The sequence below is a fragment of the Malaclemys terrapin genome, chromosome 1 (assembly GCF_027887155.1).
Source record: "Malaclemys terrapin pileata isolate rMalTer1 chromosome 1, rMalTer1.hap1, whole genome shotgun sequence".
Taxonomy (NCBI): domain Eukaryota; kingdom Metazoa; phylum Chordata; order Testudines; family Emydidae; genus Malaclemys; species Malaclemys terrapin.
Genome location: NC_071505.1, coordinates 168171126 through 168242904, shown reverse-complemented (window position 1 = coordinate 168242904; position 71779 = coordinate 168171126). Strand labels below are relative to the sequence as shown.

Here is a 71779-nt window from a genome sequence, read left to right as displayed (position 1 = left end):
TGTGCTTGGTGTACCCATCAGATAACACTATGCCCAACTGCAAATGTGAGCAGCTGCCCAGTCTGAATTCAAGTGCACGTTGTGTGAGCACAGTGAACACGTACATTTCCTGGGGATGCAAATTAGACTCCACATCTGAAAATTGGGACGACGGGGACAGTTCCTCAGCTGGTGGAAATTGGTGTGGGTCCATTAACTTCAACTGAGCGACCTCAGGTTACACCACCAGAGTGTCAGGCCCATAGTAACGGAAATACCTGACTTTACAGCCACAGGGGTAAGGAAAAGAGTTAAGGGTTTAAAAAACAACAACCTGACATTCTTGAAATAGTTTCCCTGTAACATACATGCCAGGTACAGAACCCTGCGCGGTGTGCTGGGGCACAGGGCTTAGTGACGTGTGCTTGGGAGGAGCTGCCTAACTCACTCTTGGCTTCACCACTCCTGAGAAGTGCACCCACCCCAAGTGCATGTCAGTGAAGTCTTTATATCCCACACCAGGAGGGTGTCTGTGTACAACTTGACATTATAAAATGAGCAGAGACAGCACTTCGCATCAAGATACACACAGAGACTACAGTAGGTATTACAGCATCTATAGTCCAGATTTATAAGGAAGATACACAATCAGTGTTGGCAAATATCTCTAACAGTTACAAGTGGTAAATATTTTCAATAATTAATTGTTCTTTCCCTATTCCCCTCTCTCCCCCACTCCCCCCCACAAACCTATTTCCTGGGACACAGGCCCCTTCAAGTTGTTCCTTTCCCAGAGTCTCTCAAAATACTTCTTTTTCCTCAGTCATCCCATAATAATGCCCTAGTTACAGAGGTCAACAGAATCCCCAGCAAACCCCTCTCATCAGGCTGACATACATTTAAACGAAGGTGTTTCAGTGCATTTTGGAGTTTTCTACAGGGTCTGATGCCGACTATTTCGCACTCTGAATAGGAATCCCTGGGGCTAAGTTTCATTTGTGTGAAATGAGCAAAAGGAAAAAAAAGACAAAGAAAACAGCCTTCAGCAAAACAAACAAAAAAATAAATAAAGGAATTGACATAGAAGCAGAGACTGAGAGTACTGCTACTGTAACCAATTGTAATGGGGTTCATTCTGCACCCGTGGGTATTCGGCCCCTCGGCGTCCCACTTCAGTGAGTCAGGGACACTTCAGTCTGGTGCAACACCCGTGCTCTTTATTCTCAAAAGGTTTCCCACCACCAGTTCCCAACTATATACAGGCTTCACAGCTACTTTGCCTACAACAGGCCTGGCCAGCAACAGACTAGGCAGCTCCCACTTCCTTCTGTGCCTGGCCTTTCTCTTTCCCTCTCCCCCCGCATCTCTGGCTTCCCCCAGCCTTTATAGCTCTGGGCTAAGTGCGGACAGTTATCAGACAGGTACAGGGATATTCAGCCAGCCCCAATCCATCCCCCTAGTTTGGGGCTGGAGGTGCAGGAGCTGATTATGGGCTTCTCAACTAGCACCCTGCCACACCAATCCATGCACTGAAGATCTGTAATGGTCCTGCCTGCCCCGGCGACTCAGACCTTCATGCCAGTGGAATACAATTCAGGAGGGGAGAGGGTGGAGGGGATCTAGTGCAGACAGCGAGAGGGGGGTCACAGACAAAGCAGGACAGCCTGCAGGTGCATTAGCTTTTCTGCAGATTTCCTCCGGGGTATTTGGGGTGAGAAACCAAGGCTCAGCACAGAGTATATCCACTCTTCTGCTTCACACGCTGTGCTGAGTAATCACCCTGTGGTCTGATCCTTGAAGGTTGTGTCTATAATGAGCACTTCCCTAAAATGTCCTAGTTGCTGTTCCCCAGGTGCTAGCTGTACAGTGCAAGACATGGCCAGCCACACAGGCTAAAGGAAGTGGTTTAAACATGCAGGCAGCTGCTAGTGTTACAGCTGCACTCCCACAGTGGGGCTACCACTGGAGGGTGGAGGGGAAGAGTCCTAAAAAAAGAATTCAGGGTAGATGCAGCATTGTGACCTCAGATTTTAGGTTGATCCTGGAATTGTTCAGCCTTCATCCCTCCCTTCTGCCCACCCTACGAGTAATGGAGACTTCTGCAGTCTGCAGACAATAACACTGTATCAATTGATACTTGTTCACATTTGGAGGGTTTCCTTTGCCGTCATAAGGGCCACAAACCTTTTCTATTTCAATGAACACGGAGAGATTATAGAATCTGGCTGTGCCGGATGGGCCACATAAATACATCCCCGTAGGCGTCTAACACCACTGTGCTACTGGCTCCTCTGCAACAAGCAGGACAAGACTGTAAGACAACATTTACAACATGAGCACAGGCGGTACGCTGGGACAGATCTGCCAAGTCTGATAACAGTACTTCACAATGCTACACCATCTTTCCTGAAGGACCTCCAAGCACTTTAACACACGGTTAGACTCAGCTCCTTTGTGGGATGGGTATTTTTAGATCAATTTTGCAGCAGCGTCAATTGAAGCAGAAAGGTTAATGGGTCAACTTTGGACTTAGGGGCCTTCGGAAATTTTACACTAAATGACTTGCCCAAGGTCACACTGAGTCAGTAGAGGAGCCAGGACCAGACACCCCCTGCCCCCAGCTCTGTACTCCCAGCTGCCTGGCCAAACCACTATACCACACAGCCTTCGTTTTTCTCAAAGTCCTTCTTATGGAACATCACCACTAGGTGGCAGCGCAGCAACACATATCTTCTCCTAAAGTCCCACACTCCATCAACGCACAAGTGCTTCAACTTCATTCCTCTCCATGATCATGCTCCCACTACAAATATCCAGAACAGACCATGATCTTTTCAGAACCAAAGGGTCTTCTCAAGGGGGGGTGGGGGGATAGGAGGGGGGAGGGAATTGTTAGTGTCAGATGACAAACTCCCAATTGACTTCTTCTTCGCAAGAGGGGAATGGTCTAAAAACTGCCTCAACATTGATGCAAAGTGAGGAAGCCCTGCCTGCACGCTCCCCTGCTTGAGGACTTTTATTTGTGTGAATTACGGAGTTGCTGTAGTAATTTGGATTCTCTGAGGTTGTTTTAGTTGCTCCGAGTAGAAGCACTCCTGAATATAAATCCTCTGACACTGACCCTGCTGAGGGCTGGTTTGGTTCATATATATGTTTTGTTTTCAACCAGGGTCTGAAATATCCATCTCAAAACGGCTCTGCTTTAGGCAAATTACATGCTCCAGCATTAGAGACTGCTGGTGGGTGAGGTAATATCTTTGATTGGACTAACTTCTGTTGGTGAGACAGACAAGCTTTCATATTCCAGCAATGGTAACACTGCATGCCCTAAAGTGAGTTGTCAACAGCAGTGATCGAACCTGGGATCTGCTTGAAGGGATGCCTTAAAAGCATGAGCCTCTACGGCCTGAGCTAAAAGACTCAGTCCTACTTCAGCCTTACTAACCACTATATGTAGCTCAGCCATCACTAGAGGGAGACAGAGTTGCTACACAACTACCTACTCAACAGGTCTATCCCCTTCCTGGCTGCTGAAAACCAGCGAAAAATAACTATGGCTACTAGTAACAAAAATCCCCGCTGGGAAGCAAACCTTTCAGCCTCCCTGAAAAATGCAGTAGTCCGCTCAATCCTCAAAAAGCCAACACTCGGTGCAGGAAAATGTACAGCTATTGTTCCATAATTTGATTATTCGGCTCACGGAGCTCCTAACTTTCTTGGTCTGGAACTGTTTGGCTTGATACCTCTTGAACCAAACCTTCCGTAACTGGAATTACCCATGTTGTTAATATACACTACAAAGCAGCTACATTCACTGTTTTCCCCTCCAGTGATTATGTAAATGACACTCTTGGATGGATCACTCACAGGGATGGAAACTAGAACACCTTGATCTAAGAGCATGAAATGCTGCTACTTGAGCTAAAAGGACCAGATCCATCAGATTGGAGGCAGTAGCAGAATCATAAGCCTCTTACCTGGTCCAGCCACTAGAGGGGGACAAAGATCTGCACAATGCCAGCATGGATTATCCTCGGAATAATCAACTACTAATAATCTAGTTTGGACAACAGCCCAATCAAGACCAGGTTTTAGATTCAGGGTATAGTGCAGCTAGTGTGCTGCTGGCACAGCCAACATTTTGAGCAACACTAAAAACTTCTCAAAAATAGAAAAAATTCTAACACAGATGTACAGCATTCCCCAATGTAAATGTTCATTACCTTAAAACTATAGAACTCTTCCCCCCAAAAAAACCTGGTTTGACTCTTAGAGCTCAGTGAGATTTACAGAACAAGTCAAGTTTAATATCTCTACATCCCTTGTTCCATGGATTTGTTGTCCCCACATATGTGATTGGAACATAAGGGAAAAAACAAGATTAGCTCATGCCAAGAAAAATAATTAACTCTGCTTAAATTCTCCAGAACTTAGGCTGAGACCAAGCATGGAAATTTTCAGCCAAAACTGAATTTGAGAAATTTATAAGCCACAGAAAAATTGGAGTTGGAATAGAAATTGAAACTCAACCTTATATTTATTGCAGTCTGCCCCTGTACAGTGTAATACAGGACCCAGGAATCCTAAATCAAACACATACAAAATGTTAAGCTAGAAAAAAAAACAAGTTCAGTCACATGAAGATGAAATGCCAATAAAAACAGCGGGCTAGAAGAGGGGTAGCTGTTTAAATGCAGCAATGGGGAGGGAAAGGATTTCTCAAGGCTCCAACAGTGACACAGAAAACTCCGCTCACAAAAATAAATGCTCTTGCTATGGATTTTTGGGACAGCACGATGGCATATTCTACAGTATGTTCTTATAGTCTCACAGGTCAATAATCTGCATTTAACGAAGTCCCTTCAGTGTGTGATGGGCCATAACGCTTGCAAAACAGCTGCTACATGCTGAAATAATAATCAAGGAAGCTGAGAGCAGAGCTGATAATTGACTGTGCTAATGTGCCAGTCGAGACGTTGAGTTATTGATCTGTTCCATTTTTATGGCTCAGTGAGAGCTCGCAGTCTGCTTTTGGAATTATTCACTTCATCGTTACTGAGATTGGGATCTTCCTCACTTCAGATTTCCACCTGCTACAGGTCTCTTTCTGCCATCTCCTTCAGCTAGAGTCCTTGAGGGCTCCTAGCGCAAAGCAGCTCTCGGCGTCTCTCGTTCATGACTGCTAGTTTCCTTCACATCAATGCCTGGAGGGATGGGGGCTGAGCCTTAGAACACCAGGAAAAGCTACACTTTCCCGCAGTATTTTCACCTCAAGAATTTATTTCATCCTCATTCCTTCCTCTCTCCCCCACAGCAAAAGCCTCGATCCCCTTCTGACTATTGATCCCTCCCTTCTTCTTCCCCCCTCAGCTTCTACATAAATGAACCTGCTCACCTTTCTGACCTTCTACGGCTCTCTTCCCCTCCTCCCTGGGCATCTCCCTTTCTCCCCCCTCCAATCAAATCCTCTGGATTGGGAACTGACAGCAGGGGAGTGGGAAATGTGGATGTGTCCAAGCATCATGCAGGCTTTCTGGAGATGGGGACACAGGGACTCAGAAGATTTCCAATCTGTCCTTTGCCCAGGGCTGGCGCTTCCATATAGGCGACCTAGGCGGTCGCCTAGGGCACCAGGATTTGTGGGGGGTGGCATTTTGCCGCCCTTGGCAGCAATTCGGAGGCGGGGGGTCCTTCTGTGCTCCGGGTCTTCGGCGGGTCCTTCACTCGCTCCGGGACCCGCCGCCGAAGTGCCCCGAAGACTGGGAGCACAGAAGGACCCCCTTGCCGCAGAATTGCTGATGATGACTGGGAGCATGGAAGGACGCCTAGGGCGCCAAAAACCCGGGCGCCGCTCCTGCCTTTGCCCCAACTGTCAGCTGTCCGTTCCCACTTCCCTTCCCAACATTCAGCCAATATGGCATATTTCCAAGCTCTTGAACATTCGTGTCCCCCTCCTTCAAACTCCTGCTAACTCTGCAGCAATCTTTTGAGCCGGGGTGCCCAGCACTGCATGCAGGATGCAGAGAGGCTGCAGCACTGGTTTATATAATGCCATTATATTTTCTCTATTGGTCTCCATCCTATTCCTTAAGCTTCTTATTAGCTGTTTTGACCACCCCTATGGATGGAGCAGAGATCTCCAGTAAGCTGTCCACAATGACACCCAGGTCCCTTTCTTGAGTTAATGCACTTCATTTAGACCCTATGCCATGTGTGCATAGTAGTTCAATGTTTCCCCTCTAAGGTGCATTTATCAACATTAAACTACATTTGCCATCATATTGCCCATTCACGCAGCTTGTTTAAGTCTCTCTAGGTTGCTCACTCTCTAGATTTAAGTAACCTAAATTACGGTGTTGACTGCAAATTTTGCTACCCCTTTTCCAGATCAGTAAGAAACAGCCGACACCAGCCCTAGTAACCAGGATCCCCAACTCAAATCTCAAGGCCTCCACAGTTATCCCTTTGTCAAGATGAAAATTGACTATAGAAAAGGGAAATCAGAAGGGTTCAAATGGATTTCAAAGAGCAAAAAGCTAACGGTGTAAAACTAATTTGACTTAGAAATTGACTCGTAACCAATTTTTGTTCCATGACAATACTTTGCCTCTCACTCCATGATTAACTTAGCTTCATTAGTAGCCTCTTGTGCAGTACCTGCCAAAAGCCTTTTGAATGTCTCAGTTATGTCAACCAGTTCTCCTTTACCCACTGCTTTGACATGTACAAAGAATTTTAAGAAATTATTGAGATGCATTTTTCCTTTGCAGAATCCATGCTGATCTTTTATTTTTAATCATTTCTACAAATTAGTCAGGTACAGATGTAGGTTTACTGATCTAATTCCCTGGATCACCCCGAGACCCCTTTTTATAATATAGGTACTATATTTGCTGCTTTCCAATCCTCTGGAACAATAGGGTTTTTTAAAAAATGAGAGATTGTATATTTTTGTTAGCAACTCAGCCGACTCATTCATCTGTTCCCTCAGAACTTTTGGATGTACCATCTGGGCCTAGTAACCTACTGCTTTTTAAATGATCAATTTGCTCTAGCACCCCTTAGAATCATAGAATATCAGGGTTGAAGGGACCTCAGGAGGTCATCTAGTCCAACCCCCTGCTCAAAGCAGGACCAATCCCCAACTAAATCATCCCAGCCAGGACTTTGTCAAGCCTGACCTTAAAAACCACTAAGGCAGGAGATTCCACCACCTCCCTAGGTAACCCATTCCAGTGCTTCCCTTCTTCTTTTACCTCAATCTCTGAGAATATCTCATTTTTATTACCATAAAAGAGCAGATCCTGGGTAGATATCGCCCCACATCATCTGCAGTGAAGGCAGAGGTGAAGAAATAATTTAGCTTCTCACCAATGTCCTTATCTTCTTAATTGCTCCCTTTTAACTGCTGGGGACCCAGTGGACCCACTAATTCTTTTGCAGGCGTCCTGCTTCACGTAGATTTAAAGAATCTAGTTTGGTTTTACACTTTTAGCTTTTTGCTCTTCGAAATCCATTTTGACCCTTCTGATTTCCCTTTTATATACTGCCTGCAATAGTCAAAAAATGATTAGGGGGCTAAAAAAAAACCTTCCAGTACACTTCAAGAGCTCAATCTATTTAGCTTATCAAAAAGATGGAAGGTGACTTGATTACAGTGTATAATACCTTCCCTAGGAGAAAATACTGGGTTTCTAAAGGGCTCTTGGATCTAGAGGGAAAGAGCATACCAAGAACCAGTGACTGGAAGTTAAAGCCAGCCAGACACATCCAAGTTAGCAGTAAGGCACACATTTTTAACAGTGAGTGTGACTGAGAACTGGAACAAACTACCAAAGGAAATGGCAGATTCTCCATCTCCTGGTGTTTTCGGATCAAGACAGGATGCCTTTCTGGAAGACATGCTTTAGTCGGGCAAATTACTGGGCTCAATACAGCGGTAGCTGGGTGAAATTCTCTGGCCTCTGCTATACAGGAGGTCAAACTAAATGATCTAATGGCCCCTCTAGCCTTGAAATCCATGAATTCCAAACGCAACCTCTACCCAACGCACAGCCATACTCACAAACAGCTGCTTCCAAGGTGTTATCCAAGTGGAGACTGTCTGGTATTCTAAGGATTAGTGTAGAAATGTGATCCCTGCATAGCATCTAGCTATCCTGAAACAGCGAGAATGTCCCTAACCCATATGCCTGAACTCATGATTAATCAAGCTTCACCGGTGTCACTCTTATCATGGCCTCTGAATATCCAGCTGAAAGCGGGAGGCAATTCTCCACTGCTTCTCATTCTGTTATTGGTACAGCTACACAGTCAGCTCATGTATGTGCTTATTGGAACTAAACAATGGGGACAGGCGACTATACAGTTCTTTCAGGCTTGCGTACTAGTCAGCCCCCAGAGCTCCTTAGGGCTAGATTTCAAAGAGGATGTGCATGTGTTATGAGCAAAAATCTACAGACCCACCCCTTCATGCACATTCAACAGAAGGCACAGTAAGTACACACATAGCCAACACCAGCTTCCAAGCCAAAGGCAGAATCAGAGGGGACCCATAGTGTTGGTCCTCTATTTAATTGACAACAAAAAGCCACAGACACTGGGTGCTGTCCACTGGGAAACTATTAAGAGGTGACTAACAACGCAATGGCATGTTGCCATGCGTCTGCTGACTGAAGGGGGGAAATAGTGCAAGCGACATTTGGAAACCGTGGCTCCTGCGAGTCGGGCCTTGTGGTGACTGCAGCCGTTCACTGTCTCATGCAGTGGTTTCCTGCTCTGCGTGCTCCTTTGTGCCTCGATGTTAGCACACATATCTGAGTGGCTGTGGTGGTTTTTCTGTTTGAAAAAACACACTGCAGGCTTTATGAGAAAGTCAGCTCATTGGAAAGGTCACATGGTAAGAAGTTCTGATGTGACAAATGCTGTAATGTGTTTGACATGAGAGATCTTAATGTAGCTGGGCTAGTCTAGAGATGCTGATTGGAGGCCACAGTTATATAGAAAAACTAACATGTTTTGCGACAAGAGTAACATCGATAGCAAGGAAACAAGTCTGCATCCTACAACTGCCATCTTGGTGTCCTGAGATCCTACCCAAACTCACATGTTAAGCAGGCTCAGATCTGGGCAAGACGTGGCTAGGAAAGTCCAGGAAGTGTGTGTGGCTCAGCAAGTGGTGCTTCCCCCTCTGAATCAGCCCTGAGCCAAAACCCTGCCTTTTCAATAAGACACAAAGCCAAGGTCCTGACCTATTATGCTTCTTAAAGACCCCATGGCACTTTTAGCAGGGGGAAGATGTGATGTTTCCCTCTGATGTTATCTGGACCGGTGATCTGCTAGGTCACTCCAATTCTTGACTCTGGAAGCCAGCCTTACCCAGCTCTGCTGTGAGAACCCCCACTCCTGGGCTGTTCACGCACGGCCTCTAGCATGAAGGCTGTTCCCAGCTGCTTGCCATCGAATGACACTAGCCATTATCTCCGGTCCCAGACACAACCCTAGGAACCTCCGTCTTGCAGTGTCCAGTTATGCAGGCTAGACACTACAAGCTTATATGAGTTCGTCAATTTAACAAAGAAATTGATATGTACCAGGCTTGTTATCCCAAGGCAAGTCTCTGACACGCTTCAAACCAAACGCACTGCTTCAGGTAGAATAAACAAACAGATTTATTAACTGCAAAGACAGATTTTAAGTGATTATAAGTCAAAGCATAACAAGTCAGATTTGGTCAAATGAAATAAAAGCTAAATGCATTCTTAGCTGATCTTAACACTTTCAATGCCCTTACAAACTTAGCCCTGGTCTACCCTACGAGTTTAGGTCGAATTTAGCAGCATTAAATCGATTGAACCCTGCACCCGTCCACACGACGAAGCCATTTTTGTCGACTTAAAGGGCTCTTAAAATCGATTTCTGTACTCTTTCCCGACGAGGGGATTGGCACTGAAATCGACCCTGCTGGGTCAAATTTGGGGTAGTGTGGACGCAATTCAATGGTATTGGCCTCCAGGAGCTATCCCAGAGTGCTCCATTGTGACCTTTCTGGACAGCACTCTCAACTCAGATGCACTGGCCAGGTAGACAGGAAAAGCCCCGTGAACGTTTGAATTTCTTTTCCTGTTTGGCCATCATAGCGAGCTGATCAGTACAGGTGAACATGCAGAGTTCATCAGCACAGGTGACCATGGAGTCCCAGAATCACAAAAGAGTTCCAGCATGGACTGAACAGGAGGTACTGCATCTGATCGCTGTATGGGGAGACGAATCCGTGCTAGCCGAACTCAGTTCCAAAAGACGAAATGCCGGAATATTTGAAAAAATCTCCAAGGGCATGAAGGACAGAGGTTATATACAGGGACCCACAGCAGTGCCACGTGAAGCCTACCAAAGAACCAGAGAGGCAAACGGCCGCTCCGGGTCAGAGCCCCAGACATGCCGCTTCTATGATAAGCTGCATGCCATTCTAGTGGGTGCCCCTACAACTACCCCTGTGCTTCCCTCCTCCTCCACCCCTCCCGGGCTACCTTGGTAGTTATCCCCCCATTTGTGTGATGAATTAATAAAGAATGCATGAATTTGAAACAATGACTTTATTACCTCTTCGAGAAGAGATCAAAGGGGGGAGGGGAGGGCGGTTGGCTTACAGGGAAGTAGAGTGAACCAAGGGGGCGGGTTTTCATCAAGGAGAAACAAACAGTACTTTCACATCATAGCCTGGCCAGTCATGAAACTGGTTTTCAAAGCTTTTCTGATGCACAGCACAAACTGCTGTGCTCTTCTAACTGCCCTGGTGTCTGGTTGCACGTAATCAGCGGCCAGGCGATTTGCCTCAACCTCCCACCCCGCCATAAACGTCTCCCCCTTACTCTCACAGATATTGTGGAGCACACAGCAAGTAGTAATAACGATAGGAATATTGGTTTCACTGAGGTCTAACCGAGTCAGTAAACTGCGCCAGCGAGCTTTTAAACATCCAAAGGCACATTCTACCACCACCATTCTGCACTTGCTCAGCCTATAGTTGAACTGCTCCTTACTACTGTCCAGGCTTCATGAGCCATGGGAGCAAGGGGTAGGCTGGGGTAGGTGTGACTGCGCGGTGCTGCCAACTGGAGCCTCCAACTGGCATGATATTCCAGGCAGGACTGAATCTCCATTAGACTAAACGTAAAGAAGAGAATGACCTGGAGTCATTCCCATTTTTGTCCAAGCGCCCCCAACCATCCTAACTGAGGTCGGCCAGGAGCACCCATGGGACGATGACAACAGCTAGCAGTCGTATTGTACCATCTGCCATCCGCAAGGCAAGGCAAGGCAAGGCAAGGGGATGCTGCTGTATAGCACTGCAGTACCGCATCTGCCAGCAGTACCCAGGAGACATACAGTGACGGTGAGCTGAGTGGGCTCCATGCTTGCCGTGGTATGTCGTCTGCACGGGTAACCCAGGAAAAAAGGTTAGAAACAATTTTTTGCCATTGCTCTCACAGAGGGAGGGAGACCTGATGTCATGTACCCAGAACCACCTGCGACACTATTTTTGCCCCATCAGGCATTGGGTGCTCAACCCAGAATTCCAATGGGCGGCGGAGACTGAGGGATAGCTACCACAGTGCAACTCTCTAAAAGTCAATGCTAGCCTCAGTACTGTGGACGCACACCGCCGACTTAATGCACTTAGTGGGGACACACACAATCGACTGTATCAACTCGATTTCTAAAAGATCAGCTTCTATTAAATTGACCAAATTTCATAGTGTAGACATACCCTTAGATGCTTCTCACCAGAGGCTGGTGGGTTGCCCTTCAGCCAGGCTCTCCCCTTTGATCAGCGCTTCAGTTGCTTGGTGGTGATGTCTGTAGATGGAGGTGGAAGAGAGAGAAAGAGCATGGAAAACGACCTCCCTTTTATCATGTCCTTTCTTCCCTCTTGGCTTTGCCCTCCCCCCCCCCATTCAGAGTCAGGTGAGCATTACCTCATCGCAGTCCCAAACTGACTAAAGGAAGGGGGGTGACTCACTCGAGAGTCCAACAGATCCTTTGTTGTTGCCTAGGCCAGTGTCCTTTGTTCCTGTGAGGCTGGGCTGGGTTTGTCCCATACATGCCTTGATGAGGTGTGAACTGCCCCTCTGCTTCTGGAGAGTTTTTGCCTGGGCTTGCTTTACACCATGAGGACACATTTTCAGCCTCATAATTATATACATGAAATTATAACCTATAACAAACATTACTATAACAATGATTACTATAACATTACCATAACAACAATGCTCAATACATCATGAGACTTTCAAAGACACCTGACATGACAAACTTTGCTTTATTATATTATCTAATCATATTATAAGGATGAATACAGTGGTGCTGGGAGTTCCCCCGAAGTACAGAATGTCACAAAAGAGCATTGGCTTTGGTGTGTAGGCCAAACTTCAATAAAGATCAGTACATTCTGCTTCACTAGATTTCCTCTAAAGTTTCAGTTGGCTACCGTATTTACGTTCAGTTTAACTTCAAGTCCTGTTTAAAATGACCAGATACCTACTTCCCAGGAAAGGGGTGCACAACAAGGTCCTGGCAGGGACAACACCATGGTTAGAAGCTAAGCCCCCTTTCCCATCCCTGGCTGTGGGGAGTTGGACCCCTGAGCCTTGTTTGAGGACTCCATCTTTATCACCCTCCTGTGGCTAGTTGGTGTCTGATCCTCTGAAACCTCCACCCCCTCTATCTGCTGGAAAAGAGAAGGTGCTTCAGTCTCTTCTCTCCCCTCCACAACCCGCTGGCTGCTACAAGATGGATGGAGTCTCCTTTCCATTACTCTAGCCCTCCCCCTTGCCTCAATTTTCTGGGTTCTTCTCCGCAGTTGATAGATCCAGTGCCAGATGTTGCTCAGCTTCCTGAGTCTGCAGCCAAACAGCTCTAGTGCCTGACTTTGCTGGTGCTCAGAGTTTTCACAAAAAAAGTGCTGAAATTGACATAGTTTTTGGCAGTGTCCCAGCTGCCCACAAGGATCTAGGTAGTGGCTAGTGAAACTGACCAGGCTCTTGTCAATTTCAGGCTTCTTTGGTTGGAAAGGTAATAAGCAACTGGAAAGGCAGACCCTGGACTGGACTCAAGAAGATGACACTGTAAGGCTTGCTATGCACTCATAAGGGATACAGAATTGGGGGGGGGGGGGGGGGGGAGAGAGAGAAATTAAATGAAAGCTTAGATTTTGAGGAAATGGATGGTTTAGGATCACACACATTCTGTAGGGGAAACTTCTCAGATGCCACTGCCAGTTGGACAAATAATATTTTCCACTCCAGTTCTAAACTTGAATAACACTGATGCATGCTAGTGAACCATTCCTATGTTTCCATCTAAAAGGTGGTTGCATTTCACAGAAGGGTGACGCAATTCTTGTTTATACTTGCATGTCAGATTCTCAGCTGCTGTAAACAAGCATAGTTCTGCTGCCTTCAACAGAGCTAGGTCGATTTACACAAGCTGAGGATCTGGCCTACAATCTGTAACATAATGTGCTTTGAGCGTCTTTAGGTTGAAAAGTGCAATATAAAACCCATATTTCAGTGGGCAGGGGTCTGCACCATCTCAGCACAGGCCTGTCACAACAGCTAGTGGCAACACCGTGTCCTGTGCCACAAAAGTGAAACACCATTTTGTCACACACAGTGTTTCACACCAGGCACGCTTCTGCCAGTATTAAATATATGGGGGTCTGGATTTAAGATTCCTGGGCCCATTCCCCACAGCTGATGCACCCTGATACTGGAGGGAGAGCCCACAATGAGAGAATGACTCAGTGTGGACAAGAAACCACTTCGGCATGAAAGCAGTACAGTTCCACTGATTGTTACCCCAGAATTCAGGGGGGTGGGAGCAGACAACACTGACTACAAGCTCCAGAAGTGATAAGCCACTGCCAGGCCAATGCTGCAGCATGAGGCCTGGGGCTCAGTCTAATCAACAAGCCAGTTCCTCAGTGCTGGAGCCAGGGAGCCAGCTGCTGTCTGCTGACCTGACCACAAGCTTATGATACTTCCCTAAAAGTTGAAGGAACTTTCCAGTAGCGGTAGATTCACACATCTTGATTTCCCTTCCCCCCCACCCCACCCCGGTGTCTGGGTCAGCCAAGATTTTCCTGACTGATAGTGTGACTTACCTCATCCGCTGTCTGAGTACAGCTGTGCCTCTTGATTCTCTTCCCTGGTCACTGGCTGATTTAGCACTCCAGCCAAACCAAAAACTCCTTGTGTTCAGCAAACAGATGTCCAACTACACCTCAAGGGCTTTTCACAATGAAATTAATCACCCTCCTTGAGCTACAACCCACTAGTCCTGGCCCCTGCATGACCTTTCTCTCAGACAGTTCCCTGCTACATGACCATTGCCCCTCTGTTAGGTAAAAAAGCAAGTCCTCACTCACCTCTCCAGCACCCGAGTTCGTGCGGAGTTGGTATGGGGCTCACAATTTGTTAGAGACCAGACACCAATTCGTTGATCAACGGGCTCACACTATCCTTAGCTTGAAAGGCTTCAGAGTAAGTGTGGCAAGTTTATTAGGGGTGAGCATCAATATTTATACACAGAAGTAAACAAAGTGATTAACAGATCATAATGGTCATGCATAATCAAACAAGATTCTACAGGATAAAACAGGTTAAAATGTAAATTCAAAAAGAGATAAGGGGAGATGGCTGCTTAAGGGGAGGGGGGGTGTCATGAGTAGTTCGCAGGTCAGAGCTTTGATTAAAAGTTCAGACAGAGATATTAAGTCTGGGTTAAGTTTAAGCTCATCAAAAGTTCAGTCTCAACATTCCTCCATTTGTAGCTTTGGAATAACTATTTACCAAAAGCTACACCCCATTTTAAGGAGCCAAGGGCCGCTTGGCAATTTCAGCCTGGGCCAACTCGAAGAGAGTAAGGCCCTTGGCTGAAGTAGGAAAAGAATAAACTGACCCACATGAGCCTATGAGGGAGAGGACACACTGAATACAGCAACACAGTATTATAAGGATTACTATGGCACCAACAATACCCACCAAGAGTTTTTTAACCCACCCAAATCCAGGCAGCCAATTCCATAAGGCTCCCCACCAATTATAAGGTGGCTGGCCAGAGGAGTAGTTCTTAGCCATTTCCCTTAGATGTTTGGTACGTTGAAAAGTGTCAGAGTAGGTGTCATTTACAAAAACACAGCATTTTTTATTTATGAGGGCGCAAGTTTTTCCCTGGGCTGCTAACATTATGTCTAAAGCCATTTGGTTTTGCAAAGCTAACTGGCGCAGCTGGGACATTTTCCCGGCCTGATTTTTAAATAGGGTTGCAGTTTTATTGGTTAAAGATTTTAGTAGTTTCTGTAGACGGATGACACCACCCCTTAAGCTAATGAGACCAGCCCACCGCTGCCACGACAAACCATTACAGATATTAATATCTCTGAAGGTTTCACGGATGTTACGAACATGGGGAAAATGAGGGGGAGTGAGGGAGATGCGAGAAGGCGGTGTTAGCCACGCTAAATAACATGACCCTGCCCAATCAGGGGAGAGAAAGTAATAAGCTTTGGGCCCGCACACCCAGTATGTTCCATACAATGCGTTTTGGGTATTCCATTTCTCAAAGTAGGAGGTAACCCATCACCCGTTGGACCACTGTTCCCCTGGTAACGCAGAGGGGTCGTTGTGCGAACTGCAGAGACACAATTTGGTAGTGGTGTTTTTAAAGGGCAGTGTAGTACTGCTTGAGCAGTTGTAGAAGGCAATCGTATGTTCCTTAGCAATTAGTTGGACACCCTCGTGATCTGAGCAGGGCTTCTTAAAAGCTGACTCTGAAGGCTTGCCCACCCATGAAAAAGTTGGATTGGGGTGAGGGATCCACATGTGGGATAAGTGGGATGCGCAAGGCTTGAAGCCAAGATTTTTACTAAAAGCGGTGCCATTAAAATACATGTTGCATTTACTTGTTCCCACAAAAGTTGACCCCTTTTCTTTAACAAAACACAGTGATCCTGTCTGATTGGTTACCCTGAGATATTTGTTAATTGGCACTTCTGTTTTGTCCCATGTAAGATTGTGTTGGACTGGATCTTTTACTCTAGCCAGTGGCATCCAAGTCATATTAGCAGTGGTCAGGGGAATGGGTGTGAAGGGGAGTCCCTGTTCTGCATTTACTGGAAATTGAGTACATACCCAGCAATTACTTCTATTTCCTAAAATACGAGTTTTAACCTCGTGGGAATATCTAATAAAAGCATTATTTTTATAAGCAGAAAATAAACTAAAAAGGCATAATAAAAAACATACAGTTGTCAGAATAAAAGGTCCTCTCATTTTTTCCGAGTCAATTTAAGTCTGATGTCTGAAAGAGGTAAGCTGGTCCACTGGTCGGAGGCAGTGTCCTCAGTGGTGGCAAGAGCTGCTGGTCCGTCACTGTGGTTCACTACGGCTGGCTTGACGTGGGAGTGGTGGATTCAGGATTTGCGTCCTTCCAGGAACACTGCAGTCTGGGTTGTTAAAAGAACCTGGTGGGGTCCAGTAAACCTCGGCTGGAGGGTGTCGCCACGAACGAACTTTTTGGCCCAGACGAAGTCCCCTGGTTGGAACGGGTGGATCTGTTCTTCCAGCGGCACGGTCTGGGAAAACTGCGAGGCTTTCCAAAGGGTACGGAGGCGAGCCTGTAGGGAGAGAAACTGGCACGCGGTCATATGATCCCCTCCCAATAGTGAAACATCAGCACGTGGTAGCGCCCCGCCTTTGAAAGGGGGGTGTCCATAGAGCAGTTTAAAGGGGGATAATCCCAATACACGGGTTGGGCGAGTACGAAGGTGAAACAGGACCAAGGGAAGTACCTGAGGCCACTTTAACCCTGTTTCCTGACAGTATTTAGCCAATGTAAACTTAAGCTCCCTATTCATACGCTCAACTTTCCCGCTAGACTGAGGGTGGTAGGGTGTATGAAAGGAGTATGAAATGCCCAGTCCTTGTTCTAAACGGCCAAGGACATGACCAGTAAAGTGAGGTCCGTGATTTGAGTCAAGCACGAGAGGGATGCCAAAACGGGGTACAATGTCTCTAAGGAGAATTTTCGCCACTGTGGCAGCAGTACAATTAGCAGTAGGAAAAGCTTCGACCCAGGAAGTCAGAGGGCAAACCAAAACAAGGAGGTGCTTTTTTCCAAAAGCCTTTGGCATATTTGCAAAGTCAATTTGAAGATGTTGAAATGGAGCAGCAGGCGGAGGTCTTTCACCCTTAATTTTTTTAAGAGGCGGAGCAGGTTCATTACGCTGACATGTGCTGCATGCTTTCACTATTGACAGGCAGTAGGGTTGAATGCCTGGAGCATACCAAAAGCGAGCGATGGTGTCCACAAGGGCGTGCGTGCCGTAGTGACCCCCCTTATCATGGTGCCAGCGAACTGCCACAGGGTATGTGGAGCGAGGGAGGCAGGCTCGGCCATCCGGCATAAGCCAGGTCCCTTTGACCAGAGTGGCTCCGAGGCTTTTCCACGACTGTAGTTCAGCAGCGGGTACTGGTACGGGGTACGGTGGAGTAAAGGAGGAGGCTGCAATAGCCAACATGAGCATGGCTAAGGGTAAGACGGCAGCCGTCTTGGCGGAGGCGTCAGCCAGGGCATTCCCACGGGTGACGGGGCTATCATCTTTAGTATGGGCCCGGCAGTGAACTACAGCCAGGACCGAGGGTTCTTGGAGGGCGTCCAAAAGCTTGTGGATGAGGGGGAGGTGCTGAATGGGTTTACCGGCAGCTGTCTGGAAACCTCGAAACTTCCAGAGGTGGATGTGACAATGCACAACTCCAAAAGCATACTTGCTATCAGTAAAAATGGTAACGGTCTTACCAGCGGCCAACTGGCAAGCTCGGGCCAGGGCATAGAGTTCGGCGGCTTGGGCTCCCCAGTTGCCTGGCAGTGAGGCGGCCTTTTGAATGTCCCATTCAGAGGTGACTGCATAACCGGTGAAACGCTTGCCATTAACATAGAAGGAGCTTCCGTCCGAGAAGAGGATGCAATCAGGGTTGTTCAGTGGCATGTTAAACAGGTTGTTCCTTATTTGTAAGATGCTATAAACTACTTTTACACAGTTGTGCTGATTCTGGAGGACTGGCAGGTCAGGAAGCAAGGTAGCTGGATTAAGGGGCCCACACCTTTTAAAAATTAGGTTAGTGTCTTTTAAGAGTTCGGCCTCTAGCTGTTGCTGACGATGGGCCGAAAAGACTTGGGTTGTGCCCCTACGCAGAAGGGCTGACAAGGCATGAGAGGTTCAAACCGTGGTAAAATGACCCAGGGTCAGGCTCTTTGCCTTTGTGATTAGCAGGGCAGCTGCTGCCAGAGTCCGGGTGCAGGATGGGGTTTTCTGAGCGACAGGGTCGATCTGCTGAGAGTAAAAAGCAAGCGGGAAATGGTGGGGCCCGCTCAGCTGGGTAAGGACGCCACTAGCAATTTCGCCCCTCTCGTGGACAAAAAGGTGAAAGGGTTTGCTGTAATTGGGGGGGAGGAGAGACATGGAGGAGGCCACACTGTTTTTGAGTAACTGAAAGGCTTGGATTGTGTCCGGGGACCACTGCAAAGGGTTAGGAGCAAGGTTAGCAGTGAGTCGGTGGAGCGGTTTGCTTAACTTTCCGCAGGACGGTAACCAGGGGCGACAGAAGCCAATTAATTTTAAGAAACCTTGAAGTTGTTTCTTGGTGTTTGGCAGAGGGCAGTTTTGGATAGTCTTTATACGGACTGGGTCCATTTGTCTCCCCTCTGGGGTTAACAGGAAGCCCAGATATCGGACCTTTTGTGAGACCCACTGAATTTTGTTAGGGTTTACCTTGTGGCCTCTGGTGTGTAGGTATAATAAAAGTGCCTTACCATTGATGCGGAGGGCAGCTTTTTTGCGGTTACCTAATAGGATGTCATCTACGTATAGGACTAACGTGGATTCCTGCGGACTGGTGAAGCCTTTCAAGTCGTGGCGGAGGCATTGGCTGAAAATTGTGGGGCTGTCTCTGTAGCCTTGAGGAAGTCGTTGCCAGACATAACTTTGTCCCTCCCAGGTGAAACCAAAGAGATACTGAGAGTCTGGGTGCACAGGAATGCTGAAAAAGGCTGATTTTAAGTTAATAACAGTGAACCACTTAGCATCCCAGGGGATTTGGCTGATGATAGTAGCTGGATTAGGAACTACTGCATGAAGAGGGACCACATACTGATTAACAACCCGTAGATCCTGTACAAAGCGCCAACGAATAGGGTCTCCGTCCTTTTTAGGAGGCTTTTTGACAGGCAGTATAGGGGTGTTACAGGGAGTGCGCTGAGGGCGGACTAGCTTTTGTGCAATGAATCCCTTGATAATGGGGCGGATGCCCTCCCGGGCTTCCAGCGACAGGGGGTATTGAGGGACTGACGGGGGGGTTAAGGAAGGCTTCACTTGAATTCTTACTGGCTTTGCCGAAAGGAGCAGGCCAACATCAGTGTCAGAAATTCCCCAGAGGGTTAAAGGCAAGTCAGTGAGGTCAGGGGAGAGAGGGGGGGTGTTTTCCAATTACCCTGAGTTGGGGCCGAATCTTTTAACACTGTCATTAATAATTCTACCCCTTCAGGAGTGCAGGTTAAAGTAGCCTTAAGCTTACAGAGTAAATTCCGGCCCATCAAAGGGATCGGACAAGCTGGGGAAAAAAGAAAACGGTGAGAAAAACATTTATCAGCATAAATAACATTTAGAGGCAAAGTGAGTCCCAGAGACTGTGGGTTGCCCTTCACCCCAGTTGCAGTTTTAACCTCAGAGGATAGCCAGGGAGAGGGGGCATGATTTAAAAGAGAGAAAGTAGCTCCAGTATCAATGAGGAAGGAGACAGGCAGTCCTTGGACTGAAAGGGTTAGACGAGGCTTTTTGCTGGGAGGGGAGAAAGTGAGGAAGGAGCTGGCTAAAGACATTAAGGAAATAAGACCATCACATTGTTTGTCTTTGCCTAGGGTTACCATATTTCAGCGAGCAAAAAAGAGGACGGGAGAAGCCCCGCCCTAGCCCCGCCCCTGCCCCTCCCACTTCCCGCCCCCCCTGACCTCCCAACCCTCCCCCCGTTCCTTGTCCCCTGACTACCCCCTCCTGGGACCCCTGCCCCTAACTGCCCCCCAGGACTATCTAAGCCTCCCTGCCTCTTGTCCCCTGACTGCCCCAACCTTTATCCACACCCCCACCCCCAGACAGACCCCTGGGACTCCCACGCCCCATCCAACCACTCCCCACCCCCTGACAGCCCCCCCCAGAACTCCCAACCCATCTAAACCCCTCTGCTCCCTGTCCCGACTGCTCCGATCCCTCTCCCCACTCCTGCCCCCTGACAGCTCCCCCCCAGAACTCCCAACCCATCTAAACCCCTCTGCTCCCTGTCCCCTGACTGCTCCGATCCCTCTCCGCACTCCTGCCCCCTGACAGCCCCCCCCAGAACTCCCAACCCATCTAAACCCCTCTGCTCCCTGTCCCCTGACTGCTCCGATCCCTCTCCCCACTCCTGCCCCCTGACAGCTCCCCCCCAGAACTCCCAGCCCCCTACCCCCCCGCTCCTTGTCCCCTGACTGCCCCCTCCTGGGACCCCTGCTCCTAACTTCCCTCCAGAACCCCACCCCCTACCTAAGACTCCCTGTTCCTTGTCCCCTAATTGCCCCCTCCTAAGACCCCCCCCCAACTGCCCACCAGGACCCTACCCCCTACCTGTACCCTGACTGCCCAAAACTTTCTCCACTCCCCCCAAAAAGCCCCCCCCCGTTTCTTGACTGCCCCCTCCAGAACCTCCCTGCCCCTTCTCCTGCCCCCCTTACCCTGCTGCTCAGAACAGGGTGTTGGGCTCTGTGCGAGCCGGACACGTGGCTAAGCTCCCCAGCACAACAAAACCCGGTCCCTGGCCCTGCACAACAAAACCCGGTCCCTGGCCCGGACCGGGTTGCAGGGGAGAGCTGCCCTTGTATCAGCACAAAGTGCTCTCGCTCCCGTTTTGCTACGCTGCATGGCAGTAACCGCTCCCAGTTGCAAAAGGGGAGGGCTGCACTTTGTGCTGAGACACTTGCTCAGAATGCAGGGCGGAGCTCCTCTCCAGCTGCTCCGGAGTCCAGCCCGGGACTTTCCTGCAGCCCTCCCAGCCGCTCCGGGGGAGGGGGGAAATCCCGGACATTGTGAGTGCTTTACAAATTCCCCCCGGACGCTATTTTTAGCACAAAAAGGAGGACATGTCCGGTAAATCCGGACGAATGGTAACCCTATTTTTGCCCCTGGGGTACTGTCATTGAGGAGGCTGAGTTTGCTGCAGCTGCTGCTGTTGCCCGTAGTTGATCCAGGCCTGGGGAACGGGCTGAGCTGGTGGTGCAGGGGTGTATTTGTTTCTGGTGTAAGTATCTGCGGATGCGACCGGACCCTCTGGGCGTTCCCAGGGGAGGGGTATGCAACCTGCTGCATCTGCTTGATCTTTTGCCTAGTAATTATTCCTCCCGAGGTGTGCCCTTCCATTTCCCCCTTATCCCTCTGCAGAGATTCCGATTTGGAGTTCTGCAGATTCCCCTCTGCGCCCTGGAGAGAGTCCCCCTGCGGAGGAATAGGGGCAGGTGCAGTGGGGACCAACTGACGAGTCAAAACACGCCGTGGTTTACACCCTTTATCGAAATAACATGGAGGGGGTTTACTCTCGGGAGAATACCTGACTGCCATAATTTTTAAAGATTTCCACAGCTCTGCTGCTGTGTCCCAACAAAACCAGTAACATAACTGTCCCGGATGGTTTTTTTTGATCTGGCTCCTTACTCCTTTTAAGGCAGCCTGTTCGAAAGAGCCATACGAAGGCCACCTTATTTTCGGGTCGGCCAATACCGCGGTATACCCAGTCCAATTCCTTACACACAATGTGTACAACTTCCTCCTAGACATTTTTGTCTGTACTGGGAGTTTTCCTTTGTTTTATAACTTATTTACAATTCCCAACGGACTCTTAAGAGGCACTCTAGTCCCTTGACCCATGGTGTCTGACAGGAGCCCTCCAACTGGCGTTTACCCTGCTGTCCAGTACACGACCCCTTAATATTGAATTGGCTGGGAGAAATCTTCCGTGGCGCCTGCCAATTCGTATATGAGTGGTCTGACCACTGGACAGAGGCACCGCACCAGAAGGAAATCCCGGACGAGCCCCCAAATTGTTAGGTAAAAAAGCAAGTCCTCACTCACCTCTCCAGCACCCGAGTTCGTGCGAAGTTGGTATGGGGCTCACAATTTGTTAGAAACCAGACACCAATTCGTTGATCAACGGGCTCACACTATCCTTAGCTTGAAAGGCTTCAGAGTAAGTGTGGCAAGTTTATTAGGGGTGAGCATCAATATTTATACACAAAAGTAAACAAAGTAATTAACAGATCATAATGGTCATGCATAATCAAACAAGATTCTACAGGATAAAACAGGTTAAAATGTAAATTCAAAAAAAGATAAGGGAAAATGGCTGCTTAAGGGGAGGGGGGGTGTCATGAGTAGTTCGCAGGTCAGAGCTTTAATTAAAAGTTCAGACAGAGATATTAAGTCTGGGTTAAGTTTAAGCTCATCAAAAGTTCAGTCTCAACACCTCCAAGTCCTTGCCCTTGGTTGTGGGGGTTTCCATGCCACCCATCAGTGGTTCTATAGGGAAGCCCATTCCTTCCCTCTGCTACAGGCCCAGGGACCCAAAACAGCGAAGCAGCTGCCTAGCCCAAACTCTAAGCCACTTTGCTTCCCTTTTTCCCAGGGCCACTTCTTCTGCCGTACAGCCAAGCCCCTGCCAGACTCCTTCCCCAGCCCCTAATCAGTAGGGAACGAGGGCAGCCTTGGTACAGACCCCTGGTCATAGCCATTGAGAAAGTGGCTTGGCTTTTATCCTGGTTCTCACTTCCCAATAGGCCTGGCTTTCAGCCTACCAAGGGGAAATTAGGCACAGGTGAGAGCTAGGGCCTGAGCTCATCTCAAAGGCCCAGTTCATGCTGTGACACTGACCCTTGTCACATGTGGGCAAAACTCCCTCTGTATGTTGTTATCTATCAAAACCCCGTTCAACTGCCACATTTCTAAATCTCGTGTCTCTCCTCATTCCTCATGGATGATCACCAAGATTACAGGTCTGTAGAGAGATGCTGTCTCCTTTAGAACTGTCCTTTGCCTGTCTGATCCATTCTGTGGGAGACAGATCAGAGACGGAAAAGATCTCTCAGGACAACTGGCTCATTGGCTCCATTCAAAAAGAACATTTCATTTTTGTATGGTCCCTTTCCTGTCTCACAAGAGCTTTGCACACCATCTCTGATGTGGAGGGTAGCACTGCACGCATGGCACAATGCGGAAAAAGAAATTTTGACCAAGGACACTGGATATTCTTCCAACAGGGGCTGGGGAACCTCAGGCTATGGTTACACTGTTCTGCAGTCCGCACTATGGGGGTGTTAACAGCAGAGTGCCCCAAAGTATTGTGCTGTCACTGCCCGATATGGGTGTTGCTGGCACGAAGTAAAAGGTAACTAGTTAAGATTAGTTACAAAGTAGCAGCTGTGTTAGTCTGTATCCGCAAAAAGAACAGGAGTACTTGTGGCACCGTAGAGACTAACAAATTTATTTCAGCATAAGCTTTTGTGGGCTACAGCCCACTTCTTCGGATGCATAGCATGGAACACACAGACTGAAGATATTTATACATACAGAGAACATGAAAAGGTGGAAGTACGCATACCAATTGTAAGAGGCCAATCAATTGAGATGAGCTATCAGTAGCAGCAGAAGAAAAAATTTTGAAGTGATAATCGAGATGACCCATAGAAGGTGTGAGGAGAACTTAACATGAGGGGGAAAAAATTCAATTAGTGTAATGACCCAACCATTCCCAGTCTCTGTTTAGGCCTAAGTCAATTGTGTCTAATTTGCATATTAATTCGAATTCAGCAGTCTCTCTTTGGAGTCTGTTTTTGAAGTTTTTTGTTGCAAAACTGACACCTTCAAGTCTGTCACTGAGTGATTAGAGAGGTTGAAGTGTTCTCCTACTGGTTTTTGAATGTTATGATTCCTGATGTCAGATTTGTGTCCATTTATTCTTTTGCGTATTGACTGTACAGTTTGGCCAATGTACATGGAAGAGGGGCATTGCTGGCACATGATGGCATATATCACATTGGTAGATGTGCAGGTGAACGAGCCCCTGATGGTGTGGCTGATGTGGTTAGGTCCTATGATGGTGTCACTTGAATAGATATGTGGACAGAGCTGGCATCGGGCTTTGTTGCAAGGATAGGTTCCTGGGTTAGTGTTTTTGTTGTATGGTGTGCGGTTGCTGGTGAGTATTTGCTTAAGGTTGGGAGGCTGTCTGTAAGCTAGGACTGGTCTGTCTCCCAAGATCTGTGAGAGTGAGGGATCATCTTACAGGATAGGTTGTAGATCTTTGATGATGCGCTGGAGAGGTTTCAGTTGGGGGCTGAAGGTGGCGGCTAGTGGCGTTCTGTTATTTTCTTTGTTGGGCCTGTCCTGTAATAGGTGGCTTCTGGGTACTCGTCTGGCTCTGTCAATCTATTTTTTCAATTCAGCAGGTGGGTATTGTAGTTTTAAGAATGCTCGATAGAGATCTTGTAGGTGTTTATCTCTGTCTGAGGGATTGGAGCAAATGCGGTTGTATCTTAGAGCTTGGCTGTAGACAATGGATCATGTGGTGTGTCCTGGATGGAAGCTGGAGGCATGTAGGTAAGTATAGCGGTCAGTGGGTTTCCGGTATAGGGTGGTGTTTATGTGACCATCGCTTATGAGCAAGGTCATGTCTAGGAAATGGACCGCTTGTGTGGATTGGTCTAGGCTGAGGTTGATGGTGGGATGGAAATTGTTAAAATCATGATGGAATTCATCGAGGGCTTCTTTTCCATGGGTCCAGATGATGAAGATATCATCAATGTAGCGCAAGTAGAGTAGGGGTGTTAGAGAATAAGAGCTATGGAAATATTTTGTTCTAAGTCAGCCATAAAGATGTTGGCATACTGTGGGGCCATGTGGGTACCCATAGCAGTGCCGCTGACTTGAAGGTATATATTGTCCCCAAATGTGAAATAGCTGTGGGTGAGGACAAAGTCACAAAGTTCAGTCAGCAGGTTTGCTGTGATGGTATCGGGGATGCTATTCCTGATGGCTCGTAGTCCATCTTTGTGTGGAATGTTGGTGTAGAGGGCTTTTACATCCATAGTGGCCAGGATGGTGGTTTCTGGAAGATCACCGATGGATTGTAGTTTCCTCAGAAAGTCAGTGGTGTCTCGAAGATAGCTGGGAGTGCTGGTAGCGTAGGGCCTGAGGAGAGAGTCCACATAGCCAGACAATCCTGCTGTTAAGGTGCCAATGCTTGAGATGATGGGGCATCCAAGAGTTCCAGGTTTATGCATCTTGGGTAGCAAATAGATTACACCTGGTCAGGGTTCTAGGCACTTGTCTGTACAGATCTGTTCCTGTGCTTTCTCCAGGAGTTTCTTGAGCAGATGGTGTAGTCTCTTTTGGTAATCATCAGTGGGATCAGAGGATAATGGCTTGTAGAATGTGGAGTTAAGATTAGTGTAGACCTCTTTCGTTCAGGACTACATTATAGGAACTAGCTAGCTTGTAGTTCGCACCAGCAACATCCACAGAGGGCAGTTGCAACACAACACTTTGGTGCGCTCTGCACATCACACCCTCGTAGTCTGCAGTGCAGTGTAGACACACCCCTAGTATCCACCCAGAGCAGACAAGAACTTGCCCTATAGTATAATAATCCCCAGTGATTCAGTGCAAATGTAAATGTCTCAACTGGTGGGATTTTACATTTCCAGCCATGACAGCTGAAATTCCTGCTGCTCCCACTCACCAGCTCCATTATTAGTGTCCTGTGATCATGTATGACCCTCAAGTCCATGTGGATTTGATGCCCACAAGAATGGCTGCATTTTTACAGTGGGTACAGTGGTCATTTTGGTGAAGTTGAGGGTGGTCAGCACTTTCCAGGAATAAAAACATGAAATCCAGGCTTGATATTTCCATAGAGACCTGAGCTTTGGTAGCAGTCCAACAAATTAGAGGTGCTGCTTGCTCAATGAGCTCAAAAGGCCTTGGAACTTCCCAGCAAAGTAGACATGCTGAGCTGTTAACCTCTCAGAGCCCTGCCCTTTGACATCAGCCCAGCACCTAGATTTGCTCAATATTTGTTATCAGTTGTTGGTGGTAAAGCAGAAGGAGACCCATCCTCTCCTTGGCCCTCCCCCAGAGCTCCCCCTCTACCTGCCTCTGTTGGCTGCAGAAGTCAGGGCCCATCACACAGGAGCAGCAGGAGATGGTACCTGGCTGGGGAATTTATGGCACTCCATTGTCTTCTCACAGGTCAGTGGAGCTGCACCAGCACCTGATGAGAGAAGAGTTGTCCAAGCTCAGAGGCCCCCTTTCTACTGTTTTTCTTCTGCGGGAAGATTTGCCTGCCTGCTGATTCGCCTCTTCTTCAGAGAGGGAAAGCAGAACCTGCCTCTTTCCCTCCTCAGAATGACCCAGTCAGTTCCCTTTCTCCTCTTGGCACACCACTGAATGGGGAGGGTGTTTGGGAGCACAGAGGATATTCCCTTCCACAGCACCTCATTCTACAGAGGCACATGCACTTACTTGTGCTTGGTTGGCTATGGGCCCGATTGTGGATCTGGACTCCTATGAGATACAGGGGAAGAGATTGGGAGGGAGGGAATGAATGTGCCATGTTGCATTGTCCTGCATGAAGGGATGTCCCATCACCACATGACTTCACTGCCCATAACAGCATCCAACCGCTGGACTTGGCGTGCGTCCTGGCCTGTTTCAGCCTACATAAACCACTGCTGAACTACCCAGGGTGCAGGAGTAGACAATAAGTCATCCTCCACCCCAGCACAGCCAGTGCACAGAGGAAGTGGCAGCAAAACAGCCCCACCAACCAGCATTAGCAAAGGTGCAGTAAACAGCCCCCATATAGCAAAAATAGAGGCTTAAGCAACCAGGGAACTCAGAACGTTTGGGAGTTAGTTCTGAAAAGTATCCAAAAGTTTAGGGCTGATCCAAACTGTCCCAATCTACAGGCCCTACAACCCTCCAGAAGGTCTGTGTGGCCCATGATTGGGCTTCACCAGGAAGTGATGCGCTGTGCAGCATTTTCTGGAGCCAGGGCTGTCCTAAGCACATTTGGAAATAGCCTCCATCTGCTGTTTTGCATCCAACCCCAAACCAGAGAGTACTTCAAGGACTCTCCAATCCAAACTCCCTGAAAATTCAAGGGGTTCAGATCTGAAGGCTTTTTCTTCCAGGGCCAAATCTCCCCTTAGTGTTTGTACAGGGACAAATCACACTGACAGCCCTCAGCAAATTATAACAATTGACATGGAGCTGGGAAGGTCTGATCCAGATCTCACTTGCCCGAATGGTTGGGGGAGTTTCAAAATCAGGTTTTTGGTGGAGATCCATCTCTAAATACTAACAAAAAAAGACCAGAGTGTCTTAGCAGCTTGCTAGCAAGGCACAATGGAGATGCTACATGGATAAAATACGAATCCCCTCATTGCCAGAAGTAAATTCAATTCTGGAAAGAAATGATGTATTTAAAACTTAACATCCCATACTTGCTTGGTTACAGACTGCTGTTTTCCTCATTTAATAGGATTTTACCAGTGCTACCTACCTCATCAATATTTCACTCCATTTAAGCTGGGATTCCTAGACAATCCGTCCCACTTCCACATACGGTAAGTTATTTTATCACAAACAACTCTGCATTTTCCCTCATGCCCTCCAGCGCGAACAACACTTTTAATCTTATCCCATAATACCAATTATCAAAGCAACACTTTGCGGCAGGAATAGATGCCGCATTTCAAACAATTAGCGGGAAACAGAACTAATTACAGAAAAATGGCTAAAAATAAGAGATCTCAGATTGTTAAAAATAGTTTTCCCTTACAGTGACTTAAATTTCTTATGCAAATAATAGGCGCCGTAAATTCAGGATGGAAATCTACCTGGCTAGGAAACCATAAATGATATCTTGAGAATGTGTAGCCTACATAAAATCTTACGCATAATCTCTTGAATCATGCCTACTTATGGAAAGGAATCTGGCCCCCCAGAATTTCAGAGTACAGGTTGTTTCTTGCAAATGTGGCTAAGGCTCTAAATCTAAATTACAATGATGGGCACTAATCTCTGCCAGATATTCGGGGCCAAATTTTTATCCCCGTATTCGTACTGAGTAGCAGATTTGGAAATAGCCTCTATCTGCCATTTTGGATCCCACCCAAAACCATAGAGAGCACTTCTGCTCTGTGCCCTCCAATCTGAACACCCTGAAAATTCCAAATCTCATATCTTTTTTCATGTCGAGTATTGCTACATGAATAGTGCCCCTGATTTTAGTTGATCCACTTGTGGAGTAAAGGTGCTACTCTAACTCAGCATGAGTAAGGGGATGAGAAACTGGCCTTTGTCGAGTACTGTAATACCCACTGATAGAACTCTAAGGATTTATTGGGACACTGCAAGTAACAACTCCAGCACACACCAGTAAGATTTAGACTTACTACAAAAAACCCTTTTCCGATCATACAACATACAAGACAACACCACTAAAATAAAGATATAGCACCACCTGTTGGTGGAGTTGCTGCCTACACTGATCATTACAACTTCCCCCCCTCTAGTTAAATAAGAATTTAAAACAATAATGAAAGTTTTAATATTGTTGCAACTCCTAGGAATCCAGGTAATCTGCCGTCCACACAGGTTTCCATGTTGGTCTGCTTAGTTGAGTCCTATATTCAGTCATGGAGCTATCATTCATAGTTGGATCTAGATTATCAGTACATACAGGTTTCTTGTCCTCCAGGTTAGGCTTATCCAATTGTGGACAGACTTTCTGTTGAAGACTGCAGTGGGTTGAGGTGCCAACGACACCCCAGCAATTCTTCATCCACAACTGGTCTCCCACTATGAGCCAGAGGATTCTGCTGGGGTCCCTCCAAATCCTCTTCTGCATCCCTCTGGGATGGCTGTTGAGCATCCTCAGTGATTGCCCTCCCGTTTCTTTCAGTGGATCTGGGCACTAGTTCTCAATGCACCAGAAAGGGAGGAGCTCTTGCTTTTTATATCAGCAAGGATACATGGTTTGTTTTCTTAACTCTTTTGTAAGGTCCCCTCCAAAAAGGAGTAAGTTTGGGATTTTTTTTTTTTTTAAACCAGGCTGCTTTTTCCAGTTACATAGCCACATCTTATTTCCTTCCAGGATGGGCACATAATTCTTGTTTTTCCTGGCATCCTATACCTGGCATACTTGCTTCCAGCTCACTCTTTGGAATGCTCGCCTCAGATCACTGATAGAATCATAGAATATCAGTGTTGGAAGGGACCTCAGGAGGTCATGTAGTCCAACCCTCTGCTCAAAGCAGGACCAATCCCCAGACAGACAGATTTTTGCCCCAGATCCCTAAATTGCCCCCTCAAGGATTGAGCTCACAACCCTGGGTTTAGCAGGCCAATGCTCAAACCACTGAGCTATCCCTCCTCCCTATGTAAGATGTAAGACTCCACTGCATTACCCACCTATGTAGGTACAGGAGGCCTAGGTGGTTCTTGCTTCCTGAAGATCAAGTCACAGGGAAGCATGGGTTTGCAGAGTCCAAAAATAATCTCACAGGGAAAGTAATGGAAGGCTGAGTGTCAGCTGGTGTATATGCAAAAATTACAACAAAAGATGTATTCATAGCTATGACGTTGCCCTCTAGTGTTATCCGGACTGGCAATCTGCTAGGTCACTCCAATCCTTGACTCTGGGAGCCAGTCTTACCCTGCTCTGCTGTGAGAACCCCCATGCCCGGGCTGTTCACGCACAGCCTCTAGCATGTAAGCTGCTCCCAGTTATTTGCAAGTGAATGACACTGGTCAATATCTCCGGTCCCAGACACAACCCTAGTAACCTCCGTCTTGCAGTGACCAGTTATGCTGTAAGCTTATAGGGGTTCATCAATTTAACAAAGAAATTGATATGCACCAGCTTTTTCTTCCAAGGGGAGCCTCTGACATGCTTCAAACCAAACGCACTGCTTCACGTAGAATAAACAAACAAATGTATCAACTATAAAGATGGATTTTAAGTGATTATAAATCAAAGCATAACAAGTCAGAGTTAGTTACCAAAAGAAAAGAAAATATAAACACTCAGTCTAAACTCTCAACTCTATTAGACTGGGCAGCAACTAGATTAAGCAGTTTTTCTCACCCCACTGGATATTGCAGTCCTTAATATACAGATTTGTTCTTTAAATCTGGGCCAATCTCCTGTGTTGGAGTCTTGTTTTCTTCTCAGTGTCTTGGTTGCTTGCAGCATAGGTGGGGGCAGGATAAGGTACCAGTATGTCTCCACTCTGCCTGTTTTATACTCTCAGTCCATGTGCTTGGGGAGCACAAGTCAGACATGTCTGGAGGGCATTGCTGAATCAAGGTTGAGCAATTCCCCTGGTGTGGCCTCATGCAGGTGAGTCATTGCATTGTAGCTCCCTTGCTGGACAATAGCTGTTGATGGGTTGTTTGACACCCCACCCAGGCATTGGTTACTTTCGTTGCTGTTGCCTCTGGGGAGCTAATATCTGGCTGATTCCCCAACTTACGGCATGCTTTAGTGACCACCATACAACACAATTCTCATAACTTCATATGCATTAATGATATACATATAGGATAGAGAAATCACTTTCAGCAGATCATAACCTTTCCCCTGATTCCTTACAAGGCCTGTTTTATATGTAAGATCATGATTATATGAAAATGAGGAATATGGGGGTTACAGTACGCTCCCCCAAGGGATAGAATGTCCCAATAGCACAGTTTTGTTGGCCTTTGCTGACTAAGGGCTTATCTACACTTGCAGCGCTCCACCAGTGCGGCTCCGCCACTGTAGCACTGACTTGTCTACACTACACAGTTTTGTTGACAAAAGTCAGCTTTTGTCAACAGAAGAGTGGAGGTGTACACACTGCAATGCTCCTCCCACCCATGCAACTCCCCTGCTACACTGACATCATAAAACCACCTCAACAAGAGACATAAGGCTTATGTCGGCGTAGTTAATGCCTTACATCGGCTGATGGCTGTCATTCTTGTCAATTTTATGGCTCCAGTGAAGCTGGCTCCTGAGCTGGGCTGCTGCCCAGTCTCTGCTCCAGGCCAGACTGCTGCCCAGGCTCCCTGCTGGGAGCCCTGCCCCTTTGCCCCCGGGGTCACGGCTCCCCACTTCCCACCGGGGGCACGGCAGCCAACCGGACGCTGGACTCAGATCTCACCGCTGAAAGTGAGAAGCCCTGGGTGGCTGCCCCCTGCTGGGAGTGTGGAGGCAAGAAACCCTGGGAGGCAGTAGAGCTCCCAGTGGGGAGCTGCGTGGAGTTGAGAGCCCTGGCTCTCAGCCCCCATACTGCCCCTCTTCAAGTGGTGGAAGTGCTCCTGGTGGGTAGTGTGGACATCAGCCACCGCAGTAATTAATGTGGTGGCTGTAAGTCGACCTAACGTAGACATAGCCTGAGTGAAGACGCTACCTATGCCGATGGCTGTATGCTGATGTAAGTTAGGTTGACATAATTTTGTAGTGTAGACATGGCCCTGGACTCTAAACATGGAACCCCGCCCCTTTAAAAACCCTAGCTACCAATAACTGACACTATTTACATCTATTCATTCCAAAAGTGAGAGTCCAGGGGATGGGAGCGAGATGGTGCCGAAGTATTTTGAAGGCAGGAAAACAGGAATCTAGGGACTGCTGTAGAGCAGGATCTTTTATAAGCTTGGGTCCCGGAACACTGAAATCCCAACTAGGCCCACGCTGTACTACTGGTCATGGCTCTGCGGCTCACGTGCCTGGTATGAGACTGCTACAGGGGAGATCTGCAGAGGCCATTCAGGATGGAGAAGGAGTGTGCTAAGTGCTGAGTGACCGTCTGCAGGGTTGCTGAGCAGATGTGTCAGTTTATTAGGGTAAGTTGCTCTTATAAACCAAACAGCAAGTTAATAGCAATCTCATTTTAAAAGATGATACAGCTTAAGTGCACTGTTTTACTGTCCTGAGATTTAATACGGGCCACTAGACAATGTCACAGTTTCTGTAAGCGTCATGCATAAAAAAGATTGTCTATGAGACAAAGGAACTCAGAGGAAGGAAATCGCTGGGATCAGGGGTAGCTGGATCCTGCGTCCATATAACCTTTTTCTACTCTTAGTATATCAAATGAAAATAAAACTCTGAGTCAGACCTCATTTGCCCTATTCATTCAGCTTGATATAAACCGCAACAAAGGGGAAAAAACAGGTCCAACTAGCTGAAACAAAACAATTATATACAGGCACATAGTCATAATAAAAGCAATTAGCATGCAAGATATTAAAAACCTATCCCGTCTTAAAAAGTCTGTGGGCCATAAATAGAGCTGCACGAAGGATAGATTAGGAGCAAATCTCAACCTCTTCTGCCATCAATTCTCAAGTTAATTATCTGATAATCACCACAGCGTACATTTGCAAAATAAACACCCCGTGTAAATTTAAATCTGCATGTAAATAGAGTAAGAGTTAATTAACGCAACGATCAAATACCCAGTGATGTGAGCACTCCAGTGACTCTACTCCCCATTAAAGGGGAGAGTCTATTAGAACTTTGTGCTCAACTCCCTGATTGAACTACTCAGGCCTGTAGGGTTAGCAGCAAAGCAGCACGTAGCACCACAATGAACAGGGCAGCAAGTTGATCAGTGATCAGGATTTTCAAGCAATTTTAGGCCCGGATTCAGCAAAGCATTTAAAATCAGGGTTGGGTCTATCCCTATTCAACAAAGCACTTTACACATATAGAAGTCACATGCTTAAGTACTTTGTTGAATAGGTGTAGACATAAGCACGTGCTTAGGTATTTTGCGAAATGGGGGCCATTGACTCCTGATTGTATATTAAAGCAATTAGTTACCAGGATAAGCCACTTCTTCCTAAATTCATTTTAGATGCAGCAGAGAGAGAGAGATTCCATTTGGTTCTCCCTGCTATGGCAGAGCTTTTCTTCCTCCATCTTTCTTTTAAGGTCTTCTGTAGAGAGGGGGAGGGATTCCTAGGTTCTTTGTCTAGTTCTGCCACTGACTCATGGGTCTTTGGCAAGTCATGGTGTCTCAATTTCTCCATCTGAAAAATGGGGATAATATTCATCTGCCCCATCAGTGTACTGGGAAACTAAATAGCAGGTTGCAAAGCACCTTGAGATCCTTAAATGGAAGGTACTATAGAAAAGCAAAATATAATTCTCTCAGACCTTAATCTCTCCTAGTGACCCTTAGACTAGGATTCCTTACTTTATGCAAATAGGATTCGTATTCAAATGAAGCCTTTTAAAAAGGGAGATGGAGGAAGCTGATACACCATTGCCTTACACCGTGTGTAGTTATTTATTCCAGTACAAATCCAGTGCAAAGTAGATGTAAAACACTAGCCCGACCTTGCACAACAGCTCACAGGTCTATTCAAGACATTGTGTACTGCTGTAAAAAGGAACTGTAGCCTGGTTCTAGCTGAGCGCCCCTAACAATGCAGAGTGTGATGTAAATACCTAGCTAGGGCTGTCTAATACCCTACAGTTCTGTCTTCAAACAACTTGGACCTTTGTCTAAACAAACATCTCAAAAAGGTTTTACCAACCTACCCTCCGAAACTTATCATGCCCTCAGAGCCCTGCATTTAGGTCTCTGTCTGGCTAGACATGCCAAACCCAGTCTGATGCAGCAGCAAAAATGACCCAGTAGCCACTGAATAGCCCCTGAAGCCTGGGTAATCTGCAGTAATGCACACAGGCTTCCAGCAACCAGACACAGCTGCTTTCACCTTGTTCACATTTGAGTCCTAAGCCCCCGTTACCCTGCAGAAATCTAATGAAGTGATCTAATTATAGTAAGACTGCACCAGCTGGCCTTTGCTGCTCTCCACCTAGACTTTGACATTTGGGATCTCCTAGCATTGGGACAATTTCAATCAAAATTGTATAAATTGAACAGAAGGCACAAGGCTGCTGCTTGGTGAATCCCCTACTGTTGAGGGCAAGGGACAAGGCAGCACCCAACCTGCCCACTTTCGCCGCCACCGGAGCGTTATTCTGCACCTTTTTCTTAATCCGCTTAACAATCGAAGATCCATTCATTGGCAGAAGCTGACTCCACAGCATGTCCCTACTAATACTAGGAAAAACATCTTGAAGGTTTATGAAAAACCAATCCTACATCCCAGGTGCCCAGTGTCCTTATCAGCTAGAAACAGAAGGTGAAAGTGTTCTTGGCGGGTGAACAACACATCCGGCAGGCATGGCATCTCAATCTCAGGAGAGGCAGCTCTGAGTGCTCAGTGCCATAGGGCACGTGTCTTTGGGGAGAGTCAGGGGCAGCCCTGGGTACCAGAACTATGGAGGCAGGGGCCTGGTTCACGAGGTGCCCAGCATCGCCTACAATCCCCACGATTGTTCCCTGAAACAAGGGGAAAATCTTGTTCCTCAGCCAGGACTGAATCCCCAGCCAGTCCCCTGCCAGGTAACCCACCTCACGGCAGGCAGGTTGAAATAGTGCTAAGCAGTGTTCATGCTCCAAGCCAGAAAAGCTGCATTGCCTCCCTCTGCCTACATATTGCAGCACAAACCAGTATCTGCATAATCAAGGCTAAGGCAACAGGACCGTAAGCGCTGAGATTCCCCTCCGGCACAATGGGATTGACTTGGTGCACAGGAGGGAATTTACAGAGTGGTGAGGGGGGATGTGTGCGACACAGCCCACGTTGATGCCAATGAGAGCTACGCTGCAGAGTTCCCATCATTTCAGACCTTCAGTCGTTCCTCTCTGGATTTCCTGCCTCTCATAACGTTATCTGTCTGAAGTGTACATTCCACTTCATAAGCCAGTGGCTGGATGGTATCTGACTGACAGCCGTTTGCAATTTAAAATGGGCATTTGCCTCAGATCAAAGCAGCAGAAGCGGGAACAGCAATTAGAATCTCTCAGTCTCGCTCGCTCCAGTTTCATTGCCACAGAGTGTCTCACTCATTGCCGGAGAAATGAGAAGTCTTACAGTTCAGCCTGGTGCGGCCTTTTATCCCTTGGCCACTGCGTGAGGCATTCTTGCCACGTTTCACACTGATTGGTCATGGCCCTTCTCTTTGAAATTCGACAGCATGCCTCTTGTTGGCATTACCACCAGATAAGGAGGACACAAAGAGTTGGTGCCCCTGGTATCTTTCCATACCGCTCTTGGTATTCACGGATTCGTTCCCATGAGCTTTTAAAGAAATAATACAACGTTTCCCCCCCGCCTGTCAGTTTTCATGCTCTGTTGGCACCCGTGGAAACGGCAGTGCTCACTCTATCTGCAGAACTGGTACAGAAAAGATAGTGCTGGCCCCAGTCATCCACAGGATTCAATCCTGACCTGTGAATTCAGGCTACCTGATCCATTCAGTCTCCCTGGGCCTGCGGAGAGAGTGTTGACAAGAGTTATAGATTAGCCTCAGATATGGTGCTGGTGTATTTTCTTCTTCTAAGAAATCCTGCCCACTAAGAATTGCACCGAGCCCCACCAAATTAATTTCACAGGCCACTGAACAGCCATTAGATAATTACTTTTGGTCACTCACTACCACCCTGGGCCACATCCAAAACTCTGAATATCTCTTCTCCCCTCCAGGCCTGTGTACATTTGTGTTGAGCAAAATGGAAGCAGAGAAGCATTTTTTTCCTTCATAGTTTACAATTGATATGGGATTGCTGTTTTCCTTTTGTATAATTCTGAACTGAATTTGGTGTTCATGAAATTGAGGGGCTAACAAAACTCTGGCTAGATCAGGGCCTCACACACATAGTTCTATCAATGCACCACAACACATGCTGCTAGAAGCTAGGAATGGGCCACAGTTGCTGATTGCCTGGTTCTGTTCATTCCCTCTGAAGCACCTGGACAGGATACTGGGCTAGATGGACCATTGGTCTGACCCAGAATGACCACTCTTATGTTCTTATGCGATCCCAGGCCTTGGCCCTCACTCAGCTGTGCCAGTGCCTCTCAGTAACTCCCACTAATCCTGGCCTGAGAATAATCACCCAGCTTTGTCAAATGGACATCAGTCCAACCTCACAGTATTCTCTGCCACTCGAGACCTATCAAATTGTGCCAGCCAAAATACTGGGTTAGCTGGGCAATATTTGCAAATAAAGAGATTAGGGCGCGAGCACTAAATTCACCTCATGTGAGCTGAGGTCTCCAGAGGTGAAAGGAGAATATATAAGGCCCTTTGTGCCAGGAGACCCTCCCCAAAACACGTTTCCTTTCGGAGCGTCTCTGGCACAAAACCTGCTCCTGTCAAGTTACAGAAGTAACAAGCACATTGCCAATTATGAACAAACACTTGCATTATTTTCAATGAGGTTGCAAATGGAGGTGAATGTTTTGTAATTGTTTGTAGTGCTTGCCAGCACTCTCATTCCAGGGCTTTTGGGAAGGAGCTGGTTTTATCTGGACCTTTCCCTGCTGCAGTCATTTATAAATGTGTACATCTCCCTCGCAATGTAAATGACAAGGTGTAAAGCAACCATCTAAGTTGTGCAAAGTATAAATAGATGCTCGTCCTCAAACTTCTCATTTGTGGTTTTGAGTTCCCTGTTTGGATTGCAGAAGCTTGTGCTGCCTGGCCTCAGGGTGGCTCTCCTGTTTGCATTTCTAGCTGGGAACCTTTGGGAGACTCACCTACTTGTGACACCTGTGAAGTGGTGGATTTTAGAATGTATTCAGTTAGAGCAGGGGTGGGTAAACTTTTTGGCCTGAGGGCCACATCTGGCTATGGAAATTGCATGGTGGGCCCTGAATTCTCACAAAGTTAAGGGATGTTACCGAGGTGCGGCAGGAGGACTCATGGCATGAGGCGCAGGGGGGGTGCCCTAAAAGGGATGTTACCGAGGTGGGGGGAGAGGGACTTATGGGGTGTGGCCCGGAGGGAGGGGGAGCTCTATAGGGGTGATACTGGGGACTCCTAGGGGTCCTGCTGGCAGTGACACCAAGGCAGCCATACCACACACCGCCACAGAAGGAGGCACCCTAGCTGGGACGTGTATGGCCCCTGGGCAGTTTCGAGAGTCTTGAGAGCTGTAGGAGACCTGGAGGGTCCGGCCACGGTGATTAGCTGATGAGGAATGAGGTGAGTCTCTCAGAGGAGTGGTGCCTCAGGGATTGGTTGATGAAGCTCGGGGTTTCTAATTGGACTCGATTAGGCGTGGTATCCTGCGATGCTGCTGCCTTAATCATTGGTTCGTTTGGGCGGAAGCTGGTTCTTCAGGGATTGGGTGCAGTGCCAGGTAGGGGCAGGGTTCCGATCCCAGAAACAGCACGGTGAAGTCTTGGTAAGTAGTGTGGCTCTGCATGTGGGAAGATGGTGCTCATCCAGGAAGTGTGAGTCGGGGGCTAGGGAGCACCGGGCAGGCAGTCTGGGGCAAGCCCCCAACCCCCTTCCCAGCGGGAGTTTGAGGGCTGCATTAAAAGGTGTGATGGGCCGGATGCGCACCCCTGAGTTTGCCCACTCCTGAGTTAGAGGGCATAGTCTAGAGATGTGGGGAGGCGCCCTAGGGTAGAGCAGAGTGAGAGCTCCACCCCTTTCCAATGCCAGACATCTTCCCAACCACAACTAGTGGCAATGGCCCCTAACTCTGTCTACTTAAGAATCTGAACACTCCTCATGACAACTTTAAGTCATCTGCCCAGACAGCTGCTGCCGAACCAATGTCTGGTTGTTCAATAGGCCATGTCCTGATCTCACCAAGGTCAATGAGAGTTTTGCTACTGAGTTCAGTGAGACCAGCTAATGCAGTGCCACCAACTACCACAGGGAGAGAGGCAAACAGAAATGAAAACATCACTGCACAAGTGAGCTAAACCAGTGTTTCTCAACGGCTAGTCCATGAACCGGTGCCAGTCCCTGAGATCTCCCTGCCACAGTTTAGGAAAGCAGCAAGCCAGTCTCTGGTATCAAAAAGGTTGAGACCTATTGTGCTAACCCACTCACATTGCTGCTTGCTGGTACTCAGGATGGTGCAAGGCAGGACAAAGGTCATTGGAAAACTGTCATTACCAAGCTGGCATGTAAGGAAAGATCAAATCATGTTCTCACCCTAGACGGACATGAATGTCAAACATCAGAAACGCATCACTTCTTTGACTCTGCCAATGTGCTTGCCCTAATCTATTGGGAACACAGGAGACTAGCAGCTGATCAAAATGCACCCGGTTTGGGCACTTCCAAACCCTGTTTTTGCCACCGGTGAACCAGGAGATCAACTAGTACCACCACCAGCAGCATTTCCTGTCGGACCAATAGGAGCCGGTATACCTGCACCAGGGCGGCTTTCAGGGAGGGTCTGGAGAACTAGCAGCTGGAAAGAAGCCTAGGTCTTTGGTCAAGAGGGAGCACTCAGCAGCCTCGGAGGGGAAGCTAGGAGAGCTTGCTGTGGGGAGGGAGGATAAGGAGCTGTAGATTCATATTCTCAGGGCTGTAACAGAAAATCAATCCAAGGGGTAGGAAACAAAAATGACCCTTTCCTTCAGTTTTCCAGAGACCAATGCCAAGGTGTATTGAAGCATCACAACGCTCCCATCAAGATTTCTTTGCCATGTACACCTGCCTTTTAGTCATCACAGAGAGACAGATTTGCAGGGAGCGACCCAGAGCTCTAGGTTACCAGCTTCCAGAAATAACTTCTCTCTGCTCAGGAGCACTTCTCAGCCCTCTCTGCTGCGGTGCAACACTATCACCACCTCAGCTGTTCGCAGGCATTTCTAGCCACTAGGAATAATGTGCCTGGGCTCCAGTTAGCCCCCTGTGCATTATGTGAGATTATTTATTGGAATAAGACACACTGCCAACAACATCACGGACGGCTAGGGAGCCCGAGCACAGCCACAAGGCAGTTATTTGCAGCTCTCCTAGCCCTCTTAGGCTCTCACACTTGTGGCTGTGGTCTGTTCATTACTAGAAAGTGTCCCTTGAGCCCCACAGCCATGGTCTCCTGACCTCCATATTGTTGACGCTTCACCTAACCAGCAACCTGAAAACCAGCAGCGGGAGGTGAGCCAGGAAATAATTGACAATGGCTAGGTGGGTGGTGAACTAGGACCTCCTCCGTGTTGTGCAAACACTAGGGTACTTTCCTGTCACTGCATCTTCTCCCCTCCTACCCTGTTTGTGTCCACCAGTTACATCTTGTCATAACCTAGATTGTGAGCTCGCAGGAGCAGAGACTGTCTTGTTACTGCATGTGCATAGAGTGCCCAGTGCAATGGTGCCCTGATCGGAGGAAAAACAAGAACATCAGCCGGGTTTGTAGGGGGAAGTGACAGAGAGTTGAAATAAGTTCTTTCCAATTCTCTTCCAGCAGCAGGGAGGAAGGGATCAGCCCTTGCGAGGGGTTGAAGCACTTGCTTGGTGGCCGAGAAAGTGTTGGAGTCTCAGGAAAGAATCTACTTGCCTTGGTGCTCCAAGGTCTAATAAACGGAAGGTCTCCCTGAACGACAGACCAGTGGGGGCTGAGGAAACCAAGCCCAGGATGTTGAAAGTCTGAATAAGACCAAAGCAGACTCCAAACCATGCCCTTGTTTGTGACACTTTATTGGTGGTTTAAAACATTTCATCACAGGAACGAAAACAAACCCTATTTCAAAATATCCGGAGAGCTGATGGGAAGGAACCAAGAGACCATACTTGGCCTAGGAGCTGAGACAGGCCCAGAGGGACACACTACAAGATGGGCAATAGGAAAACCCCTGGGCTGTTTCTGAGAAGTACCTGAAGGTTCAGCAGCTTTTCCAACAGCCCTGGGTCTGGCACTATCATGGAAGCATGCTGGTGATGTTTTCACTGGTTCCTGAATATGGCAGCAGTGCTGGTGCTAGCCCATTGGGGGCCCTAAGCAGGAATATTTTGCCTCCCCCGCCCCACTAAAACAGGGAAGTTCTTACAATAAAAAGTGAATGGGGGATGAGCCTTGAGCTGCTGAGGGCCCTAAGCAATTGCTTAGAAATTATGCCTAGTGCCAGCTCTGTATGGCAGGGAAGCAAATACTGATCTATCAGCTCCAGGACGCACTACCTGCCCACCCACTCACCAACATGGCAAATTGCACCCAGCGCTGCCCGGCCAAGTGCAAGACCCTGCTCACCTACCTCCTCAGCTTTGCAGTCCAGGGCACCCAGTGCCCCACAGCTCCTTTCTAACCCTCCGTGATCATCTGCCCCACCCTGAGAAAGATCCATTGGGGTGGCAGCATGTAAAACTGATCTCCATTGTGGCATTTCTGCTTCTCTCCAGAGGCAGCTTGCCACTAACAACTGCAACAAGGGAACGCAGCTTGCAAATCGCTAGCTGAACTTCAGGGCTGACCGCTGAAGGGCTGGGTCTGTTTGTTTGATCCGAACTGGCTCTCGCCTTCCCACTACCATTTCCACCTCGCTTCCTCGGACGTCCAAGCCCGATTCCCTCTTCCTCACACCCCATGAAAGAGAGCTTGGAAAACGGGGAATCGCTCACTGAAGAAAACCTTCCCTGGATTTCTCTCTTTTTGTACCGACAGGCAAGTCTAGAGATACAGGCTCACTTCCCATCTTGCTCTGATGAGCTTATTTCTATGGCAGCTTTTACAAACCTGACTAACAGCTGACTGATTTCTTTTGGACGCACTCTCCATTGCCCTCTGACATCCCCACCGTTATGCTGCTTTATGGTGTCAAAGGGGCATAAAGGCAGTAGATCAGCCCACCATGTTACATCCCTAGCCCAGGGAATTCCCAAGGCGGGACAGAAAACATGGAGGGGCAGAAGCACTGTTACACTCTCGGATTATTCTTAGTTGCTGCAACGCTCCCTACGGGGCAGGTGCAGCTAAACGTAAGTTAGAGAAGCCTGGAGGCTCAGTTACACCGGGGGATGCACAAAGTTGGCTCCTCCCCCATTTCCATTCCTGTGCTAAGTAGGGTTCTGGCAGCCCTCTGTCTCTTTCCTTCTCACACAGTGCTAAGCAAAATGGTCGCTTTAAAAACAGGAACGTTTTGGAGTTTTTTAGGAGCGATAAGTCAGCTCACTCGCAGAAGAAAATCAAATTTGTTAAAATAAAGTCAAAGGTTTGGCTGAAACTCAGCAAAGCCAGGAAATTCAAAACAACAAAGTGTTGTGCTTCTCTAGCCCTACCTAATCAAGGCTCTCAGAGCACTTTACAAGCTTTAATTAAGCCTCCCAACCCAGGGATGAAGGAAGTGCTGTAAGGGTTGGCCTGTAGCTAGTCAGGCAAAGTTGGGGTGGCAATAGGAAGGGAATAACCCCCCCCCCCCCCCCCCGGAATAAACACTGATATACCAGGTGCAATCGGTTTTATTTTAGCAGATTTCAAAACATTTTCATCAAACATCCAGATGACAGCAAAGAAGCCCACCCGGCCTGGCTGTGGAATTCTCCAGGAGGCTACTGTGCCAATGGGATGTTAGGATCTGCTATTTAAATACCAGTAAGAATGCAACAAGCCCAGCGGTCACTGGGCCTCTAATGCCCTCACGTCTCTCCCATCAGAAACTGGAGACTGGCACCTATTTGTCTATAAAATAGGTATTAGCATGTGTAGCAGCAGGGCAAGCCGCCCCCAGTACAATCCCCTGCTAATGTGCCTCACCCACTGGGACTGTGGCCCAATGCCAACCAAAGTTACTGCAAATTGTGATGAGAGGTTTGGGAAGCGGACGCACTTCTCCACTAACGACTGGGCTGAAATCTCTCTCTCACACACACAATTCATAGCACGACTCCGATGGCAGAGACTTTCAATCGAGACCAGATGGATCTGGATTGGAGCCAGCAACCTAGAGAAAAAAGGCTCCATATTCCATTAGTACCAGTCCCCTGAGCCAACCAATCCTTATTTGGTTTTAATGCTTATTTGAGTGTATGGTTTGAAAAATGAAATTGTAAGGCAGATATAATAAAAACCCTGTTTGTTTAGTTTTAATAAGAATTAACACTAACTGCGGGGAATCAGGGCACAGGTGATATTGCAGGAGAAGAGAAATCAGTGATCACATACACATGGGTAGTGTTCCAAGACCGTAGTTCTGTCGGTCCATCTGTCCATTCAGTGTAAAGAGCAGACAGACCAGACATTCTCTATATTTAGGTTAGAACCTCTGGGATCTCTCTCTTTCTTGTGCTGCCGGGCTCTGAGGCATGCCTGACTGGCTCTGAATGCTGCTGTCCAAAGAACCAGTGTAGCCTGGTGGGAGTAGCCATGTGGTAGCAGAATCAGAATTGAAACTCTGCCAGACAGCTCCAGGATCTCCTGATTTCCCACTTATGTATTAGTTATGTGCTCAGCCCCTGCCCTAAGCAGCTTAGAGGCTAGTCTGGACACATACAGTGCATTGCACTGAAAGAACTGGAGATTCATTTTGCCAAAGTCATTGCTGAAAGATGATGCATCATCCCAGCCATCCTGCGAGCCATGGGGAGTGAGATGCAGCTTTCTCCAGAGTCAACCAATAAAAGGATGGAAATAGAAAGACTGGCACATCAAAGTGATTACATGAGTGACACTGAGCTAGCCTGGCAGTTGCTGTTTGTTTCTGTGATCCCCAGCTCCATATAACTCCCTTGCTGGGACAATAAGACCTTTTCTCGGACACCTTTCCAAGGTGCATGGTGTTTTCCACATGGACATCTTTTTGGTCTCAGCCAGCCCTCACCTAATATAGCTCTGTTCCAGGCCATAGCTGGTGCAACTGGGGTTTTAATTAGCAGATGGAGCAGGGCCCTCAGGTCGTTTTGCACTGAGCGGCTAGCAGAAAGAGGGGTATTCATAGCATGCATTGGACAGAGGTGTTCCACTACAGTTGAGGGTGGGATGGGATGGGAAATAGAGGGGCTTTTTACATTTATGTTTTTGGAGTGAATTTAATGCTGGTGAAATACACTAGATGGACAGCGTTGGAGGGTGAAGGCCTCTATTTATGCACTTTGGAGGCCCAAAAATAGGAACTACTCTAGATTCCCCTCCCTCCCATCCCCACTGGTCTGCCACTGTGCCTCTCTCCTGACCTGGAGGGACCACTCTCTGAAAGGGGAGGGGAGTCCAGTCTCCAAGGCCCACTCAGATATGATTGCCAACAAGGAGGCCAACTGGTGCCGGCTGGAGTTGTGATTATTGATGTGAGGACTCCTTTCCCCTGAGAACTGGATTAAGATCCACCAATTCATCTTTCATAGACCATTCAAGAGGAAGTAGTTGGTAATGACTTTTAGCCACTAGCCACTGACCGCTGCACCAGAGCCAGCTGATGTAAGATGAAAGTTGGTCTGATGGCTAAGGCACTGGACTAGGACTTGGGAGATGTGGTTTCAGGTCGCAGCTCTACCACAGCCCTCCTGTTGGACCTTGGTCAAGTCCCTTAGGCTGAGATTTTCAAAGTCGCATCTTGAATTTAGATGCCTTATTCCCATTAAAGTTAACAGGAATTAGATGTCCAAATCCCTTTGAAATCTCAGCCTTGATCTCTCAGTGTCTCAACGCTCCATCTGTAAAATGGGCATAGTACTTTCCTTTTTCACAGGGCTTTTGTAAGGATAAATTGATTAATATTATGAAGGCCTCCGAAACTACCATTGTGGGAGGAGAGCCACACAGGCACCTGTGCAAGTAGAGAGGCAAGAAAGCACCAGTCCCAATTACCTTAGCCATCCAATCTGTCTCCTATCACTTTCTTACTTTGCCGCATTAAGGAGACTGAAGGAAAATGCACATTTTCAAGGTTCAGAGCATATGATGCTGATCAGCAGCACACAGTGCTGTTCCCCCCGCCCCCATGCCGCCCAAGCATTCAGTCCATCTTTTCCTCCTTCAGATTATTCATCTCTTCCTCCAGATTATTATGGTCAGAATAAGTGGGCTCAACATCTCCAGCCCCTTTCAAATCCACCCACAGCTCTTTTCCTTTCCTTTGATAGATCGATTCCTTGTGGGTTTGCCTGTTCTTGACATACAAGTAGAGGAGAGCAGCTATCAGGCCAAGGAACAGAATCGGGGGGTAGATTAGGATGAAGTGGAGCAGTGATGGAGACGAACAGATCCTGGAAGAAATTGTTGACTCTGCAAAAAACAGAAAACAATTGAACACCGCAGCTAATTGTACTTACTCCTCCTGCTGTTCAATATTCACAGCACTAATGGGGGGTTATAGCTAATAGCCCAGTGGTTATGGCACTCAGCTGGGATACACAAGACATGGGAGAACTACATTCATGTCCCTGTTTTTCCTTATTCAGAGCAGGGGCTTGAATGTAGGTCTTCCACATCCCAGCTCAACCAATCGGGTGAGTCTCTCTTTCCCTCTCACACCCTTCACAATAAACTTTCAGGTTTGGCAAATCAGCAGTTTCCAATGACCTGCATAACACAGGCCACAGAAATGTCATCTCTGGCCTGCTTTAGCACAGATGATCAGAATGGTCCCTTTGGTGTATTCTAAGTATCTTTGTTTGTTGCCTTTAATTTTCCCCTTTATCCCATCAACACCCAGGCATGCTGCTATAGGGTTGTTCATGAGTTTGGGGCTGTATATGTTGGTTTTTTGATCTAGGATTGTTCAGAAAGTGACTAATCTGAAAGCCCATGTGGTCTAGTGAGTTAGGCAGGACCTAGGAGTCAAGCAACCTGATGTCTAGTCTTGGTTCTGACACTGACTTTCCGTGTTTCACTGGGAAAGTCACTTCATCACTCTGAAGCTCAATTCTTTCATCTGTAAAATGGGAGGAATTTACCCCATCTCATAAAAGTAAAAGTACTATGTAAGAATTCTTCAGGCCAGGGAGCGTTAGCAGAGGGTCTAGAATTTAAGATATCCTGGCTCATTCCTCTAGATCACATGTCCTGTGGGATGCATCCTTACCAGGACACACACATTTTTCAAGTGAGTGGCACTTCCAAGTTTGTGTGCTTCGCAGTGAAAAATATCCAGTCTCTTGGAATTTTGTAGAAATTAAAACACTGAGGATGCAAAACTACTTGGCAAAAATACATATGCAAATTCCATGGCAATTTTTCAGCAATTACTATATTTCACTCAGCAACAACGAGGGTTAATAAATAATACACACAAAGGAACAGCTAGTGAAAGAAACAACCCGGTACCACAGAAAGCTAGCACCAGTTACGAGGATACTGAGATCCTAACCCCAGATGCGTGATGCATTTTACAAATCTTCAGCACCTCCCTAAACAAGTTTGAAATCTTTGGTTCTGTTTATTCAGTTTCATTGCTGCAGAATCCCTCTGTGTTTCTGAATTTTGCCCAGGCCTTGAACACACCCCAGTTTACTCCCCAAAGAAAGGTTGTTCACATAGTTGGCCCCACTGGAAACAGACAGGACTGAAGGCATCACCAAGAAAGCCTGTTCCCATGGGATTTCCAGGGGCTTTTTGCAATCTCTAGAGATTCGGATGACCACCCAAGAGTTTATCCAAACGGAATGAAAGCCCTGGTTTTTCTGAGTTTTTCCAAAAAAAAACCCTGAGCCTAATGAGAACACAGGTTCAAGCTCCAAGATTCAGGTTAGGACGGCGAGGGCTTGGTCTCACAAGGCATTGAGCGCTCGGTCCCAATCGAGCAAAGCACTTAAGCACAAGAATAGTCCCTTGGAAGTCAGTGGGATTGTTCACATGCTTAAAGCTCAGCATGTGCTTAAGTGTTTTGCGGGATCGGAGTCAGTGCTCAGCACCTTGCTGGCCAAACCCCAAAACCCCCTCCCCTCCAGTTTGCGGTACCCAGCTATCACCACAAGGAGAGAGAAGAGAGGCTTCAGGAAACTGGGTGATTGCTGAACAAAAGCATCGTGAAGTATATTTTCTGCTGGCGGGCCCTCCTCCCTCCTTTTCTGTTCCGTACGTACCAGCCAGCGGTACTCCACGCACTTCTGAGCTACCTCCCCAACATCGCTCTGCCTCCCTTCCCTGCAGCAGGCTATTCCTGCAACCGACAGTGCAACTGAACCCTAACTTGCAGTCATCTCTGCTATTCCAGTTGTGCTCCCCTTTCCGGACCCTGCAGCAACCCTTGACCCTGGCTGCACGGAAACATTGCAGAGACGCAGCAGAGGTTAGCTAGAGATGGGGAACGTTGTATGCAGGGGAACTGGGAATGTCCCGGAGGGGGGGGGGGCGGTGCGTTACCTGGAGGCAGCGCAGTGAGCGTCGTGTACCCTGACAGTTCTGACGCCCATTGAACCCAAGCGCCACCGCTGTCCTGCTGCCACTCCTGCACCTGGCAGCAGTACACCCCAGCGTCGCCCGGCTCCACACTCCGCAGCGTCAGGCTGAAGTCACCGACGGATGGGCGGCGAAGGTGCAGCCTCTCCACCATCTCCTCCTCAGCATATTCCACCATGCCACTGGAGTGCACTTTCACCAGGGTTTTCATCCCAGAATGCTCCATACCATGGAACCAGATGGCAGAGACGAGAGAGGCTGGTTGAGAGGGGCCCTGCAGGAGGCAGCTCATGGTCACATCCTCATTCTCAGTGGCTGTGATGCTGTGGTTTGTTTTTTCAACATGGAGCTTGTTTTCTGGTGTGGGAGGCAAGCGGAAAAGGCTTTCATTTAGGGACTGTGTTCCACAGCTCAAAGAGACACACACAGGCTTGTTCGAGGCTGATCTGGGTCTCCATACAGTATGTGTGTGGGGGGGATGGGGAGGGGGTCAATGTGGATGCCTGTTAAAGGGCCCCCATTTAAGAACTGGAATCACATTCTTTTCAGGGTTGATGGGAAGTCATGTGACCTGCTCCTGTGTGAGGCGCTCGGGGCTCCTCCTACCGCAAGTCCTAACTCCCACCCTTAGTGCTCAGCCAGGGCTCCATCCCCTGCCTCCATAGCCCCACCTGCTCACTTGGGCAGGTGACTCCTGTACCACAGTGTTCACAGGGTTCCTAATCACTGGCTCGGGGCTCCAGCCTGCAGGACGCACCAGGACAGGGAGAGGACATGATGGAGGTTGGAAGAAGCAATCCCTGCATAATTGATCAAGGAAGGCCTCCCACCGCAGCTGTGTCAAGCGTGAGCTCAGTGCAGCTGGGGATCCAGCCTTTGCTTCTTATGGCCATACATGCGGTGATAAAGGAAAGCTGAGCTCATGCTTCAGGGATCCCTTCTGGGACAGCATATTTACCTGAAACCTTGAACTCCACCGTGGTCTTTCCTGATTCCTTCTTTCCAAGTTTGTACCAGCCACGGTCTGCTGACCACAGCCACTCCTCTACCAGGCAGTAATACCTGCCACGGTCACCGTGATTCACAGACAGAATACGCAGCCAGAACAGGTTGCTGGAAACCCTCTCACTGTGGAATTTAGATTTCTGCATAGCAGAGCTGAACTCTGCCCCGTAGTCCAGGATGTTGCTGTAGTTGGTCCTCACGATTTGCAATGGGGCTGCATCAGCTGGAGAAGGCGGTAGGAAGTACCAGGTAATGGCTAACTGAGAATCCCTCTGGGTCAGTGATGTGACACTGCATTCGATTTCTGTGTCTGCGCTACCAGAGATCTCCAGGGATCTATCTTCTGTGTTTACTCTTAGCTTGCTCTCTAAATCAAGAGGGGGGAAAAAAAAGAAGTTACTATGGTATCTACCAGGACTAGAACACCAGCAGGAAAGGGATCTATTTCCTGAAATGATGGCTTACGAAGCCAGCACTGGGTCTTAGGAGAGGAGAAGCTAGAGGGAACAAGTCTGAAATTACACATAAAAGGCTCTGTTCAGGTGTTAGAAATCCCACATTCTGAAAGACGCCCGGCCCCAATTCCAATCTCCTTTCTTTTAGAGTCCTTGCAATGTTTCGGTAATTTTTTTAAAAAAAATCTTTGAACATGCTTTTTCTTTGCAAAGCCCCCATAAGCAACCTTACAATAACAAAGCTGTGTGTCCAACTCAGCCTTCACAAGCAACCCTACAAGAACAAGCCTGTGCACACACGTTCAAGCACTCAGGAGCAATCCTACAGCAAACCAATCTGCACAAACCTACCCATCCAGCCACCAGGGCTAAAGGAATGCACCAGTGAGAATCACAGAAGTCAGAGATAGAAGAGCTCCATGGTCACTGTCAAAGGACTTGCCTGACTTGCAGCACCTCCTGCTGGCCAAGTGTGGCTCTGTCGCACCCTGCCTCTGTTCTTTCAGACCAGATCAGTCAGTTACCCAGACCAGAGGAGTTCAAACATATACCACCTTTGTGGGGGCTAGTTTATTAACTCATTCTACAGGGGGTAACTTCTTTAGTTGCTTAAGTTCACACCCACTCTGGGCTCATGTGAGTGTCCTGGGGGCAGTTTTTTCCCTGCTTAGAAGGCCCTCGCCCCGGAGCTGGCTTGTACTTCAAACTCTCTCTCTCTCCTTAAGACAGGAGCTGGAGTTATCATTTAAGCCAGCTGTAGAGCCACAGCCAACTTCTCTTCCAGCTGGCCCTATCCCCAGTCAGTCCCTTCACCCGCAGGCTAGGAGAGTTCATCAGGCACTACCTTCTGCCCTTGGTAGAAATCAAACATATACAGTCCTCTTCCAAGAGCGCGTCCCAATTCACTGGGACAGAGCTGAGCCCTGCCTCGCCCACTCTGTAAGGCTCCTGGTCCGAGGCCCTTAAAGAAACGACAACCTGGGTTTTCCCCAAGCCTCAACTATTGTCCCGGGATCATCTTCTTTCTCCCAACAGCTAGCTCTGTAGAGTGGATGAAGATCTAGGGAAGACAAAGTCCCAGGGTAAGGGTCACACCACCGAAGAGGTGTTGACTGACCACTACAGTCCTTGCTACCCTTAAAGGGACAGTCATCCTGTTACAGTCACCCAGCCATCTCTCTGCCCAGGCAGGACTGTTCCTTTCCAGGCATATTTCCCATACTTTAATAACGCTAATTTTCTCAAGCGACTGGGCTTTCAGTCCTTCCCTTGGGAGACTGTTCTGCTATCTCACTGTCTGGAAATTTCCCCAGCCAGTCAATCCCATTACTTCTAGTCAGACCCCTGTGTACCATCCCAAACAGTTCATCTGCCTTCTTAATATTTACAGTGGTAGGTGGGCCCTCCAGGAGGCATTGCTGGCATGGGACTGATGCCACGAGCCGATAATGGAGGGGAACAAACAGGGAATGAAGAGCCCACTGGTGCCCGTCCTCTTTGATGGAGCTGTGGGGCGGGGAGGAGAAGATAAATTAACACAAAAGTGCAGCTTTGGAAACTGAATAATGAGGGCCTTTCATCTCAGACAAACTAAAGAGCCGGCATGGGTTTCACTAACACTTCTTGCCTCATCTGTCTGCCTTGGTTAATAACTAGAAATGTGGTAATATGTTTCTGAATGTCCCTAGTCATTATACCTGGTAATTGTTCAATTAAGTGCTGAATGGCTCGAATGCCAACAAAAGAAACATCCTAATCCCTCTTCAATTCTGCAACCGTCTCCCATTGGAATGATACTGAGGTGTATCCTGCTAATGCAGTCTCTGTTTATGGGGCTTAGTTCCGATTGCATCACCTGTTGCTAAATCAATTGGGACAGCAATAAAATGCAGTCTCTCACGTAGTCCCTCCCATCCCCCATGCAACATACCCCACACACCCACATCCTGCTTTCTAAAGGACTGTTTATTTGAGATGGGGAGACTAGCCACAAAGCAGGGAGATAATGTCTTTGGGGACTTTTCTCCTTCCCTTCTTTCCCTTTTCTGGCTCTCATTCACCCTCTTAGACAGCGGGTGCTGAGCATATAGAGAAACTATCCCATCCCAGAAGCTGCAGGGCTGGATGGGTTGCACTGGGGAGTTGTTGCCTTACAGTTGGGATCTGATAGTCATTTTAGGGTGGGATAGAGGAGCTGGCAAGGGAGAATCTGTTGTCCCTATAGATGGTTCCTGCATCCTGTCCTAGAGCCCCCACCCCCAGATAGCAAGGATGAAAAATCGGGACGGGGTTGGGGGGTAATTAGCACCTATATAAGACAAAGCCCCAAATATCAGGACTGTCCCTATAAAATTGGAACATCTGGTCACCCTACCCCCCCATACATTCAACTGGGACAGCTGTACTCTTTGCTGGCCACCATGGCAGAGAAAGCTGAATGGCTTTGCCATATATTGAACTTACAGAGGACTGGGGAGGATGGAAATCAGCTCTGTGATCTTTAATCCCAGCTATGATGGTCAGGGGAAGCTCAGGTAGGCAGAAGCATTTGCCTGTGAAGATGTAGATTCAACATCCTGCCACCCTGGGAACAGGACAATTTTACAAACACACATGCACGCACTTCAGTGAGAGTCAGGAATGGGTGCATCAAGGAACTATTAATTCATTGGGTAAGAATTATGGCTCTGATCATGTGAGGTACTGTGTGTCTCAGCTCCCACTGATGTTATTGGGAGATGTGGGAGCTTGGCACCTTCCTCTATTCCTCAGGAGCAAAGCCTTTGACCTCAAGGCCTGCTCCCGCATCCTCCCTTCCTTCCCCACTGCCCTGAAGGCTCCTCTAACATCCCTCTCTTCATCTGGTGCCCTCCACAGCCTATCCTCTCCCAGAAGTCCCTCACCATTCAGAGCCCCCCCCATTTCCTCTTTCCTTTGGGGATCCCCTCAGCACCTCGATTCCTTCTCAGAACCTCAAGGACATTCCCTGTCTCCAAAGGTCCCCTCACATATGCCAGCACCTCATGTTTCCCCTCCTCCTCCCCTTCCCTCCCAGAGTTCCTCTGAATGTCTGCCAATGCCCCAAAGAGCCTCCCATTCCCCCCAGCACCACTGTGTGCCTCCCCCTTCTAAACCTAGGTGCTACAGCCCCTCAATTCTCCAGCCAAAGAGGAATGTCTCCCTTCAGAGCTCATTGTTGCCGCTCCTCGACTCAGATATCCTCCCTAACCCCTCTTGGGGCTTGGGTGGTGCCTCTGCCTCCCTCTCACATCTGCTAGCCAAGTCTCTCTCTCCTTTATCCCTGTCTTCCTTTCCCTAGTCAATGCATCTGCACCCTCCCTGCCCCCCAACTCTATGTATTATTCCAGGGGTAGGCAACCTATGGCACGTGTGCAAAAGGCGGCATGCGAGCTGATTTTCAGTGGCACTCACACTACCCGGGTCCTGACCACCGGTCCGGGGGGCTCTACATAAGAACATAAGAACGGCCGTACTGGGTCAGACCAAAGATCCATCTAGCCCAGTATCCTGTCTACTGACAGTGGACAATGCCAGGTGCCCCAGAGAGAGTGAATCTAACAGGTAATGATCAAGTGATCTCTCTCCTGCCATCCATCTCCACCCTCTGACAAACAGAGGCTAGGGACACCATTCCTTACCCATCGTGGCGAATAACCATTAATGGACTTAACCTCTATGAATTTATCCAGTTCTCTTTTAAATGCTGTTATAGTCCTAGCCTTCACAACCTCCTCAGGTAAGGAGTTCCACAGGTTGACTGTGCGATGTGTGAAGAAGAACTTCCTTTTATTTGTTTTAAACCTGCTGCCCATTAATTTCATTTGGTGACCCCTAGTTCTTGTATTTTAATTTAATTTTAAATGAAGCTTCTTAAACATTTTAAAAACCTTATTTACTTTACATACAGCAATAGTTTAGCTATATATTATAGACTTATAGAAAGAGACCTTCTAAAAATGTTACAATGTATTACTGGCACACAAAACCTTAAATGAGAGTGAATAAATGAAGACTCGGCCCACCACTTCTGAAAGGTTGACGACCCCTGTATTATTCTATATTTCTCACTCCCCCCGCCCTCCAATCCCACTGGAGACATTAGCACATGTCGCTCTGAAATTGAAAACGCAATACACCGGGATTGGCCTCATAAATGTTTCAGGCAGGTGGAAATGGCACGTTCCGCAGCCCGGCTCTTTGCAGGCTGCCCCGTGAGAGTGAGAACAGCAGCGAGGATTTGGGTCCTACTGCGACAAGACTCACGAAGGGGCGATAGAAAGAAGACAGATGCTTTAAATGGGGTGGCAGGATGTTTTGCTGCTCTGTATTTCCCAGCAGATGACATCTGTGCTTTGAAGGTACTACGTGAGCTGTGAACGCAGGGATGGCTCTAGGGGCAGGCAAGCAGGGCAGCTGCTCTGGGGGTGCCAACATTTTAACTCTGACTTTTTTGGCTCGACTGCTGGAGGGGGTAGGGGTTCGGGAAGGGGGAAAACAGATCGTTGCCAAAAAACATTTTCCACCCTGGCCAGCAAAATGGCTAGGGCTGCTCCTGTGTGAATGCATGGAATGGCTAGGCAGTGAAGAGGAGCAAGTGAATTACTGTCCCAAGGGTCACCCGCTTTAGTCATCTGTTCTGCTGCCAGGCACCCCTCTGACTGTTCCTCATCAGATCCCATGGGCTAAGCAGAGCTGAGCATGGGCAGGACTTGGATTTGACTTCATTTCTGTATTTCTCCATCCTTAAAAATGCACCTATCAGAGCCAGCTCTGGGTATTAGCACAAATCTAATGCAACATAGATTAGCTCTTCTTAACCTAAAACAGATTCAACCCCAGAACCTAACTGCTAAATATAACTGAAATGGTGCCTGCCTCCAGTCCAGATCCGGAAGTCTTATTTTGTGCCCTAAAGGCCAACACAGACTCTGCCTCCATCTGACTAAAAGTAGAAGGAAATTCCAGGGTTAAGAGGCATCCACTGAGAATACCTTGCCAGCAGGCTTTTAAATCTAGACTTGAGCACCAGCGGATCTCCGCTCTTATGCAGAGCAGAGGGAAGGTGTTGCTTCCTCAGGCAGCTAGGACCCAAACCATAGGGCTCTCAAAATTATGCCAGCATCAATGGCATGAGAACACCTGCATATCAGAGGAAGTGGTGCGATGGCTTAATAGAGGGTGCTGTTCAATACTCAGCTAATCGCCTTAATCTCAGAGTAGTGAGCCATTTCTTAGATGAGACAAAGGCAAAAACCATGATATCACTTGTGGTCATTAAAGATACTGGGCTTCCTTATTCGAATAGGGCTATGAATTCCAGACTCCTAGCCTAGTTATACAATCACATTCTGATTCCCTCCATTTCCACCTCCACTTTCAAAGGGTTACACTATTCGTCTTCATTTATTTTCCTGAAAGGCTGTGACTTTTGTATCCTGCTGGTCTATGTGTTGTGTCCCCTTCTGTGCCTGATCCACAGAAGATACAGGCCCATTACCATTCTCAGCTCGAAAGGCAGGCTCTTTAGCTCAAACTATAACAACTCATGGGTAGCACTGAAGGTCCCTGGTTCAATCCCCTGTGATGGCCACCATAGCTGTGGTCTCATAAGAGTAGGCTCATCATCTGAGATTCAAACCGTTAGTCTCTAAGGTGCCACAGGTACTCCTGTTCTTCCTCTAGATGGCAGCCTTGAGCATGGTAAAATAGCTGCTTGTCAGAGGGGATGCTATTCCAGTAGTGGCAAATTGATTGTTGCATATAATTTGCAATGCACTCAGACCTTTGGAGACAAAGGCCTTGGCTACACTGGCAATTCACAGCGCTGCACTTGCTGCGCTCAGGGGTGTGAAAAAACACCCCCCCCTGAGTGCAGCGAGTGCAGCGCTGTAAAGCGGCAGTGTAATCAGCGCCTGCAGCGCTGTAAGCTATTCCCCTCGGAGAGGTGGAGTACTTGCAGCACTGCGAGAGAGCTCTCGCAGCACTGGCGGCGCGACTACACTCGCGCTTCACAGCGCTGCCGAGGCCAAAGAGCGATAGCAAGGTCAATAATTTGAACGGAAAGAAAGGAAAAGGTGCATCACATTGTAACACAAATTCAGGCTAACCTCATGGTGGCCTCCTGGGATTCCAGATGAACTCATGAAAACTGGGACCTTTCCAAAAAAAAGGTGAGGATGGCTTGTTAGTCCTAGCTAGCATTACAGCAACCTGAGGGGGGAGGGGGAAGGGGACCTCACTTTAATGTGTGTGGCTTGGCAGTCTCCTCCCAGGAAATGTTCCAGAGAAACTGATGTGGGGTCATCAGAGCTCACGAGGGGAATGTGCTCACATAGCCTGCTATTAACAAGGGACACTTGATTCCCATGAGAGGATTTTTTGTTGCAACTCCACAAAAGATCATCCCCAAGAGGAAGCAGAGTGCTTGCTAAAGCACCACCCCTTTTGCTTTAAGCTTCTGTCTCTCACCACCACATTGCTAAAGTTCAATTACTATAAAAAGCAGACAGGCCGCTTCCCTCCATAGAAAGATGTGAAAACAAAAACAGAACCAATTTCAATTTAATTAACTAAGCAGAATCTCCCATTGACTGTCTCGCTTTGAACCCTGTCTGCTGACAATGCACTTTCTGCTTTGACAAGCTGGGGAACAGCTGGAGTATGCAAAAGAGCCTACCTGCGCTCTCTCTCTCTCTCTCTCTCTCTCACATACACACACACACACAGCAGCACCAGAAGGGCATCTCTCGGGGTTCTGGAAGAACCCATTTGGGCAAGTGCTAGAAAGGAGCTTTATCCTTCTCTCCTGTACAGTGTTAAGGTGCATTAAGGATAGATTTAAACTTCTTCTGAAGCAATGGGTATTGGCCACCCTAGGGAGGTAGGATGCTGAAAAGTCAGGGCCTAAATTAGATATGGAAGTGATCTGTTATCTTATAATCTAGCCTCCTCCTGCAAAGGAAGGATGGTTTCGTAGCCTACGTTTTCTAGGGGGTTTTGCCCAGTCTCCATTTAAAGTGTCCCAAACAATGGGGCTCCCATCTCCCACCTGACAATATTACTTAGCCTAGTAGTTTTCATTGTCAAAGTTTTTCCTGATTTGCAGCCTAATTTTTCTGTTACTCAAGTTCATTCTGTTATTTCTAAGTTAATTTCCCTTTCCCAAACCCCTGTACCATCCTCTCTGGTACTTTTTTGTCCAGATAGAATCATAAGCCTATGATCTTCTTACCAAAACATTACATAGCTATCTTTCCAATCAATCCCTCCATCCCCCTGATCATTTTTGTTGTTCTTCTCTCAACTTTAGTATCTTTCCAATACTGCAGTTTCCAGGAATGAATTCAACATCCTGGGGGCATACAGAGCAAGCCTAGCCTCTTCCTGCTCCATGACCAAGATACGTCGACAGAAGTAACCTACAGTCTCCCACTGGTGTTTTTGGCTGCCATTTTAGATTAAAACTTTAAGTTTGCTGTTCACTATCACCCCTTGTTCCCCTTCAGTGTTACTGCTTCCCAGGGTCCTCGGGCTCACTGAAAGTCTGTATTCCAGATGCAAACCAGAGTGTCACAATGGCCAAATCCTCGGGGAAGGGAAAGGTGAAGCAATGATGGATGGTGTCCCTAGCCTCTGTTTGCCAGAAGCTGGGAATGGGCAACAGGGGATGGATCACTTGATGATTTCCTGTTCTGTTCATTCCCTCTGAAGCACCTGGCACTGGCCATTGTCGGAAGCAGAGCCGTCCCTTGGGTATGGCAAATCAGGGCAACCGCCCCATGCCCTGCACTTTAGGGGCTCCTGTGCTTTGGTAAAATCGTGAGGAGGCAGGCGGAGAGGGGAGGCAAGGCAGGCGGGCGGGGTGAGGAGGCAAACAGGGAGGCGAGCGGCAGGCAGACAGGCAGGAGGGGGGTGAGAAGGCAGGCGGATGGCAAGGAGGAGAGCGGCAGTCGGGTGGGGGGGGAGGGCGAGGAGGCGAGCAGCGGCCACTGGCAGCCCCCCTACCAGAACCTCCCTATCCCCTCAGGCCTCCTGCCCACTGTCAGGCCCTGCCGATCAGCATCTCCCCCTCCCTCTCAGCACCTACTGCCTGCCATGCATCAGATGTTTTGCAGCATCAGGAGGTGATGGGGGAAGGGGGAGAGGGGAGGGCGCAGTGCACTTGGGGGAGGGTGCGGAACTGGGCGGGAAAGAGGCGGGGCGAGAAGAAGCAGGGTGAGGGTGGGGCCTTGGGGGAAGGGGTGGAGTGTGGGCAGGGCCTGAGCGGAGCCGGGGGGGGAGCACCCCCTGGCAGATTAGAAACTCAGCGCCTATGCCCTGGGCCCAGCACCCCCCTAGGAACGACCCTGGTCAGAAGACAGGATACTGAGCTAAATGGACCTTTGGTCTGACCCAGTATGGCTGTTCTTGTGTTCTAAGGAGTGATGGACCTATAGGGAGTCATGGGAGTGGGGCTGAACAGGAGAGGACATATTAAAATACACTATAGCAAGCCCATCACTTATGACCGCAGAAAGCTCAAGGTTTTAGTTTTTGGGACTGCATTCCCTGTAAGCCAAAGGCCAGGTCTACACTAAAAAGTTGGGTTGACCCAGATATGTTGCTTAGGGGTGTGAAAAATCCACACCCCTGAGGGACATAGTTAAGCTGACCCTCCCCCCGTGTAGACAGCACTAGGTTGACCAAAGAAGTCTTCCATCAACCTAGCTACCGCCTCTCAGGGAGGTGGATTAAACTATAGTGATGGGAGAATCCCTCCTATCCACAATGAAGCACTACAGCGGTGCAGCTGCAAAGTTGTAGCTGTGCTGCTGTAGCAGTTTAAAGTGTAGACATAGGGTAGGTGGAAAAACTGGAAATATTTCATGCAAAAAAAGACTGATTTTTCATGAACAGAACTGGTTCTAGGAAATCTCCATGGCAACAGGGACACAGTCCTAGGCTCATGCTTCAATGGCCTAGTGGATCAGGCCTGGACAGTCACCGTGTATTCTCAAGGGGCCAGATAATTAGCTGCGGTAAATTCATGTTGCTCTATCCATTTTGATGGAGTTAAAGTGACCAGCTGAGGATCTGCACAAGGAATTAAATTCACTAACAACATTCTATGGTCCCATATGGGGAATTTCAGTCTGTGACTCCCTACAAGATACTGGGAGACTCCTGAGAGATACGACACAGATTACAGATCCCTATCAAAGTCCTGGTTACTGACAAGAGAATCAGATATACAGATGCTGTTTAATCCAGGATGTACCATGCCTCAGAGGGATCCTTCCCAGCCACCGGAGTCAGAGAGTACAGAAACAAACCCCCAAACCCACTCAGCTTCTTTTTCACAAGCCATGACACCTCCCAAGTAGGCTATATTGGCCTCTAGTGTGCATAGGCTGGTAAGAAGAGAAGAACGTGTCGTGGATACATTGGACAAGCGGACACTGGAAGGCTCAAGGGATTGGTAGTAGGGAATGGAGCTTTTTACATCCAAGTCACTGGTTCCTGTCCAACCCAGGGCAGTAGTGACCATATGGTAGCCATTCGGGGGCCTGGTATAGATATGTAGCCTGGAAGGAACCTCAATAGGTCATCTAGTCCAGTCCCCTGCACTGAGGCAGCACTGAGTATTTTCTAGTGAAATAAGGAGGTATTCATGTCTCAGACGCTCCTCCACTGGCCCCGTTTTGTGACAGTGTGAGCAGAGAGGCCAAAGACTGAATAGGCCACGGAATGAACTCCCACTTTGCCCCAGAGGTTAGGGTTAAAGCCCACCGGCAAGCCTGGGTGGTGGTGGGGGGATATCTTCAACAGCCATTCCCCATGTTGTACCCATTCAATGGATAACCAGAGGCCTGCACTCACCAGCACTAAGTTCACTTTAAAAACATGCGTAACAGCCACGCTAGACGAGGTAGAATTAATACAAGCAGCACCTGCTGCTGTGGCCTTGGTGCATGATCCAGCCCGGAGGGGTTCTAGCAGTTTTAGGATCGTGGAGACAAAGTAACTGCTAATTACATTCTTTTTGGATTTATGCAAGTCACACAGCTCCTGAGAAAAGCATTTGCTGCAGCTCACCTGGTGGATTGACCTTTATCTCCACAACGTTAGACTTCACAGCAGCAGCTGCTGCCATAGCTGGGTGTCGTGCTTGCTGGGAGCTTCTCCTCCAGACCTCCACCTCACACCTGTACCTGCCTGCATCCTGCTCTGTGGCACTGTGGATTAGAAGTTGGGAGGAAGATGCAGCTTGTGTGACTCTGGTCTTCCTCTGAAAGTGAGGTTGGGCAATCCCCCACTCGATAGTGCCACTGGGCATGATTTTGATCAGCTGTTGATAGCCACTAGTCTGTAGGATGGGCTGGAATTGCCAAGTTACCGATACTGGCACTTGGGTGATGAGATAGGGGGCAGAGACCTGGCAGAACAGTTCAAAATCCTGAGTAAATTTGACATTTGCTGTTCGGCTTATCAGTGTGGCTCTCAAATCCAAACCTGTTAAGAAGGAAGCACATCATTGGAACTGGGTTGGTTAAGGTTATAACAGAGATTGTACAACCATTCTCCCTGCTTTTATCCCTTCACATGCAGCACTATCCTCCCCTGCCGGGAGCTGTTCCCACACTGATTGGGTGATTCGGGGTTTAGCTGTTTATTTTACAAGTGAACTTTAGGCTCATGATATTAGGGAACTAATAGCACTGTCCTGATCATTATGCAGGAAGCGTTGACCCAGCTTCCCTGCCATTCTACAGCTCTGATAACACACCTTGCTCCTTCCTTACCCCTCAATGCTATTTCAATCTGGGCTGCCCTGCTCTGTCAGTGTGCCTCCATCATGACACGGAGCCCCCAGGCTATTTTGGATCATACAAACATTGCCAATAAAATTCAGCCCTGATTAAAGTCATCCATCCCCTGCTCTCCCATTCCTGTATCCCTCAGTTCTGCGAATGCATCTCGCTCCTGACATGCATCCTGCTATTCCACTCCTGATTCCATGCTCAGCTCTGGCATTGTGCCTAAATCCTGAGCTGCAGCATCTCCTGCTATTCCAGACTCAGGTCTGAGCTACACTTTTATACTGGCATAGCTATGTGGATCAGGATGTGAAAAACCACACTCCTTAGTGACAGAGCTACACGGACAAACCCCCAGAGGAAGGCTCCTGTCAGAACAAGTACCGTAATAGGGAGATGGCATTCCTGCACCGGTAGAAAAATTGTCAGCGTACACTGCGTCTACACTAGAGGATTCTGCCAGCACAGGCTCTGCAATGTAGACAAAGCCTTGGGTCCTCCATACAGCTCTGCCAACACCATACCTCAGTCCTGCCCTGCAGCACAGTCTGGAATTCCATCACAGCTCTACTAATGGAAGGGTCTGTTTTGGATTAACGACTGGTGCTTCATTTTGCCAAGCAGGCTTTCCCCACTGATCATCTGCAATATTTATCTACGTATTTATTTCACTTTTTAAAATACAGTGGCCCAACCAGGGCTACAGGCGCCTATCCCATAAACTAAAAGTCACAACGTGGACAGAAAGAAAGGTGCCCAAATATATCCACTTCAACTCACACCCTCCTCAACAGCCAAAGGGGAAAAAAGAAAAGGGGCTTGCCTGGAAAAGTTAACCAAGCTAGGCTCTGGTGGGCAAAGAGTGTTCCAAAATCAAGGGCCCCTCACTGAGAACTCTTGTAGTACAACTCAGCAAGACCTTTTGTTCAGTTTCATTTCCATAAACAATTGTGGCAATAGATTAATCACTTCATGTTTCAAGAAGCTGAGGATCCAAAAGGGTTCCTGCTAAGTAGTAATTGGTATTTACACAGTGCCTGGCATTCAGGGATCTCAGAGCCACGGCCGGTGCAAGGAAATTTCATGCCCTAGGCGAAACTTCCACCTTGCGCCGCCCCCCTCCCCCAAGCCCCGGGGCAGCTCCCCCCCGAGCCGTGCAGCAGCTCCTCACCCCAGCACACCTCTGCTCTGCCTCCTCCCCGAGCACGCCGCCCCCCGCTCTAATTCTCCTCCCCTCCCAGGCTTGCGGCGCCAAACAGCTGTTTGGCGCAAGCCTGGGAGGCAGGAGAAGTGGAGTGGCTGCACTGGGAGAGGGAGTCTGAGCCGCACGTGTCAGCACGCTGCGGGCAGCCCAGCCCAGGAACACTGTAAAAAAAAAATTGGGGGCACCACTTTTTGGCGCCCGCAAATCTTGGCACCCTAGGCAACCGCCTAGTTTGCCTTAATGGTAGCACCAGCCCTGCTCAGAGCACTTTACCAGTTTTCATTGATAACTTCTCAAAACAGACTGCATGGCAATCAGGTTGTATTCCCCCCATTTTACACTTGGGGAAACTGAGGCACACAGCTGTTAAGTGATTTCTCTAAGGTCACATAGTAAGTCAATGGCAGAGCTGGAAGTAGAACCCAGATCTCTTCCTTCTCAGGCCCAAGCATAATGTAAGGAAGGGATTCTATCAACTTACTGAGAGGGCTAATGGCTACTGATGTTTCCTGTGCCTGTTTCCAGCTCCTGTCCATGGACCACTCGGTCACTTCACATTTGTAAGACCCTCCATCATTGGTGGCTGAAGTGTTGTAGATCGCCAGGGTGAACGTGGTAGAATTAATCTTCTCTAGTCGGAGGTCCCTATTAGCGCTGCGTTCCTGGTAGGAGGGGCCCGGCCTCAGCATGCCATCCCGTTCCATCCCAACTATGTGCTCCGGTTGATCTCCGCTCTTTTGCAGATGCCACCAATTCACCGAGAATGGGCTTGTTGCTCCACTCACCTCACAGTGAAGGATCAAGGTGTCTCCTTCCACTATCTGCCTTTCGCTGCTGAGCACAGACACTTGCATGTGGCTTTCTGTGAAAAACAACAACAGCAATTACCTTTCCAAGCTAGTCAGAAGTATTCTTATGTTACACAACGTGACAAGGTAAATCTCAACATAACGGGTAGGGGGAATTGTCCTGAAATTTGGAGCCATCTTTTCAGTACCCTGAAGTGCATTTCTTTCTGCCAATGGCATTCCTGGAGCCGTCGCATTAGGGAATGTTTCAATGAACACACTCAACTGGCAGACTCTGACTTTCCCTCTGCCTGCTGCATTGAGATAGGCGAATTCCGGGCTCCAGTGTGGACACATTTCTTGTCAGCTCTTCATAGCTGAGCCAGATGCATTTAACTTTCATTTTAAAAGGGTTTTTTTTTTAAGTCACAAGAAGAGTTATGACAAATATATTAAAGAAAACAAATTATTCTCTTCAGGTTCTTGTACTGTGCCGATCACCCTGGCATTTGAGCACCTATGGGTATTAAATAGAATGTATGAGCTGTCATGGCTACAAGAGGCCTGCAGTAAAACACCTGCTCCACATGCCAGATTTTACCTACATGTCACAGTGTGTGTAGCACCATCTGAGGAAAGAGCAATTGCCTCTGTTTAAAAAGAGTATGGGTGAACTGGAACAGAAAGTGAGGTGTCCTCTGGAGAGGGAGCTGAGATAATAGGGAAGGACAAGTCGTGCCGAGCCATGATGAGGGAAAACTAGTCAATACTTGCAGAGACACCAAAGAATGAGAAGGAGTAAAGGGTACATCCCAAGCACGACTGGATGGTCAAAGCAAAAGTCAGTCAGTCAGATACCTATTTTCACCTAGCACAGTTGCAAAATTCACACAGCATCATTGCATGAACAAAGGCAAGTAAATACAGAAACAGTAAGAACTCTTCCAGCTTGGATATTTTTTCTAGAGTGGACTCCTAACTTATATGTGCATGGTCTTCATTATTATTTGTGTTCCAGTAGTACTAGAAGCCTCAACAGGGGCTTCATTGTGCTAGGCACTGTGTACACACACACACACACACACACACACACAAACACACACACAGCATAAGTGACAGCCCCTGCTCCAAAGAGCTTCCAATCTAAACAGGCAGACGCAGGATGGGAGGAGAGTAGTATTATTGTCCCCATTTCACAGAGAGATTAAGTGATTTGCTTAAAGTCACTGTGGCAGAGCTGGGAATTGAATCCAGATCTCCTGAGCCCCAATCCAATGTTGTAACCACCCCTGACAGTTTATTCACAGGTACACCATGGTGATGGTTGTCTGCCTTTGTAATGTTGGGTAGAACAGCATGCCATGGTAGGAAAAGTCATTGGGAGTGTCAGTATAGCTCATTTAGCCATCCTGGCCTTAAAAAAATAATACTGCAGTATTCTACAATAATAACCCCAAACACAGCAGTATTAATACTGGAAGCTGTCAGACTTTGGACCATTACCACATAGGCTATTGTAGCCAAATGCTTAAAGTGGTCTGAAAAAAGTATGTGTGTGGGGTGGGGGGAAATGGGGTGGCTCATAATCTGGGAGCAGCATCTTTGGTAAGACAGTTCTTAAAAGTACATCTCTCAACAACCCGGCTTGACTTGAACTTTTTTTAGGGGGGTGGGGGAATCTGCCCCTCCCTCCCCTTGCATCTCCCCACATTTTAAGCACTGATTGTACCATGCATAAGCATCGGCAATAAAAAAGGCAATAAGTAGAGAGCCCTGATGAAATTGAGAATGATCCTATCAAACGTAGGCTCTCAGTCACCCGGTGTGCACAGGCAGCTGCCTCAGAAGAGGTGGTGGAAACCACAAAAGGGATTGTAGGTGAGAGGCAAAAGACTCTTATGTCTACTGGAGAGAGAATGCAGGTCATCAGGACACACTGTGGGGGTGACCCGGTGAATTGGTGCAGACAGTGAATTAGAGCGCACACTTCCCTTGCTGCAGTAGAAGTGTTATGTGTGCCAGCGTGAATACTTTTGTTTCTATCACTGTATCAACCACTACAGCCCACCTGCCCCTTTTGGGGGGACAGCTTCCTTGTGCCAAGCCAGGAGGCCAAATAGCAATGGAACCCAGACCAGGGACCTTTATCAGATTTCATTTAGAAGAAAGGGCATTTAATTTCACTGACCTATTGGCTTCACGTTGACATCAATGCCTGACGACATCTTGGACTGGATGGTGGAAAAACCTGTGGAAGTCTTCTCCATTTCTGAAACCTCACAGCTGTATGTGCCTTTGTCTTTCAGCCCCACCTGGTATACTTTGAGGATATACATCTCATTGCTTTTCTTCACCACTTGGAGCTGTCCCAAGGCAGCTCTCTCTTCATACTCCTTCAAGGCCAGTACCCCATGTGGGTCAATCCTGGCTACTTCTACTCCTTTGAAGAGCCAAACCACTTGGAACCATCGGTTCTGGCTATTCTGGGCTTTCACACAGCAATTTACCTGCAAGGGCTTCCCTTCTGCAAGGGAACTTTCAACAGCAGCAATATTAGCTTGGAAATCTCTGTCTGTGGAAAAACAAAAGCAAGGTAAGTGTATGTCAAGAGGCCCTGGTTCAATTATCCCTTCCTATTACTAGCTTCATTAGAGTCAGGAGGGACCTTGATCAAATGGGTCCGTTAGTCCATTTCCTTTGGATAAGATTCTCTGTTCTTGGAGGGAGAAGTATTTTTAGGTCTAATACAACATAGACTAACTTCCACCCTTGCTGAGGCATCAGCCAGGAATTCTTAGATTTGAAACAAAGCCCAAAAGGCGATTCAGGACAAGATTTTAATAGAAACTGGTCACTGCTGAGTGAGTGGGGAATATGGTCCCCTACCAAACTCCCATGCATGGAACTCATGAAATCAATGAGAATTCTGCGCAAAAATCAAACACAGAACTGTCTGTACACAGGTCGCATTTTTACATGACCATTGCGTTGACTATTTAGAACAATACTACACAGACATGCTTAGCTCCAAGGGAAATACCATACATTATTGTCCAAAGGTAAAAATACAGTAACTCCTGAGATTTACAGCTGCTTTAAGTATTTATTGCAAATAAGTTATGCTATGGTTTTAAATGTTTGGCTCATAAACAATTCAAGAAGAAATGTCCTGATTCCTGCACATATGCTTGGTATTCCCAAATATTGGCTGAATTGTTTACAGGAATAATGAGATCTAGAGGCCTCCAAGTTCAAACAATGGTGTACATTGTTCAGATATCTTGATGATGAGTGTAATATACTAATGTAAGTAGAATAGAATTCTCAGCCTATAGGGAGTTTCCAAACTCTTGGGCTAATCCCTATTCATGAATCATAGCATATGATTGGTAACTGAAGTTACATGGTATTATTTCTGCTTTCTGATTGGATGATGAAACTTTAAACAGGAGAATAATAAAAAGCAAATATTCTTGTCTGCTATGAACGTTCATATGAACTGCAGTTGTTCTCCAAACAATGGTGCACACAAAAACCTCTCCTATGAATGGGAACAAAGAGTACAAACTGTGTCAAACCTGCCAGCCATTCCTAATTAAAATCTACGGTCATTAAGAGAGTTTTTGCAGTGTTTGACTGCTGCACATCATGGCATCTTGCCCATAGCTCAATGAACTGTTTGAACCATTTAGCTCAGTGGGTTTCAACTTGTAGTCCACAGACCTTTGGGGGTCCTCAGACTGTGTCTAAGGGGTCCGCAAAAGTTTGTTGTTACCATATAACAGTGGTTTTCAACCTGCGGTCCGCAGACCCCTGGTAATGGGTCCACACCTCCATTAGAAAATTTTTAGGTGTCTGCAAATGAAAAAAGGTTGAAAAACACTGACCTAGCTATTTGCTTCTTTGGTTTCCTGTGGTATATCAGGGTCTTTACTAGACACCAGCTTCCTTTACCACACACACTAAAACCTGATCTTTCCTCTCCACCCAGGCCACTAACTTTGGCCCAAACCATGATCATTTCTCACCTCAACACCCTCCATTCCTCACCCTCAACACCATCAACACCCTCCTTTCCTCTGGCCACCTTACATCTCAAATCAGCCCCACTTTTCCAAAATATTTCTGTGATAACCTTCCTTGTGCACCGTTCCCACCACGTCACTTCCCTAGTCAGACCTCTTCACTGCATTCCCCAGCAAACTCCAGCTCCTCGTCTTCACTTTCAAGAGCCCGTATCCTCCATTAAGCTCCTTCCTCTCTCACTGCTTTAGCTTCCCCACCTCACCCCAGGCATGACCCTCTGCTTTTGCTCCCTTCCCACCTTCCTCCATGCTACCTCTGTGCTTGCCATAATCCCCTTTGTCTTGGGCAACAATGCCTCAATGCTGTACCCACTGCAGTCAATGGGAGCATCGCTTACACTTGTCTCTGGGAATGTGCTGGTGTTGCCAACTATCACCATTTTATGAAAAGTCTCACACTATTGGGTATTTTTAGTGGAGTCAGGTGATTATATGAGAATCTCAGCTTTCAATTTAGAAAAAAAAAAAAGTGTTTCTAGCCCTCATGGTTTCAGATAAAAGTTTGAAAACTTGAACCCTAAAAGCTCAGATGCCCAAAGGCAAATAAGAACCCAAAGTTTGTTTTAAAAGGTCATGATTTTTAAGCTGATCTTAAAATTTGTCAGGGATTAACTCATGATGTGCGAGTTGGGGTAGGCAATATTGAGTCATCCCTCCCCCTCCCTCAAGCACTTCTGATCATCAAACACAGGATTTTTGTACGTCCGAAGCCATTCTGTCTCCTGCCTAGAGCCCCTGTCAATCAAATGTGACAGGACCTAGAACTTCAGAATTTTCATTCACGTTAATGCTGTTGTGTAAAGTGACATTTTGTGCAGTGGCTTAATAACTGGGTGGGTGAAGAGGCTTTAGAAACACACAACAGGCCTGACTCTCATTTACACAAAAGGCACCTTTGTAGAAAGGGTAAGCACACGAGTTAGGATCCCTCTGCAGCCCCTCAGATGGGAGCTGTGGTATTTTATAACGACAGTGCGTCTCATCGACGGGCTGTGGGCATCTTACCTCGGCTCCTGACAATCAGCAATGTCTTTTCCGTTTGTTTCCGAGTTATATCTTTCCAAGGCCCACCAGGATCCTGAATCCACTCAACCGCCTCACAGTACACTTGGCCCTGGTCAGAGGGCTGCACTTTGCCAATAGACAGCTTGTATGTGGTGTCCCCAACCTTGTCCAGACGGACATCTGACAAAAACCTCTGCGTGTAGGAGGAGCCCGGAGTCAAGATGAAATCCTTGGACAGGGAAAGGATCACCATGGCCTGAGCATCTCCTGACCCCTGGAGATGGTACCAGGCAACAGAAAGGTGGGTGTGTTGAGCTGTGGATTTTGACACCTCACAGGTGAGCTCTAGCTGATCTCCTTCCACTAGGGTGAGGGCCTGCGGTATCATGGTGGCGGTGAGAGTGTCGGGGATCACTAAACACAACAAAAACACAGCCATGCTGGTCACAAGTGGAACAACTCTCTGTCTAGACATAGTTACCCTGCTTATCAGCCACACCCTCCTCCTGGTGCATGGATTTCCACTCTGTGGCGTTAGCAGCTTTCTCTGCTGATTGCCACCGATACATAAAGGGGCTCAGCACCTGGGTGGGCAGAGCTTGTCTCCTTTGCTGCAACGCTCTCTTGTGCCCTCTTCAATCAACCCGGGCCAGTGTTAACTGACTCCAAAGAGAATCAGGTGTAGGCGAAAGAGTATGGGCTGGTACACCACAAAGATAAAGGGAAAACATGGGGTAGGTACCTCAGAGGCCCCACCAAAGTTACCACAGAGCATCTCTCTCCAGGGAATGCTGCACCGTCATTTACACAGGAGAGTGCAGAATAAGGCATTTTCCTTTGCCTCTCCCATCCAGTCATGCTTCCTCCTCCTAACTCTTTCCCCATTCCCAAAGATGTCCCTTAGGATGGTCATCCTTTCTGGAATGTCAATGGGCATCCCACATGTGTCAGAGTGACCCTGTGTCCTATAGGCCTGGTCTAAAGGATGCTGAGGGTCAGTTTTGAGGGTCTTTGTACCCATGGAGATATTTTGATGTGATCTGCTAGAGCTCTGTCATGACTAGGGGTTCAAGAAATGAGGTGTGGAGAACACAGCTCCCCTTCCTCAACGAAGAGCACAATGGCAGCTTCCCTTCCTTTCTCCTTTTCTGGCTCGTGGGAGGGGGGCTCAGCTCCTCCTCCCTAGTGGAAGTGAAGATTCACCAGGAAAGGAACCTGAAGTGGGAGCCGCTGGAGGGGTTTGTGACTGGCTGAGGCCCCCCCAGCCTTCCCACCACTGGGTGGAGCAGCAGCAAAAGCCCCAGATGTGGAAGAAGGGAAGGCCCAGCCAGGAGGCCCTATTCACCTCCTCTCCCACTACCACATCATCTGCCCCTTCCCTCCAAGAGAGAAGACACCTGTCCCCACCATCTCCCTCTCTACGGGGGAGCAGCCATCTGATGTCCCTGTGCTTTTTAGACACTGCACTTCACTGGCCTCTCCCTTCACTAAACTGGATGCTGACATACAGGGTTTCACTACCAACATGGACCACCACAGCTGGACAACGTCAACAGCAAAAGAAAAGCAAAACCTGAACCGTCCTATCTGGCCACCCTCACCCAGTGCCTCAGAGCAGCCGATGGAAGGTGGCTGAATGGCAAGTATGAGGCTAGCAACCTTCTCTAGCTCTTACCTGAGAGGTTCATCTTGGCGCTGTAACTCCCCAAGTACTTCTCGTCGGTATTGGGTGTATGGCACTCGTACTCGCCGGCGTCCTGGTCCTGGAGCCCCGTGATGTGCAGCAGGGCAGAGTCTCCCTGTACCCTCTCTACGTAGATCTCCCCACTCCGCACACGCTGGGTGTAGATGGCGTAAGGGAAGGAGGGATCCATGGTGCTGATAATATGCACTTCCCGCTCTGGGGCAGATGGCAGGTAAATGGACCACTGGAAATTCTGCTGCGAGGGCCCCTGGTAGCCACTGACATTGCACCAGATGGTGATGTTATAACCTCTAGCCCGGTAAAGACGTCCTTCCTGAACCAGCACTACTCTCTGGCCAACGCAGAGGCCTGCTTATAAATGAAACAGCAGTAGTGTTATGTGGCAATGCAAGTTCTTCTAGAGACACATCCCAAAAGAGGGGATTTGGGTTTAAAAATACCTGGAATCTAAGTTGCAGAAGTGGGGTGCTTGCAGTCACAGGCTTACTTCACTTGTGCATTTACCACAATTGCGAGAGCAAATCAGGTATCAGCACAACTCTCATTTACATGTGCACATACAGCTGCAGTAACTGCATGTTCAAACTGAGAGCCTCACATTTTAAGGATCAGTGTCCTTTTAATGATTATTCTGCCCTCCTTCGTGCTGCTTAGACCTCTGTTTGGAGGGGAAGAGCAGAGCGACATGGTGTTGAGATGGATACCCCACAGTTCTAACGAGGCAAAATGGGGCCAGTTCAGAGGAGAGCACCAAAGAGGATAACAGGTTTCAGTGGGGTTCTATGAAGAGGTTAAGAGAACTGGGCATGATTAGCCTGTAGATAACACAGCCGGGGTGAGTGGATATCAGAATTGCCTATCAGTATGATAAGGGATGTTAGAAAGAGGGCAGAGAAAACTGATCTCACTAGCCAGCATGGACAACTAATGGGCTGCAAGTGCAGTGGGGGATTAGGCTGATTTGCCATTAGAAAAACAGCTATAGGAACATGTCAGGTAATGAGATGTGCCAAAAGAGGCCTCATCAGAGCAGGCAGATAAGGACATCCCCGCAGAGGTGAATAGCCTGCAAGGCCGGTTCACCCCTTAGCCATATGGCCCATCCCCCTTCTGTTTGCATGCGTCCTGAATGGAGTGGGAAAGGGAAGCAACCAACCGGGTCGTCTACTCAGCTGGTAGTTTTTCTCCCCTCATTACAAGTGGAGTTCTCAGAGCAAGTCTTTGAGAGTCCCAAAAAGGGCTTGTCTACACAGGGACATTGACCAGAATGGCCATTCCAGAGTAGCCCCCTGTGTGGACGCTATGCTAGAAGAAGAGTGCCTTCTTCTGATTGAACTTTGGCAGTAGATTACACTAACCCAGAGCAAGGCATTTGTATTCTGGAACACAGTGTCCACCTGGGGAGTTACATCAGTATAATTACAGCCCTTATAGTCCCACCTGCGCTATACTGGAATAGCTTCCCTTGGAGATAAGCCCTTAGTCCCCTGAGTAGAGTACAAACAACAACATAAGCAAAAGGACCAATAACAGCAGGTGCAGCTCCCTAGGGAGGTTGTGGGATAGAATTTATGGGGCAACATGCAGGTCCAGTGTAAGCTTGTGATAAATGGGGGTATGCAGCAAGGTCACGTAACATGTGCCAGTCGGGCATTCAGCGGTTGTACAAAATGGGCCAAATCCTGCCCCACTGAAACAGACAGGAGTTTTGCCATTTATTTTGGAGAGATTAGCATCATATTAATCAAGGGCCAACCAGGAACAAGCTCCATTGAGCTAGGCACTGCATAGAGAGTAGTAGGGGGTCCTGCCCTGGAGTGCTTCCAGTCCAAATAGCCAAGACAGGGCAGGGGAAGGGCTATCACACACAAGCAGCGTGAATGATGGGATGGCAGCAAATGTCACGTTAGCGCCACAAGTTTTTGGTTTTGCTCTTTCAGTCAGGAGGGGACCATGTAAATGGACAGAAAAGGGAAGGGAGCGGGAACATCGAAGGGGGAGATCAGGAGTAGCTCAGCCAAGGGAGCATAGCAAGAGGAAGCAACTAAAAGGAGAGTGACAGAAAGCAGCCCCACCTGTCCATGCTCAGGTACCTCCGCAGTGCTCTCAGCACCCCGGGTGGGCCATGCTAAGCCACTGAGAGGGCAAATCTCTGTCCATTACTGAGCCCTAGCGCACCTCATTGCCAGCTGCAGCGGCCAGTGCGACAGAGAACCCCAGACACACCCAGAACCCCAGGGGCCGAGTCCCCTCCCTGAGAGGAGCCAAAGGAGTGGGTGGCTTTGACAAAAATCAGCGAAGGGGGCTGGATGGCTTGCACGTCTAAGCCCTCCCTTTGGCCTTTACCTACACCCCCTCTCATCCCCCCCGCAAGTGCTGAATGGAGAGGAAAACCAACAAGCTCCATGACACTCACCGAGGACGAAGAGAAGCAAAGCGGCTGGGCGCTGGATGGACCCCATTACAAACAGGGGTAGACAGGTCCTTCCCCTGCAGGTGGCAGGAAGTTCTCCTCAGACAGCTGCAGTCGCCAAGCCCTGCAAGAGCCACCGGATGGAAGGCGGCCGGCCCACGCTGTGGTTTCCCTTTTTTCAAGGGGGGTGGGCAGAAAGAGGCTAGCGAAGTGACTTATTTCAGAGCCGCAAAGGCAGAGTCCCAGTGCACAGCCACAAAACTAAGATGTTACGTGCCAGATGCCCCCATTGCCTCGCCCTGCTTTGGTTGCATCTCACCCGGTGCTGAGGTGCAGCCTGCTTAGACTGTAAGCCTCTCAGTGCAGGGACTGTGGTTTCTCTGCTGTCTGTACAGCACCTAGTGTGCAGTGAGTGCTCTACAATGGATGATAGAGATCACCCCCCTCCTTTGTCACTGTGGCCACCATTAAAATGCCCACCATACAGCCCCATGTGCCCGACACTGGTGTTCGCACCGCTGTGTTTGATTTTTGTTATTAAATAAAAACAAAACCTAAAAAGAGACCCCAAACAAACAAATCAAAACAGACCCCCCCCCCCACACACACACACACCACCCAGCAGAGGGAGAAGGGCCAGCGATTCCAGAGAGACCACTTCGGGATCTGGATACTGCCCCGCTATTGTGCATGGAAGGTGCTGAGGAGCAATACAAAACCATTACTTAGATCCACTGGGATTCACATGACCACGTGTGGCCAAGAGCGTGGCCTCACATCTCACACAACAGGCAGCGTGGCACCTCCATTACAGTGTTGGGGCACGGACTCCATGCTGGCTCTGTGTGATTGAGTCACCAACGCCACTCTTGGCCACCTCATTTTCCCGTGGGAGAAGGGAATCTCTCTCATATCCAGATGCTGAGTAGGCCCAACCTGTGCGGCTTATTAGCACTCACAGGATCACAGCCCCCTTAGTGGGACAGCTGAAGGCCCGCTGATGTACTAATCTCCACCATCAGCCCCACTCTGCTTTAAATCTCAACACAGATGTCGTTTCATGGCTTCCGGGGTCTCATTGATGAGGGATTTCTTGAAAGCCTCCCCTCCACTTATCTGCCTTGCAGCTAGGAAACAGCTGCCCCCCCACAGCTCCCTTTAACACCATGAGGCGGGTTAACGGGAGAGCAGAGCACCTGCCCCACGGTTCTCTATGACCTCATTAGAGGCTGCGTGCCAAAAGCGGGCATTTGCTTCAGTTAACTTTTATGGTCAGGCGTTGGAAATCCCTGAACAGGCCTCCTGCTTCCAAAGTTTCTGGGCCCCCTTTCTCCAGTTGCTGAGGAAATGGCGGCCACAGAGTAAAACGAGACAGCCCCCACTCAGCAGTCTGCACACACCCACAAAATGTGCCTGAGCAAAGCAAGGCTGGTGGAAAGGCAGCCACGTGCAAGAGGCTCAGCAAAACCCATGGCATCGGCAAACATTTGAAGAGACCCAGAGAGCGCTGAGGGGGATGGGGGACTGCAATGGAAATTGAGACTCCTAGTTTTTGGAGCCGTGGCAGCAGGGTCCGACATACAGTTACAGAGGGGACCACTGCTGCTTCTCTCTCCTTCTGTGAGAGAGAGGCAAAGCGTTGCGTCCTGGCCAGTGCTGCTTTCCCATTCATTTCAACGGGACGGTTTGGAACACCATGACCTCTCTGGCTTTCAGCTTCAAGCTGCCCCCTACAGGGCATCCTGGGGTCTGTCCACACCGTCTCTATGCACACCTGGAATGTGCAGGAGACCAACACAGCCTGATGCATGGTCCAGCCAAGGGGAAATCCAGCCCCCCAGGCATCTGGCTAACCCACAGAAAATGGTTTGAATTAGAGGGACTTTCTGAAAGGAGTTTTCCGTAGGAAGGCTGTTGACACAACATGGTTAGTTGAGAGTTGTGTAGCTCCCCGCAGCACTGCTGGGGTAGCGGCT

At 48.2% G+C, this 71779-nt stretch overlaps 1 protein-coding gene across 1 annotated transcript; it reads right to left on the bottom strand.

Annotated features, from left to right (window-relative positions):
* Positions 1-41468: 41468 nt before the first annotated feature.
* CD101 (CD101 molecule) lies at positions 41469-69863 on the bottom strand. Its single transcript, XM_054046603.1, has 9 exons — positions 69807-69863; positions 67361-67738; positions 65686-66099; positions 62784-63167; positions 60289-60669; positions 57882-58298; positions 47285-47698; positions 46291-46683; positions 41469-44211 (listed from the first exon to the last, which is right to left on the bottom strand). The coding sequence occupies exons 1-9, from the start codon at positions 69850-69852 to the stop codon at positions 43943-43945; spliced, it is 3096 nt and encodes a 1031-aa protein (XP_053902578.1). The 5' UTR covers positions 69853-69863; the 3' UTR covers positions 41469-43942.
* Positions 69864-71779: the final 1916 nt, after the last annotated feature.

Coding starts and splice junctions, on each gene's coding strand:
- CD101 (XM_054046603.1), bottom strand. CDS start 69,852: ATGGGGTCCATCCAGCGCCCAGCCGCTTTGCTTCTCTTCGTCCTCG. Junction 47,699..57,881: donor GATAAAGGTCAATCCACCAG/GTGAGCTGCAGC, acceptor CTCTTGATTTAG/AGAGCAAGCTAAGAGTAAAC. Junction 44,212..46,290: donor GCTCACTGCGCTGCCTCCAG/GTAACGCACCGC, acceptor TGTTTTTTGCAG/AGTCAACAATTTCTTCCAGG.